The 72,089-nt window shown below is 36.9% G+C and overlaps 3 protein-coding genes across 5 annotated transcripts in view; 1 reads left to right on the plus strand and 2 right to left on the minus strand.

Annotated features, from left to right (window-relative positions):
• Nucleotides 1-8,202: 8,202 nt before the first annotated feature.
• Rbmxl2 (RBMX like 2) lies at nucleotides 8,203-10,019 on the minus strand. Its single transcript, XM_078046553.1, has one exon. It carries the CDS (start codon nucleotides 9,633-9,635, stop codon nucleotides 8,478-8,480), a length of 1,158 nt encoding a protein of 385 aa, XP_077902679.1. The 5' UTR covers nucleotides 9,636-10,019; the 3' UTR covers nucleotides 8,203-8,477.
• Nucleotides 10,020-22,728: 12,709 nt separating this feature from the next.
• Nlrp14 (NLR family pyrin domain containing 14) lies at nucleotides 22,729-53,043 on the minus strand. The gene is made up of 11 exons (XM_040284833.2): nucleotides 52,737-53,043; nucleotides 51,863-51,931; nucleotides 47,999-49,592; nucleotides 44,843-45,013; nucleotides 41,528-41,695; nucleotides 33,393-33,563; nucleotides 32,754-32,924; nucleotides 30,920-31,090; nucleotides 28,840-29,010; nucleotides 23,542-23,712; nucleotides 22,729-22,917 (listed from the first exon to the last, which is right to left on the minus strand). The coding sequence occupies exons 1-11, from the start codon at nucleotides 53,035-53,037 to the stop codon at nucleotides 22,782-22,784; spliced, it is 3,294 nt and encodes a 1,097-aa protein (XP_040140767.1). The 5' UTR covers nucleotides 53,038-53,043; the 3' UTR covers nucleotides 22,729-22,781.
• A 15,360-nt stretch (nucleotides 53,044-68,403) lies between these two features.
• Nucleotides 68,404-72,089, plus strand: part of Znf214 (zinc finger protein 214) — a 13,162-nt gene continuing 9,476 nt past the window's right edge. The window contains exons 1-3 of one of the 3 annotated variants that reach the window (XM_040284834.2): nucleotides 68,404-68,538; nucleotides 69,034-69,096; nucleotides 70,038-70,126. In XM_040284834.2, coding sequence (XP_040140768.2) covers nucleotides 69,080-69,096; nucleotides 70,038-70,126 — 106 coding nt within the window. In that variant the 5' untranslated portion in view covers nucleotides 68,404-68,538; nucleotides 69,034-69,079. Of the gene's footprint in view, nucleotides 68,682-69,033; nucleotides 69,097-70,037; nucleotides 70,127-72,089 lie in introns of those variants that run through there. The other 2 variants (XM_005341072.5, XM_040284835.2) reach the window with 2 other exon arrangements.

Genomic DNA, 72,089 nt, shown 5'->3' on the forward strand with positions numbered 1-72,089 from the left:
TATGTAATCAAATGCATCAATATGTAAGTAAAGATATTTCTTTTGATGTTGAGCTAAGAAAAATTTACCCAAACTCAAGATTATATAAAAACATACCTACATGTTATTCTAAACATTTTCCCTATTTTTTATGTTTTTACACGTAAAAAGTTAATCCAACTGAGCATGGTGGCACATGCCTATAATCCCAGCAGCTCAGGAGGCTAAGGCAGGAGGATCACAAGTTTAAAGCTAGCCTCAGCAACTTAGTGAAGCCCTAAGCAACTCAGTGAGACCTTGTCTCTAAATTTAAAAAAAAAAAATGTGTGTGTGTGTGTGTGTGTGTATTTATACAAATATGTATACACATGTATATGTGTGTACATATACACACACATATGTATGTATATGGACTAGGGACAGGCTCAGTGGTTAAGCACTCCTGGGTTCAATCCACTAACATTTATTTATCCTAAGTATATAATCCATTTAAAAAACTGAATAGTTTCTTTATAGTGATAAGTTACAATCTGAACTTAAACTTTTATTTAAAGATAGATTAAAATGATGATCTACACTTAATAGATCCTCACAAAATCCTTATTTTCATCCAGTATTTCAGTATCTTTGGAAAAATAAAAGGATCCACAGTTTGCTGAAAATAGTTTTATAGATGGATGGTGATAACACAATAATCACAATAATGCCACTGAACATGGACATTTAAAAATGGTTAAGATGGTAAGTTTTGTTATGTGTATTCTGCCACAATATTTAAGAAGAAATTTAAATCATACTTAGGAAAATGTATAGTCCGACTGGAATTCATTTCAGCATATTATGACAAGTATATATATCTATGGTTTTAAGTACTCATCTTTTCCTATCAATCTGAATACTTGTATGAAATTGGATATACTTTGGCTATTTCCAACAGTACATGATGATCACAATCTGATTAGATGAGGATTTCCAATTACCTTATTTCATTCTCATCATATCCAGAAGGAAGACATAAACACTCCACCCTTAGTCTCAGGATGCAAGTACAAGGAAAGAAGCATTAAGCTGCAATCTTTAAGCTTTTGGTGACATCTAGTGGAATATCTTTCACAGGAAAACTTGTGCTTAGTGTCAGGAAGCAAATCTGTTCTATGGAACCACCCAGCTTCTTAACCCAGTAGGGCAATTTTTAATATAAAAGTCATAAGTCTTATTAAATATATGATGAATCTCTGTCTCCAACCATTATTTCTGGGCCATTGTTCAGGTGCTATGTATAAAACTGTCAAGTGCAGCTCAGATCACTACTCATATTTTCAGAAGTTTCAATGGCTTCCAATTGATAATGGAATTAAGTACACATAAATTAGAAAAGACAGGAAGTAAAATCAATAAAGATGAGGACTTTACTAAATATTAACTACACACAAAAATAAGTGAATCTAGTTGTATTTAAAATGAATAACAAACACTAAAGAGAGCTTCCCTATTTCAAGGGAAAATCTCAAAGTTCACATTCCCTGGAAGCCTTCCCCTAACTGGAATTCATGCACTTAATATACTGTCGGTGCCTATGTCATAACATTTATCTCTGTTTTACATTCAGGTAGTCTGATGCAGAATCCCTATCATCCATACTAAACTGTGATGGCCTTATGGATAAAGAGTGCCTGGTTTATCTCAGATTCAAAGAGCCTTGACACTTTTTAAAAGGGTTTTTTCTCTGTGAAGTTGGCTCTGAGACTTTAAAGAGATCATTGGTATACTCAGTTTATTCCAAGCCATTAATCTAATCAATTCATGACTGTTTCCCAGGCTACACATTTTACCTGTTCACTTTTTCTTATTAGTTTGACCTTGTGCTGACCTCATATTCTCTCTTATTTAATTCAAAACTAATCCCCAGCAGATTGATCTCATATTCTTTCTTATTTGTTGATTTAAAACTGATCCTTATCAGACTGGTCTTCCAGAAAAGAACTGGTTTTCTGCAAACTGGCCTGACTCATTTTTAATGGCAATCATGATTAGCTGTACTGTCTTATAATCCACAGTTGTCCCCACAACTATAATGTTAGTAGTGTTCCCAATATTGAATGCTGACGTAGTTTATCCTGCCACAAGTTTTTTATATCATACAGCCTCAATTTAAAGACTTTGATCCCAGACTCCCAAAACCACAGAAAATGTGTTATTGAAGAATCTTCTTTGCAGCCCCAATTTACATTATCCCGCCTCTGCCTTCTTTGGCTCTTGACCGCTGCACTGTCAAAAATCCTCCACCAGGAGACTCCATATCCCATTCTTAACTGGTCTGAAGTAAGGCCAACAAATGTCATCAAGGCCTCAACTCCTACAAATCCTAATCATGAGTACTGAATGACAGGAGGGGTATAGCAAAGGTGTCACCACCACATACTGCTACTGTACTATAATCTCTGTTATTCCAGGATAGGATCTGGCACTTCTATATTATGCAACTCAAAAGCCCCATAACCCAAATCCCAAATGTAGTAATCCCTCTCCCAGTCCTGCTAAATCGTGTATTCCCTTAAACTACATCTGGGCAACTAGCAATTGCTGCTGCTCTGTCTCTGTGAATCTAACTTAGTGAACATGAATCTAGAATCCAAGTATGTGTGCTACTTTGCTATTTACTTCAATGGCACAATACCAGCATATGCTTGATACTTGGTAGGAAATACATAAGTATTTGTTCAACATTAGAACCAATGAAACAGATGAATGGACAATCACATGATGTGGGAACTCCTGTCACTATTTTATAGGTGAGGGAAACAAAGCAGAGAGTGATCAAGTAATATGACAAAAATCCACACTTACTGAATGGTGGATATAGGATTTGGTTTCAGTTTACAGATGTCATATATTTTAAAATCACATTTTATTGCAAGTTAGGAACTGAGTGCACTAAATCCTGAGTCAATTGTAAATCCTTTTTAAAATCCTGACACTGTACTAAGGTTATTTTATTTGTGGTATAAAATTTTTCTAAGTCAATTAAACCAGACAGTTATAATTTTAAATCCTATAAGATTTGAAAACCAAAGCCTTAATAATAACAGCTATTTACCTTACATTAGACTAGTTAGGAATGACACTGAGTCTATTGGTAAAAGTTTCTGGTCTTTCTTGCTGCCAAGAGATGAAAAAAGCATAGACAGCTGAAAATACAAGGGGCTAGAAAGACCCAAGTATGTTTCTAAGATTCTAGGCTGAGTAGAGCCCTAATAATACAATAAAACTATCAAATAGAACTTTTCTGATGACTTCCAGTACAGAAACAAATTTTACTGGGAATTGAAATGATAAGTTCTAGAGCACTGTGCTAGGTACTTTATAAGCATCAACTTATTTAAAACTATCACAAATTTTATGGTTTTGTCATCACTATGTGCACATGAAAACACTGAAAATCAAAACTTTTTCAAATTTCCTGCCAGGCACACTGGCCCACGCCTGTAATCCTAGCCACTAGGAAAGCTGAGACAGGATTGTGAATTCAAAACCAACCTCAGCAACTTAGCAAGGCCCTATGAAACTCAGCAACACCCTTTCTCAAAATAAAAAATAAAAAGGGCTGGGGATATGGCTCAGTGTAAGGCACCCTTGGGTTCAATAGCTGGTACCAAAATAAATAAAATAAAAATTTCCTGGGGCTGGGAATGTGGCTCAAGCGGTAGCACGCTAGCCTGGCATGCATGCGACCCGGGTTTGATCCTCAGCACCACATACCAACAAAGATGTTGTGTCCACCGAGAACTGAAAAATAAATATTAAAAATTCTCTCTCTCTCTCTCTCTCTCTCTCTCTCTCTCTCTCTCTCTCTCTCTCTCCTCTCACTCTCTCTTTAAAAAAAAAAAATTCCTAAGGCACCTAAAACAGAATGAGGACTCATACATATGAACAAAAATTATCTCCCAATGAAACAAGCAGTCTCCATAAAACAAGAAAACTGCTCCATTTATTCCTAATATTCTCCCTAAAACTTTTATGTCTTCAGGTTTTTCATTCTTCTTGAGCATCTTAATTAATATGATAGATAATGGGATGCATCAATAGGGTCATCATTGCACTGTACTTCCTCTAGAGTTAATTTTTTTCATTTAATAACAACTTTTAATGTCCCCCACAAATACTTAGATTCAGATTCATTTTTTAAACCATTATTTGAAGTGCTACACTGTAAGAGAAATTAGCATCCAAATCAACTTCACCCAGATTTTGAAAGGAATTCCTACTATCATTGGGAATATGTGCATAGCAAAAACAACAGTCTGATTCTACTTGGGAGTTCTTAAATCTGCCCTAAAGAGACAAATATTTAAAACAACATAATAACTAATGTTCCCAAAAGGGAACACTCTGAGGAGAAAGAGAAGGAAACTCATATAACCTTTAAGGTAAAAGCTAAAAGAAAGCTAGTAAAGAAGCCATATAATTTAAAGACAGAAATGTTAGAAAGGCCCCAGTTAGGAAGAACACAAGAAGAAAAGTCTTCCCCATCTCACCTGCCCTAAGGCAAGGGAAAGTGAGGAGCTATTCCTCTTTTGAAAACAGGAAATCTATCTACCTCCAGCTATCTTTAGATAATCCCAGGGGGATTCTGATTGTGATCAGAAAAGATGTATGTTTAGGCCTCACCAGGCAGGCAGGGAAATATTTACTATTGTTTCAGCTGCCCCATGAAGAGTCCCTGGAACCATTTTCGAAGAAGCAATATGGAGGGGATAGGGACTCAGGAGCAGGCTGAGAAAAGCTCAATACAGAAAATAAAAAGATTTTGAATTTAAATGCAAATTGCTTAAAGTGTATTCAGTTAGTAAGTCATAGGAAACACCTGATAAGAGCACTCTCGTTAGAAAAGTGATTTTTAAATAAGAGCTCTCCATTGACTAGATCCCTTTCATACTTTCCCAGACTGCTTTAATTCATTAATTTCCAAGGCAGAAGTATTGGAGATGTTATTTAATATATATACATGAAAAATCCAGAGCCCTTCTAAGTCCTTCTAACCTTTTGAACTGATCTAAGTTTTGGGTAAGTCTTGACTAATGTTTATTCCTTAATTTTGTTTAAAAGTTCTAATATTCAGAAAATTACCATTCAGAAAGTGCTTTTCTGTTAAGTGTATCAAGTTTTTCATTGCTGTTATGCTGCAAAGTAAGTCTCACAGGGAAAAACTGCAATTTCCTAAATTTAGTTTTCAGATATCCTTGAAGCTATCTGCAAGTACAGTCTAGGATAGGAAGGTTATAGATATTGAGCCAAAAAGAGTAAGGTACCACCCACAATGATGAGAAAACAAAGCTAAGAAAACCACTGTGAAGAAGAGTGTTGCATAATGCAAAATTTCAAGAGTTAACATTTTTTGGTGGTTCTTATATGTTAAAAGCTGTGCTAAGCTCTATTTTTCCTATTAAAATTTGCATCATAAAATATTTTTAATTGATAGAGTAACAACAGATAGCAAAGCACAGGACCCATAAATCTAAGATATTAACTTGCCATTTTTTCCTTAGTTACTTTTAAAGAAATAAAACATTAGTTTCACCTAAAGCCCATTTTTCATCTGATCTCCTTTCTTTCCTCCTCACACTAATATCCTGATTTTTTGTGCATCACTTCCTATTTTTTAGTCTTTCTTAATATATCTACTTTTATCAATTTGCCTTTTTTAACAAACAAATATTTTGATACTTACCCATGTTGATACATGTAGATCTGGTGGACTCCCATTACCTTCTACATGGAACTTCATTATAAAAATAAACCTTGGTTGATCCACTCCAGGCAGGCTGTTTAAACTTTTTTAATATTGAGAATGCTGTAAAGACCAGTTTTATGAATATATCCTTATGTACATGTGCAAATTTCTCTAGGTCCTTTTCTTCAAATGGAATTTCTGGGTCATAAGGTATGCACCCTCCAATTTTACTAGGCATTGTCAAAATTATTTCCAAAGTGATTTTATCAACTTATACACCTACCAGAAAGGTATGAGTTCTTTTGCCCATTTTTTTCCTTTGGTATTTTTTCATTCTTATTGATTTCTAAGCATTCTTTTGGAAGTTATTTCAATGCAAATATATTCTTCCAATATGAAATTTCATTTTGTTAGTAATCTTTTATCATAAAAATATCTTAACAATAGTGTAGAAATTTGTCATTTTCCTTCTATTTTGTAATTTTTATATCTTAAAAAGTAATCCTTTACCCCAGTGTGGTGAATGCATTTCTTCATTTTCTTCTAAGTGTTTAAAAATTTTCCTCTTCACATTTATGTTTTCAAACCATCTAGTATGTATTTTTGTGTATGCTGTGGGTTAAAGAATCTCAATCTTTTTGCAGAAACAGTCGTTTTTTTAAAAAGTCCATTCTTTCACCACTTTTAAAGCTATCTGTCATATCATGCTTTCATCTACAAGTGGGCCTTTTTCTAGGCTATATTAATCTACTGGTCTATCCTGGTCTGTTGATATCATACAGATTAAAATACTAGAGCTTTGAAGTAAGTCTTGATATCTGATAGGGTGAGATTTTCCTAATTCTTTCTCAGAATTGCTTTGGTTCTTCTTGCTCTTTATTCCACCATGCAAATTTTAGGATTAGCTATATTTCCCATTAGTGTCTTTTAAAAACAATACCTGTTTCTTATTTTGATGGTGGTAAAATGAAGCTATTAATTTTTGTTTGTGGTTGGCTTATCAAATCTTTAATATTCCATCACTGATCAATAATAAATAGTACTATTAGAAAAGAGAAAAGGGGAGTTATATATGAGAAAAAATTATGTTGTGACTTCATTTGAAGTTGATGTTCCAAATTTGAGGTTGAGAATAGTTTTGATAAAATCGTCCCAACCATGAATATATGAATCTCCACTTATTTTTTCTTTTATGTCCTTTAATAAAGATTAACAATTTTTCCATAGAGATCTTAAGCATTTTTGCTATATTAATTCCTGGATTTTTAAAAAAAAAATATTTCTTGCATTTGATCTTCTGGGCCATTAGTATGGCCTTTTAATTCACCTGCTATTCTGTTGAGAAACCATGTTTTTAGGATTGTGTATGTGAGTGTGCTGCATTCAGATCTCTTTAATTTTGTTGTTCAGGTGTTCATCTCTTTCTTCCAGCAATGATTACACTGAACATGGGTTCTACAACGTTCAGGGGAATTCCACAGGTGCTGAATGGAAAGATGTTTCTTGCCCTAACTGGGATGAAAAGAGGAGACTATTATTTGTCTCCTAAAGCATGGTGAAGGAAGCCTCTCTGATCTTCCTCTGCTCAAACCCTTCTCTCCACCTTAAGAATAGGGAACACTCAACCCAACCCCTTGTCTTTAGTGGACAGGAAGATCCTGCCCCTTCATACCAGTTTGAGATCCTCAGATGTTGAAATGCCAAACTCTGGCAGGAACTCTGACCTTGGCTTCTGAGAAGCTGCTCACATTTGATTCCTCCACCCCTAAGGAAAGAAGCCCTGTTCTTTCCACCAGAATCTGAAACTTGGAGTTAGGAATGGAAGTCATTATAATCCCCCAAATCCACCACTGGTATATTTTCTATTTGTTTCTTAATAATTTGTTAGTGGTAAAAATGAATGCTATCAATTGATGTTTTGGATTTTTTTTTTCCAGCTTTGTGGTTGGTTGGCCAAATTTTTTATTTAGTATTCCATCGTTGTTCAACATGTTATTTTGGGGAGTGAGGGGCAGCAAATTCGGCAGATCCCCAAAGAAAAGGCAAAAAGGCAACATACGGCCAGGCCAGCATTATCCATCTGTTTTTTTAGACTGAGTGAATACAACTTTATGTAAACATCTGATCTAAGTGATTTCTGTTGTTGCCGATTTGTTTTTAATATTGGGAACACTGAGATTCAGTGTAGAAGACACCCGAAATTGAGTAGCACATCCCACTCCCTCCCCATCTTCTCCCAAAAATCTAGTTGATTTGAATGAACAGAATAAGCCATTTTCCATTTTAGGTAAGCAGATGTTAGTTACAGATCTTAAAAAGCATTCGGATGCAGGAACACTTTTTCCTGTGAATGCTATAGGAGCTAATAGCAGAATACCCATTTGATGAAATAGCCACAAGAAATATTTCTTTAAAATGATTTCACTCTGGGCAGCATTGATCCTTCTACAAACCCCACTTGCCTTATTTATCAGGAAAATTTAGAACGGAAGGAGTCTTTAGAACTTTTACTTCGAAATATAAGAAGACTAGTACTCAGATTCAAGTCATACTTTTAACATGAGCTTGTTGCAAGAAACTTAACAATTCCAAACGAAATTAAACGAGTTTTAACTTTTTCCTCCCAAAGCACAAAAATGGAGAGGAAGTTAACAGGAAATTCTTAAACAGTAAAAACAACTCTTCTTTGTTCTAGTCCTTGGGTAGTTACCACAGAACTGGTTCTTCTCTTCTTGAAGACGCTTTTCAGGCCCAAGTCTGTTCAAGTTTAGTATCTACTGCGGCCTCCCCCTCTCTCAGAGCGGCTTCCAAGACGGCCTCCGCCCCTGGGGGGCGCCCTGCGGCCCGACCGGCTGTAGGAATCACGCGGCGGGGGACACCCCCTCTCCATGGACGGGGGCAGCCCGCGATCTGGCCTTCCCACCCGGTCTCGGCCCCCCGAATAGCGGTCGCTTCGGCCGCCACCGTACCCGTCGCGGCCGCCGCCGTAGGCGTCGGGCGAGCAGCCGCGGTACTCTTCGTAGCGACCCCCGCCATAAGATGGCGGCGGGCCCCGCGCATCTCCGTAGCTCTCGAAGGGGTCTCGGTAGGAGCCTCCGCTCGGATGATCCGCGTAGTCACGGTCGCGCCCACCGTAGCCGTCACGGTCGCAGTAGCCTCTCGACGGACAGTCGTCCCGGGCACTGGAGTGGCCATAGTCGCGGTAGGTGTACTCTCTGGGCGAGGGGGCAAAATCCCGGGGGTCGCGGGCGCTTGGGTAGTCTCGGCTCGAGTAGCTGTCTCGGGGCGAGTAGCCCTCCTCCCGCGGGCCCAGGTAGGGGTCGCGGCGCGGAGGTGGCGGCTCCCGGCGCGGCGGGCCTGCATATCCGTCTCGGCCACGAGCGGCCGAGGCCCTCCCACGCATTCCGCCGCCGCTGCGCGCCGGGCCCGACGGGGCGGCCCTCTTGGGCGGAGGCCCGGCCCTGCGTGGCGGCGGCGGCCCGCGCTTCAGGGGCATGGGGGCCCTGGATGGCTGCAGGTCGAAATCCCCCGCATAGCCGCCGTCGTCGGCGGACCCGCCCCGGGAGAGGGGTCGCCGTGGGCCGCCGCCGCGGGTTCCGCGCAAGCCCCTCGGGCGACCGCGGCTGCGGGGCGGCGGCGGGCCCCGCCGGCTACTCTCAAACGCCGGTTTGGTGGCCTGGGCCACCTTGATGGCCTTACCATCCAGGGACTTGCCGTTCATGTCTCTGGCGGCGGCCTTGGCGTCTGCGGGGCTTTCGAAGGTGACAAACGCGAAGCCCCTGGACTTGGTGGTTTCTCGGTCTTTCATCAACAGCACCTCAATGATGCGGCCATACTTGCCAAACGCGGCTTCGAGGGCTTTCTCGTCAGTTTCGGGGTTCAGCCCCCCAATGAAAAGCTTTCCAGGGCGATCAGCTTCAACCATGTCGGCAGGTGGTGTGGTTAGTGGCGGCGGGAGTCGAAGGGGCGGTGCCTACGCGACCTGCTGGCCCCGCTCCCCTGGGGCGGCTCCTACCGGTCAGGCGGCGCGTCGGCTAGTCCGGAACTGCAGCTGTCCCGGGTGCGCAGACAGAACGCTCCGACGGCGCCCCGGGTCTGGTTCGCTCCTAGTGGCTCCCACTGGTTGTGATTGGCGGCTTGACCCTGTAGCTCAACCCGCCGTAAGGCACGTCAGTTGGGGATTTCCCTCCAATCTTATTTGGACCACTACTCAACCCGGGCTCAACTGAGTCTGTAGTTACTCTTGAAAACGCTGCGGGTAAACGAGAACCGTTAGGTGGAAGATTTTTGTGCATTTTTATGAGCATTGCAATGCATTCCAGTTCTGGTTACCCAAACCATTTGCAAATAGAGGAAAAATGGAAAATGAAATGAGTAAATGTTTAAAAATACTGTTGGTAAATTCTCCCCTGCCCCTATTTGCTGGAGGGGAAGAAAAGACGTGGAGGGCGGCGTTGGATTTTGGAACCGGAAGGAGAGGGAGTCAATCTTTGGGTGCACCATTTTGTTTTTCCTCAGTACCGCTTTCATCTACTTTTCAGCCTTTAAAGGATTCATGATAATGTTGTAGTCAAACCTCCCTTTAAAGTTATAGCACAGAAAGTTGTCTATAGAACAAAATAAAGACAAAACACGAGAGCACTTGGACGCTAATCCCCGTTGCACCTTGGACACTTCTGAAAGTAACACTTGAGCTTGTCTGTCACCTGGATAGAGGTGGTGCACCTCAGCAAAGAAAGACTTCCTGGGCTAAAACAAGTTACACAACTGAAGTTTGAATGGAAATAAGCGTGAAAACCAAATGATGCGCATACCTTTGCTTGAAATAGTAAATCTAAATCCAGGTGTACAAAGACTGTGATGCTATTTGTTCAAAAAGTGGTAATAGATTTTTTCAAAAGTTGTCATTGTGAAAAGTTGATCATAAGTTTATATCTGTGTGCACATATATACGTATTCATATGTGTTATATTGATTTATGGCAGTGACTAAGGTTGAAACAGTGAAAACAGGCATTTTTATGATGTTTCCAACTTTAATAGAGAAGCTTCTAAGTTTTTTTTAATCATGCACGAATGGCGTTTAATGTTAAATGAATCGGTTTTTATTATTAAAACATTGTATTTCAAGGTAACCCTACCTGTGTTTGGATGTATTCATTTTCTAAAAATTAATGCATTTTACTTGCTCATTTTCCTTAGAAAATTCACATGTCTAAGCATAAAGGGAATTTGCATATGTATTTCTTTCCGTACTGAACTGCACAGACTTTTGCCTAAGGACATCCAGCCTGCTATTTTGAATCTATTTGCCCAGTAGTCAATTTCTTTTACTTATGAATGTATCTAGATTTTTTAAAATTCCATTTGTAAGATAACTTTTCTAAGAAGATAATCCATTTTTGTATCAAATTTCAGATTTATCAATAGCTGCATCCTTTTTTGTTCTTTTCATTGACCAGTGCTGCTAAAAGTGTTTTTGGGTTTTGTTTCATAAATCTTTGTTTTGTTTTGTTTTGTTTTTAAAAGAACCAGTTTTCAACTTGCTGCCCTCTGTTTTGATTTTATTTGGTGATACTGTATTATTTCTATGTTCTTTGGATTTACAGTTTGTATTACTTTTGTTAGTTTTTTTTAAGGTATGGCACTTAGCACATTAAAATTATTTTTAATTAAATTTTCTTATAATTGTTATAATGAAGATTGAAACTTCTACATACTGGATAACAACATGTCCTGAGCTGTGATACATGGGGTTTTCACTGTTCAGTTCCTAACATTTTCTCATTTTCATCATTTCTTCCTTGATCCATGAGTTATGAAGAAATATGTGTTTACTTAAGTTTTCAAACGTAGGAACATCTTTGTTATTTTTAACATGCTCTATTATTATGTCCATTCTGTTTCTTATTGAGACTTCCTTTGTGACCTAATATGGTATGTGTAAATATGGATGTATATTTTAATGTTTCATATATATTGAAAAAATGTATTCTGTAAATGTTGGTATAGAACTCTTTCTTTATATTGTGAAGTTCAAGTGTTTTCTGTTCTTTTTTGTTGAACAAAATTGGCAATCACTAAGAACTATTCTTAAATTTCCCATAATGGATTTGGCAGTTTGTTTTTATGGGCATTTTTGCTTCATATAATTTAATGTTTTATTGTGAGGTATATAAAAATTGTGAATTGTTAATATATTTCTGGTGACGTCTCCTATTATGTAATGATCTTCATTATTCATAATAACCTGTTTGGTAAAATATTTAAAAATTTCAGTAAATTTTAGATTTCTTCCTGCCAATTTATTGTGTGCCTTCTACCAACCATGCTTTTCTTGCCTGTTTTTTCCCATCTTTCTTACCTTCTCTCATAGCAAATCCTTTCTTTTTCCTCTACTGTGGAAGAAGTTATGCCTTCTCTTTTAATGCTTTGAATGATTGCCTTTCATGATTTTATTGAAGGCTAACTTATAAACACTAAATTTATTTATAAGTTATTAACTTTACTGTTTCATTAATTTCTATATTACCATAACAAGATATATAACATTTCCAGAACCATAGAAAGTTCCTTTATGCCCTTGTCAAAATAATACTTTCCTCACAAGGTAATCACTATTCTGACTTACATCAACCACAAATTAGTTTTGCCTGTTCTTAAACTTTATAAAAACGTAATCCTACACAATGAACTCTTGTATTTTTGCTTATGTTACTCATCATATTGGGATTCACCCATGCAACATAACCAATAGTCTGCTCTAAAGATACTTAATATTTTTAGTATTCATTGCACAACTGTTCCACAACTTATTTTTTTTCTTTTTCTTTTTGTTAAATATAGGAGCTATTTACACTTTTGGAAGTGATTCTTATTTCTTCCAGTTCCCACAATGACTATCCCCAAATTCTGTCAGTCAGAAAGTGCTCTTAGCCCTATCCCAGAGATACATCTGGAATCCTTTCTTCTTCTTAATTCTACACTGCTACCACCTTCATAGAAATTACCACACTTGCTTCTTGGCATGGAGCTCCTAAAACCCTTTGCATTTCCTATTAGGAATGTCTGACAACCGCAGCTAAGGACTGCTGCTGCAGGAAGGGAGTTGATCACCTGAGGAACACCCCCCCCCCAGTATTAGAAGGCTAGAACTTGAGTACTCCCCCAACCTCCCCAGAGGGGAAAGGTGCAGGACATTGATCTTCACAGCCAGCTAGGCTTACTCATGCCAGGCAAAGTAAGGGAACCATTGTGTATCTGAAATGTTTACCGTCTTTTATTCCAAGGAGCGCCTCTTTATGGACTAGTTTGGGAAAGATCCAACAGCCCAAAAGAGACTGTTGCAATTCAATACTGTTTTTAGTATAAATGTTTGCATCTTAGAAAGAAAGCAGATGATAATATTAGGTCATAGTGGCAAAGCACATAGTTTTCAGGAGTTTGAGAGGAAGGGTGAAGTTACCATATTCTTAACCATACCTTACAAACAAGCCTATGACTTTATCCCATCCTCAGAAAACTTTAAAAACAAAAACTTGTCTTCACTGTGCTTTGGAGCATTGGATAAGGAGTCAGACTCCACACCACATATTCAAATGAGCAAGCCAACTGAAGGCAAAAGGACATCCAGCTGTCATATCCAAGGACCTGATGGTGTTCTATCCTAGAAATGAGTCTCAGCACTATAGAACTGTCAAAGATTAATAGTATCTAACACTTTTTTTAAGTGCCAAAATTAGATTTAAGTATAAACTTAAATGATGTGAACTCCAAAGAAGACAAAAGCAACAGGTTTTTAAAAGTAGGACAGGGAACAAAAAGGGACTTTGGGAAAGTGAAAAGGAACCAGAAAAAGGACAGAATGGCTATGGGGAAATGGAATAATATAGACGGGGAAAAATTAAATTATTGAAACTAGTTTGGCAACATGGGGTAGGACAAAGTACATTTTGAAGTTTGGCAGCATTTGCATTTTCATCTGCTGGAATATAGGGACTTGAGTCACCTTTGTAAGGAAAAAGCCTAATATAGGTGGAAGCCAGGCTCAAGTTTGTCCAGCCTCATAGCACAGTGTTCAGACAAGTCCTTTGTGTCTCATGGGACTTCACAAGGAGTATAGATTGGGACATAGGACAGAAGCCTGCAAGGGTATCCCAGCAGTAACTACTGGAACTTTGAAAGTCTGCCCATTGGAAGAACCTGCTTGTAGGTTTGGAAGGTGACTGGAATTTACCAATGGATATTGCTGTTTGATCAAAGTGACCACTTGGGTCCATGGAATGACCCAAATGAGTGGGGAGGTAGAGCAATGCAGAAATGGGCTGAATTTAGACATATTCCTCTTGTACTGTGGCACAAAATATTGCCCAAAACTGTTCTGTCAACAAAAGAAACAGATTGCAAATGATTATGTCAGATGTCCTGGGAGAAGGCCCTGAATATAGCTGGGACGTGGGGCTGATTCTGGCTACCTATTTTGTTGTGTGTGGGTGGGGGGGGTCACACTGGGGATCAAACCCAGGCCCTCATACATGCTAAGCAAGTGCTCTGTCACTGAGCTATACCTCCACTGCCGCAGTCTGTCTGGGCACAATTCAGGAGCCACTTGTCAAAAGAAACTAACTTTATTTTTAGAACTGCAAACGCCAAACAAAACAGCTCCTCAGGAAAAAACCCTCAGAGTCCAACTACCACCACCAGCTTCCACAAGCCTCTCACCCACACTCCTCACCACCTCCCACAATCCTCCTGCTCTTGAGGACGATTGGCTGGGTCGCGTGGGCAGAGCCAAAGAAGTCCTCCAATGAGCAGCTCCGTGGTCTGAAAGGGCAGGGAAACAGCCCAATGAGCAGCTCCGTGGAGGAGCCAATCAGCTAGATGTTGCTGGGCCGCTGTGAGCCAATCATCAGCTGGCAGTCTGAAGGGCAGGGAAACAGCCCAATGAACATCACTGCAGAGGAGCCAATCAGCTAGATGTTGCTGGGGCCGCTGTGAGCCAATCATCAGCTGGCAGTCTGAAGGGCAGGGAAACAGCCCAATGAACATCACCGCAGAGGAGCCAGTCAGCTAGATGTTGCTGGGGCCGCTGTGAGCCAATCATCAGCTGGCAGCTGGAAGTTTGCTGGGGCCCCTTTGGCTGTGGCTCTCAACACCCCACCTCTACCAATGAGTCTTGACAGGGATAAACACTGATTGGTCTGTTCTTTGCCTACCCAATGATAGATGCAAATGTCCAAAGTACTGTATAAAAAAAAAGATGTTGTACTAATTTGAACCACCGAGTCACATTTCTTCAAATAAAGAATACATATGGCCCAACCCATAATTTTAACAATGTGCAGAGAGATCCTCCTGAGAATTAGAACAGGCAATTAAAACACTGGTTGTCTAAAATGAGAAGCAATGAGGTTACCAAGGACTGGTTTACACAGCTTCACATGTGTGTGCTTGCACTCAACAGGAATGCTGAAGGAGTAGCCTCCCTAGGTTCTTCTGTTTTTCTGGTAGATATTCAGAAGAGGGATGGGAGCAGATGTTTAAATGACCATAGGTTTTCCCACATGGCACATGACTGATGACTATACTTCTTCCTTTCCACATCACCCCAACTTTGTTTGATGATCACAGGACCAAGGATTCAACTAGAAGTGTTGGAAGCAAGGATAATTCCTGTACAAGAAATTGTTTTAATATTTTATTTTAGAATTCCTAGTGGCCCAGTGAGGCAGGTTGTGTCTTCATCCCTCTGGAAAAATTAGGATTAACAGTTAATGCAGCTATTCTAAGAGTGGAAATTTCCCAGTATTTTTGTATATGAATGCAGGAGGCACTCACTAGTCCATTATTTGTGTCTGAATCTGGACCAGCACAGTAGCTGAACATGACTCATGTACCTACCAAAGGAGGGAAATTTGAGATATAAATGGAGAGGAGGAGGAACAACAGAAGAGGATCAAGAAATGAGTTAATGGGTTATAATATGATGGAAAAACACACAGTACTTTAACATTCTGAAATAGGCATACAGCAGGAGATGTTATCTTTTATTCAATTATACCTGACACCTGAAAGTGTAAAGCTATTTCTGAGACCACACCTATTTTTGAAACCTCACAGTATCAAATAGAAGCCTACAAACCAAAATGGCTTCATCCTGAGAGATGTTTTCATACAATATGATGGATTAGACAAATTATTTATGATTTAATGGCATTGTAGTAATGTGCCAGTATCTTTTGACTTTCATTTTTCAGGTTACAGCTACCATAATGCAACACTGTCTTATACTGACATTGTTGGTAAATTATAATACTGAAATTGATAGTCAAATACGTTAGAAAATTGAGTTAAAAGCCTCTAATATCTATCTCACACTGGCTCTTTCAAATGTTGCTCAGGTGGTATTGTTTTTGTTGTTGTTGTTGTTGTTTGCTACAGGAGATCCATGGTTAAAGATGAGGGGTTAGCTCATGATGTAATATAAAACATTTATTTGATATTTTTCCCTGATATAGAACTTCTAAAACCCTTAGAGATTCTTGAGAGAAATGACTCTTTTGTTATCCATAATGTGCCTCTCAATAGCATAAATCCCACTGATAGTGGGGCCCCTGGATAGCTTTAGATAGGGGCTGGTGGCCAAAGGAAACAATTCTTGTGACTGTAAAATTAAAATTTTCACCTTCCTCCTATTCTGACTTGAAAAGAAATGGGCACTAGAGATTGAGTTTAATCATCCTGGGGCCAATAATTTAGTCAGTCATGCCTATTAATAATAGGGTTCAGGGCAATTCAAAGCTTTTGAACACTTGCTTGTGCTAGAATAGGGTATACCCCAAGAGGGTTTAGAAAGTGTGTATGCCCCAAGAGGTTTGAAAAGTGTGTGTCCTTTACCAACTTCTTGCCCTGTCTGTTTCTTCAGCTAGCTATTCATTTGTCTTTTATGACAAACTGTAATTATAGCACTTTTCTGAATTCTGTGAGTGGTTCTAGTGAATTACTGATCTTGAGGGGGATATGGGAAATCTTTAAATTTGTAGTTGGCCTGGAGACTATAATAGTAGTTGGAAAGAGATAATACATGGTTTTACAATGACAATTCTCAATTCTCTGACACTGACCATGCATTGTACAATTTAGTTCTGCCACTAAGAACCAGGAGTTGAAACAAATTTCACAGGTTAAAGGCTCAGTACCATCAAGACAGCTCTCATTTCAGGTGCCAGCTGCAAATGGTATCCTCAGGCTGCTTGCACTGTTGCCAGGTCACAACAATAAAGAGGTTCTAACACACATAGTCTTCATGAGTTCTAATACTCATGGTCTGGACTACTCATTTTGAAAAACAATAACTATGATTGATAAAAAAAATTATTAAATAGATGAGTATTTTGTGTGTTTATACACTGCCTCTTAGGTGACCATGAAAGGCTATTTTTCATTCCAGGCAGCAAAATGTAGTAAATGTGAATGACAAGTGAAGGTGTGAATACGGGTGAACTAGGAAGAGTACACCTCAGAAGCAAGAACAAGGTAAAGAGGGAGGCATTTCCTGTGGAGTTTCTCACTGGCCACACCAGTCCCAGCATCCTCCAAGAGAGAAACTGGGAGGGGAAATTTTAGTTGGGGATTTATGGGCTGAGAAGCTCCAAGACAAAGAAAGAAATGTATCTTCCATCAAGGAATAGAAGTCACATTTCAAGAAAGAAAAAGTCCCTACACAAGCCAGAGACAAGGAGGAGTTGGACAACACACAGAATAATCCTGCGCGTCCCCATCCTCTGTATAGAAATCTATAGGACAACTGAACAAGACTCCCATCCTTCAACTAAGAAGGTGAGAAGAATTTCCCTGGAAGTAGCACCAGGTGCCTGTGGTCTGAAACCCTGACTCTGTTTCCAGTTTCTTAAGGGATTGAGTTCTGGTCCAAACATCCAGATATGCAGTGCAATGTCAGGGCTTTGTACTGGGTCACAAGTTCCTTGACAGTAAAGAGAGCAGCTTGGGTACCTCCCATTTTAAAATTTTATTTTTTAAAATGGAAAAATATAAAATTTACCATCTTAACCATTTTGGTGTACAGTCCAGTAATGTTAAATACATCCACACTGTCGAACTCTTTACCTTGCAAAACACAAACTATCTCCATTAAACAACTCCCCACTGTCACAGCCCCTGGCAACCACCATTCTTTCTGTCTTTAAATTTTGACCACTAGGGCATCTCATTAATTCAAACATCAACCAAAACTCTAGTGTCTTTAAATATTTCCTTGATTTATACATAATAATTTACATATATTTCCTTAGGAATTTACACATAATAATAATTTACACATAATTTCAATGACTAATACCAAGCATCCACTTTCTGCCTGTCTTTGGGAAACTGGCTTCAGAGATTAGGACCTTAGCTCCATTATGAGGAGTGAAATTGCCCTCAGCAAGCAAAGAATTCCGAATTAAGCAAGTCTTAATTTGCTTAGGTCCACCCCATGAGCGCTGTCCAGGGTCCTGCTTTCTCCAGAGATGGAAACCAGGCTTGGGACAGCTTCTCTGGGGCACCTCCTACGGGTTCTGAGTTGCCTTGATTCAGGGGCACAGAGGGTAGGGGATCTGGAGAGACCGACTTGCGACTCCCTCCCAGCAAGCCCAGCTGGGCTGCCAGTGCTGCAACCACCTAAGGCCAGGCCTGGAGTCGAGGTGCCTAGAGCTCCATAGTTTATCTCCCGCCTGAACCGCGGGCACCCAGGGAGAACTCTGGCCCTGGCCTCCCGTTTGGCCTCGTCCTGGGACTTGAGGGCTGATTCGCCTCACCCAACTAAATAATAGATCTCAAAAGTCAACTAGAAACTAGAAACGCAGGGCTCCCCGAGACTTGCTAAGTGAAGACTGCAATTCCAGAAGTCTCCAGAGGGGGACGTTTAAGGACAGTGTTTCCAAGCAGCAGGATTCAGAGAGGAAATATCCTGCCTTGCAGAGTTGGGAGGTTCGAAACGAATGTTTCCAGAAGAGTTGGATACTTTTGCTTCCATCCACTTTTTTTTTTCATTCATTCATTCATTACTGAATAAGAGGAACTATGGTGTGGGCCGGAAATACAATTGTGAACAAAAGAGCCATGTTTCTGATCCTCATTGAACTTTCTCAAAAGGAGACACACACACACAATGCAGAAATAGTTCAATCTGAGTGGAAGTGAAGAAAAACATGATGCTTTGTTAGGAAGGGGAGGTGATGGCAGAATTTAAGATGCAGAGCTCTGCCTCTCCAAGGAGGCAATATTTAAACTGTAGGATAAAGAATGGTGTAGAGCCAGCTCTGAGAAGTGGTAAGAGGAGCCAAGTAGGCAGAGGAGAAGCTATGCAAAGGTCCAAGTTGTGAAAACTTGGAGAACTCAAGGAATTGAAAAGTGAGAGGGGAGAATAGCTTTTTTGGGGGGAAAAAAAGTTGAGTAAGGAAAACCTGGTCCAGCTCTAACATCATCCATTTGTCTTTCATTCATTCAAAAAATATTGAGCTTCCACTATAAAGCAGGCACTGTACAAGGTGTTAAAAATTCTGAAGTGAAGATAAATAGTAAGGTGGGCTGTTTAATTACACCTGAAAGAGATAAAAGTACTAACTATGAGTCCAGTCTTTCACCTTCCCCATTGTTGTAAAGTAACCTGGTCATTTTCACCTTTTGCTCTTAAAAGGATACTTATTCACTGAGAATATCCATCATGAGCCTCAGAAAAATAATAAGGAAAACAAATATTACAGAGAGAATGGTATGTGCGAAGGAAAACAATGAACTGAACAGTCTTTATATTTGAAAGTGGTGTTGTCAGTTTATAACATGGTTGGAGGTCAAGAGATGAGGCTGCTGTAGTGGCAGAGGTAGAAAGAGGGGGAGAAAGACTTAAGTATTCAGATACAGTTTTCTCTTTAAAGAAAACTACTTCAAAAGTGGTATGGACATAGAACACAGTAAAAGAGAAGCCAGGATACCAGACAGGAAGTGACTTAAAATGTGAAAGATTGGAAGAAGAGATATCCATTCAGTTTCCCTTTTATAATTTGCTCTTTCATTCTAGCATATTGATGACAGAAGGGTACAAATGGTCACTTCCATTACCTCCCTCCTTTTTCACTCTTTGAAGTTTGTTTTCTTATAAGCTATAAATCAAGGATGTCAGTGAGACATATTTCTAGCCTCCTATTATAGATAACTGAAGTATATTACATTCTCCAACATCACAGATTTTGTAACTGGAGTAATAGGACTAAGTCCCACATTTTGATTCCAGGCTTACATTTCTAATTCTTTCCATATTCCCTTATTTTCTATTTTCTATAATCCTAATTACAAAATTGTCATACTTCATATTTCAGCTTTTCCACGTGAACAGATGGTTGAAGGGTATGGAGAGGGCTGTAATTCTGACGCCGTTGCCCCAAGTTAGACTGACCATAAAAATCTCAACTCTGTGGCTCCAGTCCTTATTCTGAGTTTTCCAGTTTGGCACTATTGACATTTTGGGCTGGATGCTTTATTGTGGGAACCTGTCTTGTGCATGATAGGATGTTTAGCAGCATACTTGGCTTCACCCACTTGATGCCAGTAGATACCTCACTTGTAACAAGCCAAAATGACCCCTTATGGGATCTGTCTCTAACCCCTATTGTAACTCACTATTCTAAGAGGTGAGCATTGTTAGGAAAAATATCCAAATCCTCAAAATGGGTAAAAGAAGTAAATCTGTATTCTTTTGTTTTAATAGTAGGTATTGTCTAGCAGGCTGGAGATTATCTGATTTTCTAAGGGCATTTCTTTTAATTTTCAATTTGGCTACTGATCAGGAGATTTACAACTCTGTAAAGGTACAGATTAATTAGTAGAAACCTGATAGAAACGAAAATAATTCTTATCAGCTAGTAGTACAAATCATTTGTCTGAAATGATAAGACCAAAGTTATCTTTTAAGATATTAACCAATTTTGTATCCATCTAGTAATGTTATTCATTTTTGAAATATTCTAAAGTTATATACCCTTGTTTCTCAAATGCTTTATTGAACTAGGATCTTACTAATGCCTTTACTAATTGATAAATCTTTGGCAAGTATTCTTTATTCGTATAAAAGCCAAGTCGGTGTTTTCTTGCACTTTTGTTATAAATCACAGTGGTCAATGTATTTCAATTGAATTTTGGAATTTTCAGAATTTTCTTTGCAGTCATAAGAGACATTTATATATTTCTCAGTAATGCTAATTTTAAGTTCCATTATCAAAGATTTTCCAGTCTTATAAAACGAATTGACTATAACATTCCCCTAAAAAGCTCTTAAAGTTTCAGAAACACAAGAATTTTCCTTTATCTGACATTATCACTTTGATAGGAAGCATTTACCTGTGTTGGAGTTTTTCATAGGGAGTTTGGAAATCCTGTTTTCTGTATGAGGTGAGCTGCTCACTGCAGCAAGTCTGGCACATAAAAGGGTTCCTGCTGCTCTACTGCATAATTCTACTTGTTATGACAGCCCCAGATTAGATTTCTCTAACCAACATGACTGTCCTCATTAGGATTCAACCTCAGTAATGCTCCCTCATGTATCATCTATGCCAAGTATCAATAGTTACTACTCAAATTCACCTGTAATTTTTACATGATTGTCATTTTCCCCTTCTGTCATGGTCCCCTTCTATTGCGAGCCCTGCCACATTGACCCAGAGGCTATTATACCAGTATGATACTGTGTCCTGTTTCCTGGTACACAGTTCCTAAAATCTTTGGAAACCCTGAAATGATAAGTGTCTGCTTTATGATGACAGGACCAGTGAGCGGATGGCCTCAGGATGGGGGCTGGTGGCCAGGAGAACCAACCATGAGATTAGGGGGTTGGAACTTTTAGTCCCACCCTGACTCCACTGAGAATGTGCTGCACATTGGTTAATTGGCCATTGGTGATCAATCATGCCTACCTAGTGAAGCCTCCATAAAACCCCAAAAGGATGGAGTTTAGAGTTTCCCAGTTGCTGACCACATCCAAATGATAAAAGAATAGCACACCCCAAGTCCACTAGGACAGAAGTCCTTCAAATATCACCCTATATGTCTCTTTACTTAAGTGTTTTCTCTGAGCCATTTTGCAAATTATCAAACCCCAGTGGGGATTTTTGGAACCCTGATTTAGTTGCAATTGCTACCTGAAGTAGGGAGAAGTCTTGTGGGACTGAACCTTACCCTGTGATATCTGATACTATATCCAGATAAATAAAATCAGGACTGAATGAAAGGATACCCCACCAGTGTCAGAAAGTTGTTTGGTGTAGGAAAGACCCACATTTTGATAACTAGAAATGTGAGTGTTGACTGTGTAAAAGAAGAATTTGCTTTTCCCTTACACCAATTAAGAGGCAGGGAGAAAAAAATTTGATGGAATCTTGAGTGGAGTAAGGAAAGCAAATTCTTCGACTCAATGCCCATCAATAATCAGCTGACCTTAAATCTGGCTGGCCTGTTTTCACCAATGGTAAATGACAGAAGAGACTATATCAGGCTGGGCCTGGTTATTTTTTCTTCTTTCAGTGCTGGGAAACAAATCCAGAGCCTCACATAAGCTAGGCAAGTGCTTTTCCACTGAGCTACAGCCCCCCTATGCTGGGGCTGTAGCTCCCCTATGCTACAGGCATAGCTTTTAAGAGAACTGTCAACTTGTGCTTGACCCTTTTAATTCCTGAGCCCCTACCTTATAAATCCTAAGAAAGCACTTTTAAAAAAATTCTTCAGTCCCATCCTCAGGTCTTATTTCTAGGCTTCTCCTACCCGAGTTCTTAAGTTTTGAATCCAACTAAAAACATGATATTCTTTTCAGAGAGCTTTTTTTTTTTTTCGTTTCCTTTAGCCTATAAAGACTTGCGTCAAGTAGAACCAATGTTTTACAGAGAAGTGACTAATCGGTATCTAACATGTCACCTGCAATATTTCTGTGCAGAGATTATCTTATTATGCTGAGAACCAAAGTCTTTGCCATTCTGAAGTTTTATTTAATTTTTATTTTTTCAAGTAATTTCAGGGTCTTCAAATCAGGAACACCACCACCAGGACCCATCTTCTTCACCATAATCATTACAATAGGGCTTAATGACTAAATGTGGATTGCTTACTTCAACCTCTTCTAGCAGCTTCTGGGCTTCCTCATCAAATGCCTCTTTGCACAACCTGAGAAAACAAGGTGAAATCTCTTTTCCTGAATTCAATTTTCCTATAGCCTTCCACTTCCTCTGTGAAATTTCAGTAAAAGAGACAAAAAAACAAAAACCTGTCTCCTAAAATAGAGAATATGAGCATGGATAGTGAGTAGAAAAGGGAACAGAGAGATGCAGTGAAGGATACACCGTACTCAAAGTAAAATTAAATGTAGCAAGAGCCTTTTCCTATCCAAGCAAAATAGTACTACTAATGATAATGTTGAAAATAGCTTAACACATTCATTGCTTGTTATGCTAGGCCCTTTTATAAGTACTTAGCCTATACTGATTCTGTAATTTTCACAATAATCCTACATGTCAATTTTATAATTTAACCTACAGATAAGGAAACCAAAACAGTGATAAGGAGATTATCCTACATTAAACATTTAGTAAGAAGAGAGATCAGAAACCATACTCAGGTAGCCTGGCTCCAGAGTGCTCAATTCAACTCCTATGCTGTATCAAAATTCAATGTTCTAGTAGTAATCCTCCAAAGGATCCAAATCAGGTTCTTAGGCCTGTGATAAATGAGTGGTTCCCAAAATTTCTCATTACTGGAAACTCTCCTCCTGAGAAGCTACTGAAGACTTACCCTAGAATTTGTAGTTTACATTCCTGAGACTTCAAGGCTTCACATAACTTCCCAATTCCTTCACACCCTAAGGCATTCTGTGTCAGGTTCATGTTTATCAGTCTTTGGTTGCTGAGAAGAGTAGAAGAAAGATCCTGACAACAGAGAGAGGTCAAACTACAGTATTCCAACCTGTAGGGAAGAGAGACAAAAGATAAAAATGACTTTATCCCATGACAGAGAGTAAGCACATGAGGATCTGTGAGCTTTGAGTGGAATTTCAGAACTTAAAAAAAAAAAAAAGAATACTAATTCAAGGATTACAAGTACTCATATTATTACTAGATATTTATAGGCTGAGCATATACCTTCCCTTATTATGAATTACAAGCCTATAAATATAGTCCAAAGAATAACTATGCAAGTATATATACTACCTTCTGCACCTGATGTTTCACCAACCAACTAATTTGAATATAATTTTCACCTTATGTTTACCTTGCCATTGAACAGTTGTGTGCAAGGTAAACATAAGGTTTACCTTATGTTTACATAAGCACATATGCAGGTGCTGATCATATAAAAAAATTAAGTTGCTACCCACAAGGGATTCATGTTAATTCACACTAATTATAACACAGCATTCATAAATATTACATAAAACACACCTTAGGGTGAAAAGTATTATAAAACAAAAGGTTTTCAAGAATTCATCAGGAAATTTAATCAATTTAAATTTTTCAATCCCCAATAATGGTTCCAAAAATATAAAAAGAAAAACAACCAGAAAGTGAAAGATGCAAATCTAATATTATAATGGAGATTTAATATATTTTCATGGTCATTAAGTTATCTGAAAGGAAAAAAATCCTTCTGAGGGCAATGTTTCCAGTAACCTAATCATCTGCCACTGGGTCCCATCCCTTAAAGGTTCCACACTTCAACACAATCACACTAGGGCCAGCCTGCCAGCGTATGCATCTTTGAGGAACACATTCAACTAATATGCAAAACCACAGGATTCTGCAACCAGCAACTCTACATACTCTTTTCAAGTGCACAGTAGAACATATACAAAAACTAACTATACATTAACCCATGAAGCAAATGCCAACAGATCTCAAAAGATTAAAATCACATACAGTATTTTCTCAGACCACAATGCTAGTGGTTAATGTTCAAAAATTAAGAAATATAGGCTCAGTGGTAGTGTTTGCCTATATTTAGTGAGGTACTGGGTTCAATCCTCAGCACCACATTTAAAAAAAATAAAAATATATTTTAAAATAACCCATGTCTTTTTTTAAATATTTATTTTTAGTTTTTTTAGGTGGACATAATAAGTTTATTTTTATTCTTATGTGGTGTTGAAGATCGAATCCAGTGCTCCACGCATGCCAGGCAAGGGCGCTACCACTTGAGCCACATCCCCAGCCCAACCCATATGTCTTAAAGAAAAATATAAGGGACTTCTAAAAATATTTTAGATTAAAAACAAAACATTGCATATAATATCAATACTTACAGAATAAAGTATGCCAGTTATGAAGGTAATAAAAAGAAAAACATAAGGTTATATGATCTAAATAAGCATCCAATTCAAGAAGTTAGGAAAAACGGCAAAACCCAAAATAAAACCAATGAAAGTACAAGAAATAAGATTATATAATTAATGAAATATAAAGTATATATACAGTAGAACAGAGAAATCAGTGTTGTTCTTTGAAAAAAAAAATGAAATGTGAAGCTGCTCAAATTACCAATATCAGGATTGAGAAGAGAGATCACTATTGGTGATTTAGACATTCAACAGATAGTAAAATATTATTGGAAACTTGCCAATAAGTTCTACAATTTGGATTAAATAGATAAAATCAATAAGAAAACATATCAAAGAGTACTCAATAAAAAACCTAACCATATTTTAAAAATATAATCTAGATTTAAAACAATCTGCAATGGAAACTCTATATAGTTTCACCAGAAAGTTTTACAAAATTCAAGTAATTCCAGTCTTACTACATTCCTCCCAGGAATCTGAAAAGGAAGCAATATTCCCAAACTCAATTTATAAAATTACTGCAACTTAGATACAAAAGCTTAATGAGGACTGCATAAGAAATAATTACGTAATCTCCATTATGAACAAAGATGTGTAAATACTTATATTGACAAAATAAGTGTCCCTCCCTCTCATACACACACACACACACACACACACACACACACACACACACACACACGAAAGAGATATCATGACTGAGTTGCTTTTAGCCCAGGTTGATATAATAAATGTAAACAGGTTTGGCAAATTTCTTAAGTTAGACACCTACTCAGAATTTTAAAATATAAAAAACTTTTCACAAGCTAGGTATAGAAAGGAATTTTTAAAATTGATAAGTGGGTGATTTACTGAAATTTTGTTTTGGATATGAGGAACAACAGAAGGAAGCCCACTCTCCCTGGACATATTAATATTATATCACATATTAACAGTTATTAAGGTCATAAAAATAAAAACATAAGGTCTGAAAAGGAAAATAACATTATTCCCAAATGGTCTGACTGTATACCTAGAAAATCCAAAATAATCTAAAACAAAATCAACAAGAGAATGTGACAGTCCACATATATGAAATCAACATACAGAACCAACTGTGTATCTATGAAACACAATGAAAAAAATAGCAATTAACTATTTTTGATGGCATTAGTTTTAGAATAAGTAAACAAAGTATACATCCACCTTGGGAAAATTACTAAGCTTTATGGGTAGACTTAAACTGAGAAATACAGTTCATTTTGGCATATCAAGAGATTCACTCATTGATAGATTCAATGCAATTCCAGTTAACAGGTAGGTGTGGCAGGTGCTTGTGCATGATAATTGATAATCTGATATTTGAAAATTAACTTGGAAATGCAAAGAAGAGTCAAAATTATTTTGAAGATTATCATCAGAAATATTTTTGGAAGACTTGGTCTAGTAGACATCAGGATTTATTATAGAGCTATTCTAAGACAGTGCACTATTGGACCTGGGGAATTACAAACAGACTAAAGGGAAAGAAGAGAAAATCCAGTGGCAGATCCATCCACCAACAAAAATAAAACAAGTAACAATGGTGTCCCTGCCAAGAAGTAAGGAGAGAAAAAACTTCAATGAATTTTTGCTGGAGAAAATGAGTATCTATATAGGAAATGTATTAAAATGGACTTTTATATATCTCCAACCATATTTTAAAAGGTAATGAAAGATCCATTCGCTTCATAATTGCCTTTGCTATTTAGGAGATAGTAAATAGAATATGGAATATAAAGGGTGTGGGAGATGAGGAGTTTCTATAAATATTGTAAAGATGCTTCCTTCTCTCTATCCCAGATCCCACTGGGCTAAAGGTTTGGGTGCGGATGAGGAATAGCTGAAGAGTAAGTGAAGTTATGGCCACCAAGATGGAATTAGGGGGCAACAATAAGAACCTGAGAAGTATGAAGAGTAGGGAGAACAATTAAAGTTCTCATTCTCCCCTCCACACACAAAGTTCCAACACTACAGCCTGGCAAAATAACTATTTGGTCTGTGTAAATCCAGCAACAGCTGCACCCAGAAATCTGCCTGGGTTGTCATGTCTGTCCACAAGCTGTATAAACAGAAAATCTCCTGGGGATGCAGGAGGCACTGAGCTATTCTCCTGTGCCTGATGCTATCATTGGAAACCCCAATGTGGACCCCCATCATATGTGTATAAGTACAACAACCAGCACAGCCTCACTTCACTTGGATTTCCTGATGCCAGAACAGTCTTGGGTTAAACTATGTATGGCCAATGAATTAGCTGTAATTATCAATGTGACTGACTACCTGGCTTAACCAGTCTAATGGTGACCCAAATCAATTATAGCAATACATCCCAAATTAGAGTGTCCTGTGCTCTTTTGAGCCTTAGGTATGTGGGGAACAGTGGACCACTTAATGTCCCTTATTGGGGATATGGGTTGCTTTGGGTCCATATTTTGCCCCATTTATTGTCACTGAAGTCAGAGATTAGCAGGTCATTCTAAATTCCTTTGTGTGGATCATAACAGATGAAAGACCTATTAGTTCTTTGGGGATTTATTCAGTTGGCTGAATCCAGGACCCTAGCATTGTGATTGAAATCAATACTGTAAGTTGGCCTCTTTCTGTACTTGGAGTTTTATCATGGTCTTCATTAAATAGTATGTGGGATTAATTGAACAGATACGGTTCCAGCTTCTATTGAGTAGATTAATCAGAGTGGCTAACGGAGTAGTATACTCATGTGAAAATTCACAAGAAGCTGATACTGTATTGTATAGAAACAAGGGATGGATATTGTTACAAGACATTTTTCCATTGATCTGTCACTCTCCCACATGTTTTGCAAACAAGAACACAAGTTTCTGATAACAACTCTACCCAGGCCATTTCTCAGGGCTGTATTTTCATGGAGAAACCTAAATAATCAAGTAACATCTCTCTCCAGGACGAAGAGCAGGCTTATTCTCACTTGCTCTACAGTGGCATGTTCAGGTATCCATCTGAGCCCTCCATGACAGTCCAGTAAAGCCTGGGGGAAAAGGGAACTGACATTGATACTCTTTCTAATGAAGTCCTTTTTTCTGAAAGAAATATTGTGTTTTCTTCCAGCATCCATGAAATAAGCATGCTAAGTTATTAGGTTGTAAATAGGATAAAATTCTAGAATATCAGCATTATTATAAAAGGTATGGAAACACTGGAACAGCAACACTTTCTTGTAAGAGTCAAGGAAGATTTCTCTGGGAGATACTGAATTCCTAAAGGCTGAAACGTATTGTGTCTTGGTTTCCCACATGGAGAATCCAATTCCTGACCTAGAGGTCAATAACTTACGTTGTACAGATGAAAATGAACTAGCCAATATCAGTTCAAGATTTAAGTAAAAAACTAAACACAAGATTGAACATAAGTAGTACATAGGATCAGCGTTTATTAGATTGCAAGCTCCTTGTGTTTTATAGATAGAAGATGATTAGTAAAGTATTTGATTTAAAAAGAAAAATTAACTCACGAACAAATGGAATACCTGAAGGATGAACGGAGAAGCCCAAACAGGTACCATTTACTTACTATGTATCTTTTATACCAAAGAACATGTAATACACATTGACCCATATATTTGAAATTCAGATTCTTATTTCTCAGAGTAATTACCTTCTAGTCCTCATTGTTTTTTCATTCTCTCCACACATGAAACTACTATCTATACTAGCCATCAAACAGGTATCATTTTCCTAATGATACAACTACAAACTCACCCAAGCTTCTGAATGTTACTATTTGGATGTCTTAAAGCATCACATAGAATTTTCATCCCATCATCCTTCAGTTCATTATTCCCAAGGTCTAGGCTGTGCAGGTTTGGGTTGTTTAAAATAACTGAAGCCAGATCCAAACAACATGCATCAGTGAGAACACAACCCATTAATCTGCAAGAAATAGAAAAGAGAAGTGAACCCTTCAGTTGTCAGGCTTAGTTAACTTTGTCCTAGTAGAGCTTCCCAGATATTTGAACCTCTTCTCACTCTGTCTACAACCCAGAACGCACATGGGAAGGTCTAATGTTACTAGGAAACAATGCAAAAGAAACCCAGTGGGTAAAACTCTGCCCCCCCCCCCACCAACAGATTGCTACCTATAAAACTGATAAAGAAAAAGTGATTATACCCTTGATTTAAAAAAAAAAACATGGATATAAGCTTTTCCAAGAAACACAGATAAATTATTTCCATTTTTAATAGATTTTTGAAATTCAAAAAAGAAAAAGCTTTCCAGGAATCTACCTCAAGGCTTCATCTTCAAATAAGAAAGCATATGAAAAGCTGTTTCTTGCAGGTCCTCTGCATGACCTCAAGCTTTCCCTCCTCATACTTTGTCCCCACAGTATTCTCTAACTTTACACATGCATTTTTCTCCAAATACAACAGCAATTGTTATTCCCTTTTACTCTCTCCCTCCTTTCCTTTGCCTAGGATATCCCTACATGACAAAATCCTCTTCATCTTTTGAGCCTAAAGAACTTCTGTGTCCACTGTGAGGTCCTTCTCCTTGCTCCCTGGGTCCTTCTACCAATGTATGGTATACATTATGACTGGATTTATATTTATTTTCGTGTAAATCAACACTTTATGTTAATTGAGAATGAGTATCACTTTCAATGGCCTTTAGGTCAATGGCCTCAGCAACTAGCTCTTATTTATGTTAACATTGGTTGAAAGAAAGGGCATGGCTTGCTTAGATGCTATAACTAAGCAAAAAAAAAAAAATTGTGTTTACAGCAATACCCAGGAGAGAAGGTGGGCTGACCCTGAGTGTACAGATCACTTAGAAATTTAATCTCTTTAATGAAATGAAGGTATTGGATTTGCAATGATTTCCATTAAGTAAAACTTTATCTCCCAATTAAATAATCAAGGAAATTTCAGAGAATCACATAATAATCCATATCATACATTTTCCTGAAGAAAGTAAAGGTGGCTCAATCACCTTGGTGTTTACAATGTCACAATAAACTTAAACCAATTTGGAAGTGTGGTTATCATGAGTCAGCCCACTCAAGACAACTACTTCTAAGTACTCCAAGGATCTTGAGTTTACAGTTCCAAAAATCAATTCTGGGTTCATGCGCTTAATGAATTATCCAAGCTACTAGTCCCAGTGGAGGCCCTTGAGGAAAAGTGAGCCAAGATTATTAAGTGACTCATCCACCCTGCTGCACTCTAGCTACAATATTTATACATTGAAATATTAAATATCATGCAGTCATTAAGATGATTTTAATATATATTTAAATGTGTTTCTGAAATAATATCAAGTGAACAGAAACCCTAAAGTCATGTCTATACAATAATGTATACACAAAGGCCATACATATGTATGTGTACTTGCTCACAGACCAAGAGGGGCCATAGGATTAAAAATGTTGGATGTGAAATGGGGCTATAGCATTTAAAAAAAAATATAACCCTTGCAGTTTCTTTGTAAAAAATAATAAACCTGAGTTTAAATATAAAGAAAAACAAGAGTACAATTTCAGCTTCGTGGCTATAAATGGAAGAGACACAGATTCACAGCCAAGGAAAGAGAAAAGTGACTCCCTATTTAGCCTGATGCTGCTGGGTCTTACCTGAGGGAAGCTGATATAGTGACTGATTAAAAAACAAATCTGATGGACAGACTTCTTCAGCTTGTCTCAGGCAGAATGACAGAAAATCAGCTCTATACACTTTTCCCTGATACCCAGATCTCAGCCTTCCTCACCTCGCCCCCCAAATCTCCTCTACCCTTAAGACAGCCTGTAACTGAAACTACCCAACAGTAAAGTCCCAGAAAACCCACTCCAAATCCTGAAGATTACAGCTTGGCTGCCGGAAGACATCACACAGAAGCTTTACTCCATCATCTTGAAGATAGTTTGAACCCAGGTCCAGATGCTTGAGGCTCTTATTGTGCACAAGAGAAGTTGAGAGATATTCACTGCTCAGTGAAGTGAAATGGCAGCACCTCAGCCTGGAGGAAGGACAATGTAAGGAAAGATGGAAACATTCTTCTACTGTCCAGAGATTTTTATATCTGAAAAATTTTAGGTTATAATCACTTGCCAACACCCAGTCTCAAATCAGACACTCTTGACTAGCAGCCTGTCTCACATGGGACATTTATGTCTGCATGAAATTGTATTAAAGACTGGATTCATGTTCTTCAGTTTTTCTTACTCTAAAACCAACGTTAACCTTTTTATATTGAATACAGTACTATTGCAGAATAGAGAAGCAGGCAGATGGCATATAATAGGAGTAATCATAATAAAATAAGCATTCTTCATACGTAATAAAAGTGGCAATTTCGATCAATAAGAACAAGACATCGTGCCATAAATTATTTTTGTACAATAGATCTGATAAGTATAAATCTTAAGATAAAATTGGGAATAATTTAACATGTAAATGTTAAATTGGAATAAACTTTGCAGAATTTAACATGCAAATGTTAAAAACAAAACCATTAAGAACACAAGATAATAACTTAAGTGGATTTTTTTTAAGAAAGGTATTTCCAATTTTGATAAAACCTCTAGAAGTCATGAGGCAGAATCTGAAAATAACCATAGAGAAAGCTGGAAATACAGCAACATGCTAGGAAAATTATTTGCAATATGTAATAAGTATATGTGATATTAATAACCATAATATATATAACATATCAGAAAACATGCATAAGAAAAGTAAACCTATGAAGAAGCAATTCCTAGAGAATAAAGAGCCTAAAACATTTGAAAATATGTTCAACATCAAATTACACATTATTTTTCAACTTTCTAATACTGATCAGAAAGATTGTGAATACCTAGTGGGGCATTAAAATGAAGGTCCCTAGACTACTGCTGGGAATATAAACAACCTATCTGGAACATTTGACCTCCCCAAAAAAGAAAACAAAAATCCAAACTTTGGCTTATCAATTGTTTGTCTAGAAAATTATCTAGAAAAAATTAACAGAATAAGCACATTGTGATTCAGCCATACAATGGAATGCTATTATTTCTGTTTAAGGAGTGTGTAATGTGTTTGTGCAAGAAACAGAAAATACCTATATAAAAAGTTCATTCTAAGCCCAAATGACAAAGTTGCATAGTTGGTAAACTTTAGTTCTGAATTCATCATGTTCTTGTGAGATGTTAGACAAGATACATTATCTAAGCCTCACATTCCTGACCTGTATGAGATACCTAGATCGAATGTGGTCAGTTTGACACCATCAGGTACCCTTGCACAGCTTAAATAAACTCAGCACAGTGTCAAGAATAGAGTAGGGATACAATACATGGCAGTTATTAGCATCATCATCATCATTAAGGGGTAACAGCTAGGAAAACAAGAGTCAGAATTTGTTCCTAATGTCTCCATCTTAGCTTGGTGCTACTGTAACAGAACACCTGGGGAAATTTATAGATAACAGTTCTGGAAGTTGGATGTCCAAAATTGAGGGGATATGTCTAATATCTCTCATGACCTAATCACATTTGAAAGATACCACCACCTCAACACTGCTGCATTAGAAATTAAATTTCTGATACATGAATTGTGGAAGACACATTTGAACAATATCATCATTTTAAATATACTTTACAATGCATATTATATTGGAAGGATGAAAACTAGTAGACACTTACACAAGGCTCTGTAGAGTACACTGTGGGTCTTTCAAGGCATCACTTACAAGCTTTACTCCATCATCTCCCAAAACATTGTCTGCCAGGCATAAATGTGTCAGTGTCTTATTGCTGAGGAGAGCCAATGAAAGATCCTCACAACCAACTTCTGTGAGGCCACAACTTTCTAAGCTGAAGGATAAACAGATGGGAAAGTATCCTTCAATTTCCACAGTCCATGTCTCTTCTCCTTCACAAGAAAATTAGCAGGTGCTTATAAATTTGATTCTTTACTATGGGATTAACCTCAACAAATCTACTTAAATTGTGAATGTCATTGTAGCCATGTACAGGATAGAGTGAAACACAGGAAGAGGAGAAGACTAGAAAAGGAAGGAAAATAAGCTTGATCAGAAAGAAAATTATCTAAAAAGTCATGTAGAAGAGGAAGAGAGGGCTGCTGGTATAGTTCAGTGGTATATCACATGCTTTGCATACACAAAGTCATGGATTCAATCCCCAGACACACACAGAAAAAGAGAAGTACCGAAACAGGAGGTACTTTCAGAATTCACCTAGGACTGACAAACCAGCCTGTTAATATTAAGACTCAGGCTTTTCCCTATTTAAACCATAATGAAGTTATAAAAATAGACTCACGACAGTCTCTCTAGGCAACATTTTGGATGTCGTAAGGCCTCACATAACAACTTCACGCCATCATCCAACAGATTATTGGCCGACAGATTCAGAAATATCAGGCTCTGGCTTTTGATGAGAGCCTTCGATATATTTAGACAACAAACTGCAGTTAATTCACAGAATTCCAACCTGGAAAACAAAATCAAAAAAAACAGAAATGATGCATCCTACAGAAGAATGACAATCACCACTCACACCCAGCCAGAGGGTAAAGATTTGTCAGTTTGGGGGGAACCTTGACTGAAATTTCAGCTTCCCTTCATAGAATCAGTTATTTAAGTATAAGACTGTGACAGAGTTAAGGAGGGAAGAAAGTCTATCTCTCCCATCCCCAATTCCCCATGAAAATGTGTATGAAAACATTTTTAAAATCTTTAATGGAAATACATTTTTTAAATCTGAGAGGTATTTCCCTAACTACAACTCTGAAGAAGATGGATCAAAGGATAACTGTCCCCTCCAACACTGATCTGTGGAATAACAGAGGCAGACAGAAGTCAGGAGGGATCTCCCATGAGCTTGCTTACCTCATGGGAATCAACCCATGCTTTCTGAGGAACTTGGTCCTTAAAAGTGAAACCAAGAAGTAAAAATCAGAAATAAAATTGTTTCTAAAAGAGGAAATGAAGTAGACAAAGTACACATAGAATCCTTCTAAATAATCTTAAAAGAGATTTCTATTTGAAAATAATTTGTGCTCCATACACTGGGAGTGATATCAACAATCTGTGAGAAGAGTCAGGCAGCACAGAGTTCTTGGCAGCTGGAGCTGCTCCAGGTATTCTATTTAATAAAGGGCTTAACAATTTGAGGCACTCAGGAATCCGTTCTCTCCATCAAAATCAGGGTACACAGAGGCAGGAACAGGAAAAAGCTCCCCTTCTGCAGCCCAGAATTAGATACAATGGGTGACCTAGAGTATGACCAAAGGCTGAAAATCTTAATTTTCCCTGAAAAATAAAATGTTCTGGGTTGAATTATGTTCCTCCAAAAGTCATATGTTGAGATGCTAACTCCTAATGTGGAAGTATTTGGAGGTGGGTCCTTTAAGGAAGTTCTTATTTACTTAAATGAAGTGAAAAGAGTAGGGTCCTAATGTAATAGGACATACTTATAAGAAGGGAAAGGGATACAAAGAGTGGGCAAGTACACATAATAAAGGCCATGTGGGGACACAGCAAGAAGGCAAAAGGTGAGAGACCTCACCAGAAAAGAACCCTGTCTGCTCTTGATCTTTCAGCCTCCATAATATTGAGAAGTAAGTTTAAGATACTCAGTTCATGGCCTTTTGGTATGGCAGCCTGAGCAGACTGGACACTGTATTAGCAGCCACAAAGGTAGTTGGGGGAAAAAAGGGGACTCTTGTCATTCTGTTTGTACAGAACTCTTCTAGACGGGAAGAGTCAATATTATGAGGACCTGTGGATAAAATATTAAATTCTTACAGAAAGATATTCACTAAGGGGCAAGTGTATGAAAAAGAGAAAACTAGGGGACATGAGAAAATGTGTGGAAGGATTTGTTTTCATTTTTAAATGTATAGGAAGATAAAGACTCTGAAACAAGTAACACAACACTAGGGAAGTGAGATTGAGAGAAAGGGAGCAGGCTGAGGATGAAAGAATCCAACAAAATCAAAAAGAAAACGGCAATCTGAGTTAGATGTAAAAAAAAAATACTAAATTAAAATTAATGAAAATAAGTTTGAGAAACTCCCAAGAAAAAAGTAGGGGAAACCAAACATTAAACTGACTAAAAATTACATAGGAAAAAATATCTATGATCAATGACCATTAGGTGCTTTTGAAAAACAGCATGAAAAAGAGAGGAAAAGAACTGAAGCCATTTAAAAAATTCAATTTAAAGAAATCCTTGCTGAATAAAAAGATTGCCCTGTACCAAAAGATATTTTATGCAAAAGAAATAAAAATATATCCTATCATCATCAATGACAAGACAAAATACTACAATCTGCAGAGACAGGGAGAGAGACTAAAAAAAAAAAAGCCTGACTCCCAAATTTGTAAAGTGTTGATAGACCTTTTGTTTATTTATATGTGGTGCTGAGAATTGAACCCCAGAGCCTCACACACGCCAGGCAAGTGTGCTACTGCTGAGCCACAGCCCCGCCCACCAGGCTATTCTTATACTACTCTTTAAAACACTGAATGTTAGAAACTAATATAGCAAAGTAAAAGTTCGGTGAACAGGGTGGAGATCTAGGACCCTGGTAAGCTGTCATACATCTATGAAGGCATAAATCAAACTCTACCACTCACATACATTTCAATAAATCATTAGTTTACAATCTCGCCAAGAATGTAATTAATAAAAATTAAGCTTTTTTTTTTTTTTTTTTTTTTTTAACAATGGAAAAGGAGTTTAAGAAAACAAAACAACCTGGTAATATACATTGACAAAAATTTTGTATGTGGAAATTAAGTCTGAATAATTATATTCATGTTGTCATAAAAAAATTCAGAAAAGTATCCAAAGTGTCCAAAAGTATAAAATATGTACCCTGTAATCCCAGATTAAATTAACATACTTGAACTGTATGATAGAGGTATGCTAAATGTATTACTTTATATAAAAGTATTTTAATGTCAAAATCCTTTTGAATTGGATAACTCAGGCAATTTGGAGGGGATCTAAAGAATAATGACCACCAATTAAATAAAAAAGTGAGTATTTACAAATTTCTGGACACAAATGTATATAAAACAAAAATGAAGTAAAATATCTCTCCTTTAGGAAGAAAAAATAGAAAGCTGGAAATAACAATTGAAAATGTTTTTAACCATAAATATTAAATGCTTAACTATAATATATGCATTTTAAATGATTACTTAAATCATTTTCACATTAGAAGTTTGAGTTTCTTGAGATTTCCATTTTTCTTAGTGCTAACTAATGAAATTTCATCTATGGAACCTCCTAACTCCTGATGAATCTCAGCTTCATAAAATGTTCTTTATTTTGCAGCTGCAAAGAAAAGCAGGTACTTTATAAGTCAGAAACTATTTTATAAAAGTGAATGTTTTGCTGTTTGCAGTGGCGTACACCTGTAATCTCAGCAGCTCGGGAGGCTGAGACAGGAGGATTCTGAGTTCAAAGCCAGCCTCAGCAAAATGGAGGTGCTAAACAAGTACAGAAAAAAACAACTAAATAAAAAATACAAAATAGGACTGGGGATGTAGCTCAGTGGTCAAGTGTCCCCAAGTTCAATTCCCACACCGTACCCTCAAAAAAAGAATGAATTTTTTTTTTTTTTATAACTAAGGCACTCAATTACTTGGGATTTTAGAAATCATTGCTATGTCTTGTGAAAACAACCCTTAACTACTAAGTTTTGACTGTCATATGAAATAATATGTAACTCTTAACATTCAAATTAATATTTCTGAATTCTGAAATACTAAAAAATATTGAAAATATTTTGTCAAATTTAAAAAAGATCACTGGAACCCTCACATGCATAGAAGTAATAGTAGAAAAAAACTGATGATTTGAATAAGGTTGTCCTCTCTAAACTGATATTACAGCTTAATCCCTTTGGGGGGTCTTAAGAGGACAGAAATTTGAAATTTAATCTGTATTTTTAGAAATGGGACTGTTAGGTGGTGATAAGGAAAGTCATCAGGGTAGATGAATACAAGTGATTGAATACTGGTGGCTTTATACAAAGACTAAGAGACCAGAGGATATACGCATCTCGTCTCTTGCCATGTTACGTCTTGCACCACCTCAGAATTCTGCCAGCAAGGAAGCCATTGGCAGATTCAACCCCTTAATCTTGCATCTCCAGAACCATGAGCCAAAATAAACCTCTTTAAAATACCAGTCTGGGGTATTGTGTTACTACCAACAGAAATCAGACTAAGACACTGTTTCCTGTTTTTTTCTAGAGTTAGGAGGAAATGTGTCATTTATATTAAGATATAACATTAGTTACCAGTAATTCTATCAAGAAAGAAACTGCTGAGGGATTATGGCTCCAAACTGACACCTAAATATAAGCCAACAAAACAGATTATTTTATCTTACATTTAGTTTCTTCTGGAGAGCTTACCCAATTATTTTTTCTTTTTTCTGTACTGGGGATTGAATTCAGGAACAATCAACCACTGAGCCACATCCTCAACCCTATTTTATATTTTATTTTAGGGACAGGGTCTCACTGAGTTGCTTAGTGCCTCACTTTTTTTTTTTTTTTTTTTTTTTTTTTTTGCTGAGGCTGGCTTTGAACTTTCGACCCTCCTGTCTCAGCCTCCTGAGCTGCTGGGATTACAGGCCATGTGCCACCACACCCAGCCCAACTATTTCTCAATAGTAGCAATAAACTAAGGCTCATGGCTAGAAATTCCTAAAGCCCCTTAAAAATACACAAATTATAATTTTTTTTATTGGCCTTATTGATTCTTGTCTATGGCTCTGACCAGATGTCACTGGGTATAGATCCACAAAGTGGCTCTACAAACAGTTGACTCAGAGCAAGGGACCCATGTTCTACCTGGAATAAGTTCTTGGTTTGAGAGTTGGTCAGGGTAGAATTTTATCAGATGCAAGATGTGGCTTTCCTTATGAGTTAATCCTCAGTGGAATAAGTTCTCCTGTGCTGCTAGCAGATTAAGATCAGAAAACTGCCATCAGAGAAAGCAGCTATTCCTCAGTAATGAGGAACTGTAACTCTGAAGATGAGCACTGTAGACACTTGGGAGAGCTGTTTGAACATTATTTTTCTCTTCTGAAAATGTCTGCTATGTATTTCCAGGTTGCTCAAGAATTTTCCAATTTTTTTTTGTTTGGTTGTGAGGTTACTTTTATGACATCATTAGAAATTCAGGGATGACAGGAGAGTGTTGTTACTGAAGCAACATGCAGAAGCTGTCTTTCTCTGAGAATCAGCATGAATGTACCACAGGTGACAGAGGAATTGTGTTCCTAAGAGAAGGTACCTTTTTAACAGGATAGGCCTCATGGGCCTACTCTAAATCAAGGGAAAAAAATCATTAGATAAATTAATTTTCTGAAATTTGAAATGTAAAAGATGGCTGGCTGTATAGCCTTCTGATTTACCACAGTGAAAACAAAAAATACAAACATGGTATTTTTAGATCACATAAGGCCATATACTGTATTTAACAGTGAAAATTAAATTTCTTAAATCTCTTATGCTTACATTAATTACATTGATATTTAAAAGCATGTATGTGGGAATATGATTAGAGTTAAGTTAGCAGCATATTTATAAATTGTAATCAGTTAATATTGCAATTATAAACTATCTGGGTCAAGTTTTGAGGTGTCATTGTTTTGATATAATCTTAGATATCAAAGGTGGTAGTTATATTATCTTTAATGTTAAATACAGAAACAGTTTCTAAACTTTGTAACCAATTTTGGAACCTTGGAGTTATAATATTTTAAAAATAAGTTAGCAATTTATGTGTATCAAAGTTTTCTAGAAAAATTTAAGACAGAAAATTACTTTCTTACCACACAATTTATTTTCTTTTTTTTTTTTTTGAGAGAGAGAGAGAGAAAGAATTTTTTTTAATATTTATTTTTTTAGTTTTCGGTGGACACAACATCTTTATTTTTTTTATGTAGTGCTGGAGATTAAACCCAGCACCCTGCGCATGCCAGGTTAGTGTGCTACTGCTTGAGCCACATCCCCAGTCCCACAACTTACTTTCTTAACACCCATTTTCTTCATACTATTCAAATTAAAATAGCAAATATATATATATATATATATATATATATATATTTCCTTATATTCCATGTTATTTCTGTTTTAAAAGTTAGGATTTAAAATTTTAAGTGATATTTCATTTAAGCCTAATTGATATAATTAGTATGTATACACAGTATACATACCATAATCAAGTTCACAAAAGTGAGTGAATACCAGAAAAATTTTTGTAATGGAGGAGAGAGGACTGATAGTTTTCAACTCTCTGCATACTGAATAATGTGCCCAGGTAGCAGAACTTCTGGTTCCAAAGCGTGTACCCTCTCCAAAGGCTATTCATATTTATGATGACTCATTATGTGCTTCGTGATTGTAAATAATTATAATAAACCAGAAGGACTCCTTGCTCCTGTAGAAGCAAAAATTTCTATTGATCCATATATTATTTACCTGTTATCCAATATTTTACTCTAGTTATTGCAGCACTGTTGTGGATATTTGCCTTTCTCAGGTATGTTTCTTTTATTCAATTATTGTAATTGCTTCCCTTATATTAGTCTTCTAATTAGAAGTATTTTAAGATGTGTTTTGTCTTTATACCATTTGACACTCGTGTCTGGTGGAACCAAGAACTGCTCCCTCATATTGTTTGTGACTCCCAGTCTAAGAAGGGATTCTGGACACAATTAGGAATCATTGGCATACTTCTAATGTATTTAGTTTTCAGTTTTCCCCCTATGTTTCCCAGCATATTTTAATAACTAACCTATTATTGGGCCCACAATGTGGAAAAAGTTATGAAGACATGAAGAACAGACCTTTCTCCCTTTTTTCTTGAAACTTTAGTAAATATTATAGTGAAACATTTCTGTGAAAATTAGTGATTATGTTTACCTTTTTAGTAAGTTCAGGTACAAAGGCTGAAATGAATCCCTCAGCAATTTAAAGTTTTCTAGAATATCTTATTTCTAAATATGCAAAGTTCTGACAATAATTGGGGATCATACTCTGCAGGGCATACTTACAAAGACCTACTAATCTATTAACACTTTATTGCCCATACCATCTGGAATTGGAGAGAATAAACCATCAAAACACAATTCTGAAGAGTTCAGTTCAGTATGATTTATGCGAAAACCAGACTAAATGAGGACATTCATACTGCCACTGGCTCTTATACCAGGATATTTAAGGCAAACAGAAAACTGGAAGTTTTCCTATATGAAATGTTAAGAGTAGGTCTGGGAGACCATCAATTACTCTCTAGTGGCCACCCACAATGAAAAAACATTCAGTCCTTCCACAATGTAATGTTACGTTATTGCAAATTACGTTATTGCAAAAGCATCTAATCACTGGTATAAGAAGCCCTAATAGTTAACCCCCAGAGATGATTCCCCACTTGAAAGCCTGCTAACTTGGTCTTCATCAAGGTTGCAAAAGTAAATGAATGTCAGCAGAAGACTTTATTCAAACCTCAATTGAAAGGGCTCTTTCATATCTTGGTGATCTGTCTCATGCCAAGATTTTTTTGACTTAGATACATAGCTCCCACTGTAAGAAATATCTTTCCTACCATTTAACAGGTTTTATGCTACTAATACGCTTTATTTTTAGACATGGGAACCAGTTACATACTTCTTACTTGATTACAGACCAGAAGAGCAGGTTACAGAAATTATTCATAATGTCCTAAAACTACTTCACAGCTGTTAAAACTTTTGCCCCAACCTGGCCTGATGACAACTGCATTCAACCCATGTTTAAGAATTATCCAAGAACTCTCCAGACATGCTATAGGTTAATTTCATCTTGCAGAAACCAGTAAGATTTTTTTTTAATTCCCATTGGTCATAGAATCCAAGAAAGACTCACTTCAGATATCAATTATCTCTCCAACACCTTTCTTTCCACAATGGTGGCATACCTGGCCCTTCATGCATCAAGACTCAGTCTTGGCCAACTGAATTGAGTCTAGGGATTACAAAAACTTCTAAGATAAAACCTACTATAATGATTTTTTGTTTTGTCAGAAACTGATTTATTTGACCTTCACTGGAAAATAATATATTTCTTAAAATCTGTCACAGATTTTAATCATCAGAACAAGTATGATTGCTAATGCTCTCACATTCTTAAAGAAAAATCAGCAGAGGGCTGACACTAAGATAAATATCTGATAACAAGCAAGCACCTTTACAGTTGCCACACTGTTCTTTCTCAACCTCTGGTCTTGTTACTGAGTTGCAGTTATAAATGAGGGGGATTCATTACCAAAACTCAAGTAAAACTGAGCCTGCTCCAGCACTGCACCCTGTCATCATTAATACATTGTTTGGCTGTCTGTTTGGACAGATCAAAATCTCAATAATAATATAAAAAACTCAATACTTACCTCAAATTCTGTAGTTTACAGTCTGGGTGTTTCAAGGCTTCACATAATGACTTTATTCCATTATTCTCTATTTTACTCCCTTTCAGGTCGAGATGCATCAGATTCTGGTTGTGAGTCAACAAACTAGATATACCCCGACAGTCATCAGGGAAGGTGACAGATCTCAACCTTCAGAAGAAAAAATATGCAGAAGGGATTACAAAATCATCTCTATCTCTGGTTACAGCACCCCTCTCTATTCATATTCAACTCTTGGATACTACCATAAGTATTATCTTACTTTCATCTTTTATCTGACTGGGTTTCTCATATTTTAGGTCAGGTAATTAATCTGAGTTTCAGAGTATTGTTTAGAAAAGCAACTGTGTTACAGCTTTGATTTCCATTTATATCCTGACACCACCAACCTTTTTGACCTTAAAGGAAAAAAGGTGATAACATCAGGAAAAGCAGAGAGTAGCTTCTGAAGACTTAATCTCAGGAATGACTACCAAAATCATCAGCACTGTTCCAAATACTGCAACTATAACATGAAATAACAATATTAAAATCTTTAAGTAATCAAAATGAGTGCATAGCTAATATCAACTGTGTGGTACACATCATTAGCAAAACACATTGTTACAAAATATGCCTTGTAATCTTACAGATGTTTTTAGGTGTACAGAGGCAATTTGAAGCAAAAATATAAATTTTCCAATATTCTTTCCTACTTTCCATCTGCTAACTCAGTCAATATGTCTGATTCTTCTGTAGTACCTTTGCTGGCCCCAAATTCCCAGTCTGTTCACACTTAACTGTTTGAAACCTCCTCTTGTGATACCACCTCCCCTCCCCTCTGATCACTATCCTTTCTCCGATCATCTCTGCCCCCAATCATCAAGAAAATAAATATTTTTTTTTTACCCACTTGTCACACTAACCATCCTCATCTAATAAAAGTGCCTAAAGCATTCTGTAAATATAAATCAGAAGCATTCTCACTTGTTAAAGTAAAGGAACTACCACTAAGGCTGCAAAGACAGAATGGTCACCAGAGTGTCATCCCTCTCAGAGACCCTTGCATTCTAAAAGAGGAATCCATTTAACCAACAAGGCGGCATTGGTTTTTAAGATTTGGACTGGTGACATTCAATGAAGGGATAATGTTGGCCAGAGGTTTAGAAATGAGTGAAAAGGACTTCCAAAAACCCTTTAATCATAGCATAAACCCTCTTTCCTCAACTCCTTAATCTACAAGACCAATGAACTCTAGTTACTTGAAATCTATTACCAGAACTCACTAAAAAACACAGATTCTGAGGAAAATGTTTAATGAAGCCTCTTTCCCCTTGAAAGAGCATTCAGGGTTGATAGCAACAAGGATCCATCATTTGTTCAGCATTCAATACATACTTCTAAGCACCCAATGGACCTTGGGCATATGAGACAGGCACTAAAATATAGAGGGAAATAAAATCAGTTCCAGGTTCTAGCAGAATGCAAGGGACATGCAAACACATTTTTAAAAATGGGAGCATGAGAGCCAAATTAACAAAATTTAAAAGATTGATAGCAGCAAATGTTGGCAAATATAAAGAGCAGTGAGAACTTCCATATATTGCTCTTGGGACTACAAAATGGCACAATCACTTTGGAGAACTGTCCATTTCTTAAGATATACATCTATTAATTGGCAATTCCATTCCCAAGTATTCACCAAAGATGAAAACTTATGTCACAAGAAATCAAAGAATATTCAAAGCAGTCTTACTCAAAACAACTAAAAAATTAGGAAAATCCCAGGGTTCCATTTACAAGAGAATGAATAAAGAAACTGTAGTATAGTCATATAATGAAATGCTAGTCAGTAATAAGACTAAAATATGTAAGAAAGACATTTTTCAAATATTTGTTAAGAAAATAGGATGGACACAATAAACATATACTGTATTAGTTAAACTAAAGGATTTATAAGAAAAGACAAAGCTGCCCCATGATGGCAGGTATTAGAATATGTTTGCCTCTGGGACTGGATGACATGAAAGGACTGAACAGGAAGGGCTACAAGGGAATTTCCTGACATGAAGAAAATGCTTTATCTTGTTTTGGGTATTGGTGACAATATGTTATATTGTCACAGTTTTTATATCTGGGTATTTTATTGAATGTAAATAATTCAATAGAAAACCAATTTCAGGCCAGGTGCGGTGGCACATGCTTGTAATCCCAGCAGCTTGGGAGGCTGAGATAAGAGGATTGCAAGTCCAAAGCCAACTTCAGCAAAAAAGCAAGGCGCTAAGCAACTCAGTGAGACCCTGTCTCTAAATAAAATACAAAATAGGGCTGAGGATATGGCTCAGTGGTCGAGTGCCCCCGAGTTCAATCCCCAGCGCCAAGAAAAAAAAAAAAAAAAGAAACAATTTCAGAAGAAAAGATAGAAAATTCTAGAGCTTGTCTTTGAAAGTGCTTTGCTGATTTGCCTAGAATGTCTGTGGGTTTTTTTTTTTAAAGATGTGTGTACTTGGGCTGAGGTTGTGGCTCAGTGGTAGAATGCTTGCCTAGCACATGTGAGGCCCTCAGCACCACATAAAAGTAAATAAAAGTATTGTGTACAACTAAAAAAATATTTTTTAAAAGGATTAAAAAAAAAAAAAGGTGTGCACATTTAAGGGCTGGGGCTGTAGCTCAGTGGTAGAGAGCCTGCCTTGCACATGTGAGGCACTGGGTTCAATCCTCAACACCACATAAAAAAATAAAGACATTGTGTCCATCGACAACTAAAAACAACAGATGTGTACATTTAATACTTTATTTTTTAATGTGGTGCTGCCGAGGATCAAACCCAGTGTCTCAAACATGTCAGGCAAGCACTCTTCCACTGAGCTACAGTCCCAACTTCCCCATGTCTCTGTGTTCTTTACCTAGAAAATTCCTAGTCAAGCCTCAAAAATCTCATGTGAACAATTATCACACCCTGTAGAATCTTTCCCAAAACAAGTTAGTTATGCTCCCATATCCTCAAAAGTTTCTGCTGTTCGTGTTCTTAACAGTATTTTGACAAAGGATTTTAAAGTACCATTATGATGAACACATTTTGATCAGTGTGTCATTAGTCAATTTGTTGTTTTGCAAACATCAATGATAGGACTTACAGAAACCAAGATAGCTATGAGATCACTAGGAGATAGAATTTTATCATATCACCATCTGTCATTAACAAAAATGTTATTATGTGTTACATGACTATTTATTTATCATTAGTTTCCCCTAATAAAAGTGGAAGATAAGAAGAAAGATCAGTAACACCATCAAATTTTCTTATGCCAGACTTACAGTAGTTTTTGTAGTTTACAATTTGGGTGCCTCAGTTCTTGACAGAAAGTCTTCATTGCTAATTCATCAAGGTTACTATGATACAGTTCCAATTCTCTGAAGTTTTCATTTGTGTGAAACACAGAACAGAGATTTTTCCAGCAACGGATAATACGATCACTGTCCCTTTGCCTATATATGAGTGGAAAGAAGAAAAAGATGTGTGAATCTATTTCAGCTCGGTCAATTCTCAGAAGATGATATTAGTATAAAAGTAAAAGTGCTTTGGAAACTGGAGGAGCATTCAGTGCAGCTGTTCCATGGGCATGGTCCAGCAGTAAATCTTCTCTTTACTTGGCATCTTTCTAGAAGCTTTGTTTTCTTAATAGCTTCCCCATCTCTTATCTACTCCCTAAATACACAAAAAATTAAAACTATAGAGAGATTTCTCTTTGGAGGGAGAGACCTGGGAAGAACAAGAGATCAAATATCTGAAGAGTCAATGTCATGAAGGGAAATAAAAAAAAAAAAGCAAATGACCACAAAGAGTAAAGTTAGGATTAGTAGGTAGCAATTTAGTGTGGTGTGATACGTTATATATTAAGAACCAAAAAAAAAAAATTAAGAACCAAAGGCTTTGAGCCTTATCATTTAACTAATCATAATACTTTAGATACATGACATCAATTCTATAAGCTCCAAGATTTCTTCATTTATAAAATGGAAATGTCTTCTCTCTTTATAAGGTTGTGAAGACTCAATAGTCAAGATAAGTGGGAACTCAGAAGCACCCGCAAACATTAAAATGCTGAATGAGTTAATTATCAGTTATATTACCAAAGACTCTAAGATGAATAAAGGGTGGTAAAGGAATAAATCAGAAGTATCCTGGTGACTATAATAAGCATAAGCTCTAGAACACAGAACAACTCAACTCTTCCACTCACTAACTGAAAAATTTACTAATCAAGTGAGCTTCAGCTTATTCATCTTGGCAAATAAAGTTGAGAATCTCTTAGGATAACTGTGAAAGTTCAGCAAAGCAACCTATAGAAAATGTTCAGCAAGTGTCCCAGATTTTAAGGGCTTCCTAACAATTGTTAGCTATCATTTACATTGAAATATTTAGTAAATAAATTATATATAAAGTATTTACTATAAATATTTGTTGCTTTGTTCATAATAGTTACTAAATAAATTGATTCTGATACTTTAAATTGGAATGAATGGTACTACAGAGTAATGGTCTACCACTTAAGGTCAAATTTGTGAAAACTTAATAAAACATTCAAATATTTCCTATGAACAAATGCTATAGACAAAATGGTGAATGAGACAAGTTTACAATATAGTTATCTTGTAGAATAGACTGAAGTCACCTACAATGACCCTTTTAAAACTTGAGTTCTCAGATCCTTTAAAAAATTTTTAGCAACAAGGCCAACTCTAGCATTAGCAACTCTGCAACATAAGTGAGGGAAGCTAGCATGAGGCCTGACAATCTAGTGGCCAGACTTCCAAACATTTATTGTAAAGTATAAAAGACATTCTTAGGCCTGGGTTCAGTCACATCTTCTTGAAATGGAACAAGGAAGTCAGACCTAAGAAAACTGACTTAAGAAAATTACTTGAACTCCTTAAAAGTAAAGGTCAGAGCATTCCAGCCCCCAATTCCTATTATCACGGTTCAGAGGAAAAGGAAATATATGTTCTTAAGAGATGGCTGCTTCTGTAATTGTGTATAGGTCCAATGGAACAGCTGGAAAAAAGTTGGAAAATTACAGTCTCAGGGGACTCAGATGTGTGACCTCATTCAAGTTATGCCTTTGTGGTGTCTTCTTTTTTTTTTCCCCGTAAGTAAAATGAGAGTGAGCATCTACTTCATGGGATTGTTGTAGAAAATAAATCAAAGGTCTTAGAAGACTGTCAGGTATACAGTAAATACTCAGCAAGTGTTTGTCTTATTTGATGTTCTTGAATCGAGAACTTATTTTCTAGGGCTAGGGATGTGGCTCAAGCAGTAGCCTGCTGGCCTGGCATACGCAGGGTGCTAGGTTCAATCCTCAGCATCACATACAAATAAAGATGTGTCCACCAAAAACTAAAAAATAAATATTAAAAATATTAAAAATCTCTCTATCTCTCTTAAAAACAAAAGAACTTATTTTCTAGGTAAACCTCTGAATCTCAGCTTTGAAACCTTAAATAGATATTTATGTATGAGATGTATAATTTTCTTGCTATCAGCATTAAGCTGGATAACATGTTGAGTATCTGGTTCATTATGAGACCAAGTAAGCTCTCAATTTTAATTAAATTTGGAACTGAATTCTATAGTTCAATTTGTCCCCCAGATTTAGATGGGTAGGTGAGAAAAGTAAACTTGAGGATGGGAATAGGGCCAAATAATATACATAAAATGCTGAAGGTGAATTATTCTTTTAAAAAATATTTATCCAGGGCTAGGGTTGTAGCTCAGCAGTAGAGTGCTCGCCTAGCATGTGTGAGGCCCTGGGTTCGATCCTCAGCACCACATAGTAATAAATAAAGGTATTATGTCCAACTACAACTAAAAAGAGTAAATATTAAAAAAACAAAAACCACATTTATCCAGCACCTATTATTTCTTACTAACCTCTGATAGTCTTTACATAGGCATTAAAGGGCTGAGATCTTTCATAAAGCATGTGCACACACACTAAAGGTCTACCTTTAGACAATGGGAAGGTGAGCTAGGTCAGTAGAGTACAGGGGTACACAGTACAGGTAGATGACCTTTGTGTATCAGCTTCAGCAAGTAGTTTCTGGCCCCTTATTTTTCTGGAAGGGATTGTTTTTAAAAATGAATATACTTCCTACAATAGATGCAAGTTTGCATGACACCATATCCTTCCTTCAGAACGGAAGCATTCATTTCCCCAAGTTGCTGGGAATGCTGACAGCTGAGAGTTGTCATCCCTGTGCCTTTTCTAGAAGTTTGCCTTCAAACCAGAAAAGCCAGCTCAAGCAAGTTTTTGCTTATTTCTTATAGCAGTCAAGACTGGTCAATAGGGGTTTAAATGCCTGGCCTCCTTGCCATAGAGTTGAACAGCTCTCCAAGGTTATCCCAGCTCTGGGACCTTGGTTCAACTCCTCCAACAAAATCTACTTTCTTTATTTCCCCCACAGGGCACTTACCAAGTGTCGGCTCCAGGGCCTGAGTTTAACGGCTTTTCAAATATCATAGTCACAGACAGTTTAATGGTCTCCAAACATTGGCAGTACTGAAGGCAGAATGAAGACACAAGCAAATGGGCTTCTTTGCAAATCTCAATTTTAACCTTTGGAAAATAGCTCATTGCCTGGATTACAAATGCTTCATCTTGAGTCTCATAGAGACAGAAAAACAAGTCCAGAAGTTCCAGCTGTGATGAAGAAGTGTCACTTTTTCCAAATACTTCCATCCACTGAAGTAACTCTGATTTTAACTCCAGGGATATTTTACAATTAAAAGTGTCCTCCAATTGTTTCACTCTATCTTCATTCAAAAGGCCAAACAGAAACCATTTCATTTGCCTCAAATGGGGGTTTTGACAACTTTCACTTTCAAGTAATAGCTTCAAGTCCTCCAAAGACTGGAAGAAATGGTCTCTGTGTTCCCAACTGACTTCCAACATATAGAACATAGCTGCAAAAAACTCCTGAAAATGTAGGTGAGTGAACACAAAGCAATTATCATACTCTGTGTCCTTTTGAAGAATATTCACGTCCAGAAAAATTGAGAGGTCAGATCTGGTTAACCCATGTTTCCTGAGATTATCTTTGTAGAGCACATGTGTCATGGTCCATACTCCTCTGACAGCCAAGTGGCACAGGCTCCTTAGCTGAGCTTCATTGGGCAGTTTAGAAGAGTGTCCATTTACTGGTGCAAACAGGCTGGAGATACAGCACATAAACAGAGCTGTGGTTGTTTGGCAGATCACCGTGACATCGCTGCCCCTCACCATTTGCTGCTTCAGACAAGTACAGATGATCCAGCACAGTAGGGGAACTTGGCACATGTCAAAAATCATCTCATTGTCTCTTAATGAATTGAATGCTTTCATGGCCCATGTCTCATCTTCAAAAAACTGGTAAATATACTCCCTTCTTGAATCCTCAGACATTCCTAGTAGCACTGCATAACAGTGGTCCTTCAACAAGGACGTCAGTTTCTTAGAAGCTGTGAATCTTGATGTCACCAACAAGAATGATTCAGGGAGCATCACTTTCCTCAGCAAACTACTCATGAGGAAGGACACAGGGTGTACTTGGGTCCAGTCTTTACAAAGTGCAAACTCAGGTTCCTCAAAGGCAAAGTTCAGTTCGTCAAAACTATCAACAATAAAAAGAAGACTACTTGGCTGGGACAGGATACATTCAATGGGGATTTCATTGCTAGGCCAGTCCTCTGATATCAATTGAGCAAAGCTTCTCTCTTTCAGCTGGCTAATTTCTCGCCCATTGAGATAAAAAACATACGCAAACTTCTGTTGATAGAGATTGCCCTCTGCCCATTCTAACATCGCCCTTCTCATCAATGTTGTTTTCCCCACTCCAGCAACTCCCCAGAGCACCACTGTCTGTGGCAGATCACCAGTTTTGACATCCACATCAAACAAATGCTCCAATAGGTTTCGCTCTTCCTGAATAATTCCATGATGGAAATCTGTAGGTTCTCCGGGCAAGGAGTTCCTAACCAATATGTCAAAAAATTTTTCCTTTATTTGAATTTTGTATTCTGTTCCACCACCTAGGACATAATGGAGCAGGAAAAACAAACAAAAAAAAGATCAAAACAAATTTGATCACACATGATCAAAACAAATTTCATTAGTTGCAATGTTAAGAATACCAGAGTTACAAAAGTAATATAGGCTGGAATCAAAGATGGCTTAGATTTTAAATGGAGAAATCAAAACAAATATTTCTGTAGGCTTAAAGCCTGCATTAGAAGCTGTTGAATTGTTATGGAAAATAAAAATTAGATTTACTCTAGAATATGTTCTCTTCTTTATACCTTTCTCAATAGAGAAAAAGAATGATATGTGGTGAACAGAATCATCATCCAGATAAAAAGAGAGACAATAACAGCAACTAGGGAGGACAACAAGACAAACCTGAATCTATACATCAAAATAATCCAAAGTAGATTCATTTCTATTAATGAACACTGAAGCAAAGCCTAAATATTTTGAAGAATTCCCAGTGTCCAAACATAATCTCATCTTGATCTAGAATCTTGATTTCTGCCTAGATCTCCATTCAAATGATACTGTCTTGGAAAGACCTTCTTTGAATCTTAGTCCTAGAATAGTTCTCCCTTTCATATATTCTCAAAATTTGATGTATTTTCCATTCACAATACATATCACAAGCTTTAATTATTTACTTTCAAAGAAATGATGCACTTGGGTAGAGACTATCTCTAGTTCATCATCACATGCCCAGAGATGAATATCTCCTTGTACACAAGTGTCAGAAAAGAATGCAATCATAATTGAATACTGTTCAACTTCTGAATAAAGTACAGATATATGCAAATATGCAAAATATCAATTATTTAGTTAAAAAGAAATCAAGTTTCAGGGAAATCTGTTTAATACCATCCTGTCCTGGAAAAAGTAGACAAACTTTATGTGCCTCAAAATCTACAGGATATGCATCAAAATGTTAATACTGGTTAATTCCTTTTTTTTTTTTGGAAAGATAAAATAAAGGTATCTTATTTTAGAATGTCTTAATGGATAATACTTTAGTATAATCACAACAATATTTTCAATTAGGTATTCTACTTATAATATATTATCTATATATGCTTATGTTTAAGTGAAAATGGCAGTAATGATAAACACAAGTTATTATATTTGTACTATGATGTGGTATATTATTTGAAACTAGACTTGGATTAGTTGTACATTTCTGATTCTAAGATATATTAATAGCAGGTTGGGATACGAAGAGGAGAAAAGGATAAACCCACTTTTTAAATGATATTTTGAATCCTTTAAAAAATAGGTTTGTTTCACTTATGGGAAGTTGAAAAGCAAAGATAGAAATAAGCAAACATATGATAGCCAAAACATTTTGGTAGGATGGAGGAGGAACTATTTACAAAAACTAAACCCTATCATGAAACTACAATAATTGAAACAGTGTGGAATTGATATACATAAAGAGGAGAATCAATAAATCATTACTGTTCTTATCTTCGATTTTGTACTTATCGTATTTTCTAAAGTTTCTATAAGAAGTACTGTTAACTTTTATCACAAATTGCTGAAAAATAATATAGACATAATTAGCTGTATTTAAACAAACATCTCAACAAACCCACTAGGTTTGAAATAATAAAAATTATCATTAGTGTTTTTCATATTACAGGTGTGGGAAGTTATAGTCAAGGTCATTTAATAAGCAAACTGTATTCACTGGTGCTTGAAATTAAGTATATTCTCAATTATTTATTTAATGAAATAATGTGGCCATTTAGAAAACATTGTAGGTAGGTTAAAAATAAAGTTCTCTCACTTGGCTCAATTTTCTTTCTACTTTCTTTCCATTTATAGAAGCTAGAACTCAACTAAGTAATTCAAAACAGAGCAAGGGAAGTAGAAATGGTGATGAACCAGGACGGAGAAGATCTGGTTCCAGAAATTATAATTAACATGAACTAGTTGGTCACCTGGAACTTAATTACAGCACTACGCTGAAATAAGGTAATAGATGTGATAAGCTGTACGTCCTCTGCCAACTCAAGAAATTTTTAGTCCACCTTGTTCTTCACACTGTCAACTTTTAACTGGACATTTCCAAATACTGCTCTCCTGAGGCCCTGCATTAATATGGCCCCGATTCCGACTTTGGACCAGACAGCCAATGTTGTCAACTCTTTCTGAATGATATTCAGGAACAGGTTGGGTATTAGAAGATATTAACAAAAGTTGAACAATGTTCCTCTGGAAGATAAGCCCCCATGATACTTCAAAAGCTCAAATGCTGACAAAAAGCCTATCTACTCACCCAGCACCACCTCCTGAATTGGTGCCTCTCCAGCCTCAGCATCCTGTGGTCCCATTTTCTGGGCTGTCCCTGCAACAAGTTCCAACAGAATCATATTTTCCAAAATCAAATATTTTAGGTGATGGACAGAACAGGATCCAGCATTTCTACTCAGTGCTCCAGTTCTGAGACTATCTGGGTTAAAAGAAACTAGAGGCAACAGAGCCTCAAACCCCACCAGCTTAGCCAAGGGAGGAAATGATGCAGTGCAAACAAAACTTGCCATTCCTTCTACTCTGCAGGTCTAGCCCAAATGGTGTAGTACGAGTCTGTTTCCTTGCCTATGTTGACCTTAGAGCAAGATGAAGATGCACAAAGCATATAATGGATACACACTTGTAACTGTAAAGCCTTGTATATGAGCAATGGATTTTAAAGTCTATAATACTGAGATTGCTAAAAATACTTGCTTTGTTTTGTCTTTTAGTAATTTATAGCCCATTATATTTCAGCAAATATTTTAAAGCATATTTGAGATTTCTCAGAATTTAACCTATGACTATCATTTAGGCAAAGGCCATTAGATGGGATAATTCCCATCGGTCAATTCCTTTAGTCATTTTAATAGGTACAAAAAGTTATCCCTGTAAAAAAGCCTGGCTGACAAAAAAAAATAAAAATAAAAATAAAAAAGCCTGGCTGAGTGATATTACTCAAAATCTCCTGCTTCAGTGTTGCCCAAATGATCTAATAAGCTCCCTATGTATGAGACCACCACTAAGCCTATGTCCCTTAGAGCAGTTTAATCCCCAAGTCCCTCTAAAGAATCATTCGGAAGAGCTCTAGGAAACACTTCCTACTCCCTCCCCCCAGATTTGTCCCCACTATCACTCACAGTTGATCTCTGCTGTTGCTCTCTGACACAGATCTTTCAAGTTCATCTTGCCAAAGATTTTGAGAGTCACATCCCAGGCCTGCCCTCCTGGATAGTGTTTGTTAATCAGGTTAGCAAGTTCCTCCCGCTTAGCTTTCTTCACAGCAGTCCAGGGTATCGGACAGGGCTGGGGTTCTGTGGTCTCCTTTAGGAACAACTTGAATTTACTTAATTCCTCTTTGTTTAGTTCCTCCAAATACAATAGGATCCCAAAATCAGAAAAGAAGGAAAACGATGACGATGAATCTGCCATCTTGTCCATGGATCAGAATTCAGGCTTCAGTGGGGAAAAAGAAATTTTTAAAAACATGGAATAAATGGGACATGTGGAAAAGTATGATTTGAGAATCATAGCATTTTCTGATACATTTCCTGACAAAAAACAATCCTTAGACATAGACCATTGTATTGCATTACTTTTTCCACTCTCCCAGAATTCAGTCCCAGCCCCATTTATTTTTTGGTTGTAACTGGACACAATATCTCTTTATTTATTCTTTTTATGTGGTGCTGAGGATCAAACCTAGGGCCTCCCACATGCTAGGTGAGCACTCTACGGCTGAGCCATGATCCCAGCCCCCCAGCCCCACCATTTATGAACTGCAAAAGTTTGAAAGTAAGTTCATCCTCTATCAGCCTAGTTTATACTTCTCCAAAGAGATGATATGAGAATCAACCTCAGAGGAATGTAGTATGAATCAAAGGAGGTAGGGTTCATGTATTACCTGGCACAGAACAGGCTCCTACTAAGTATGGGTTAGTTTCCCGATTCCTTCTCTTCCCCACAGACACCTAACACATATCTCAGCCTATAAAACGTTGTTACTGCATCTTTGCCAATACATTATAACTCTTGAAACATATGCAATTGGAACATCCCACAATCTCATTTTACCATGTCATGTCTGATCACAAATTCATAGAAGCTCTAAATGTCTGGTGCTTGCTCACAAACTCCTTTCATACCCACTCCCAACATCAGTTATTGTGGGTGAAGTTCACTGTTAAAGCTCATCCCAGATAGAATTCTTTCATATCCTTGACATCAACTCTCATGACCTTATTGCACTCCAACATTTTACTCTAATGCTGTCATCGCAGGTTTCAATAGCTACTACTAAAATTCTTAAATTGCAGACTCCCATAACTCACTTTCTACTAATATCTTAGAGTTAATTGAGCAATTTCAAGCCCTGATTCCCATGACAGTTTTTCAAACACCAAATTCTAGTCTTTTGAGCCCTGCATTTCATTTATCAGCCACTTTATTCAGTTTTTTATTCAGCATGGGCATTCCAGTTAGCCACTTAAACACACTCCCTAATACCTTCAAGGTCCTCACCTCCTCTTCAGTGATCTGCCTGAAAAGACAGAGCTAAAAAGTGGACAGAATTCAGCTTAGATCGCTCTCAAACCCCCTGCCCTTTGCAGTCTTTTATTCTTGTAATGGTATTGGAAAAGACAGGCGATGGAAGTAAAAATGTACAAAAGGGACAGTTTAATTGCTTAAATGGAAAGTGGATTTGTCCTATAGTTATTGGTGAACTATCAGCAGGTTTAGAGTTTTTTTTTTTTACTACACTGCATAAATATTCTAGATTACAGATAAATCTGACAAAAATAGGTTACATAGTGACTTTTTAAAAAGTAAAAGGGAATAAATTTATAGAAACTTTAAAGGAATACAAACTTCTCCATGACATACAGAATATGGCAGGTGAGGGAAAGTAAGGCATAGAACACATTCCTGACTTCCTAACTAGAAAATTTTCAGATATCACTGTAAATAGGCCTTTTTATTCTTCTGTCCTGTAACAAAGGGCCTCTACTCCCTTTCTGTAGCTTATCCTTCCACATGTGATCTGAATCTCATCAGCATTAACTGTTCTCAAAGTGATCCATGAGTGATCTCTCATCTCATTTTCTCTCTTCTATCTTCAACTTCTCCCCATCTTTGAGGTCTTTCCATTAGGCTTTCCCAAATATAATTTAGTCTTTCATAGATGTTCCCTTCACACCATACACCCTTCATGTTTATAGTTAAAACTTGTAAAGCATCTTCTCTACTTATTACAGTTTCAGTTCACTTCAATCTAACTGCCTCTTCTATACTTACACCAAGATAGCTCAGCTGTTACAAAAGCCAACCGGTACTTGGGGATTCATTTTTCATATCTGTAAGCATGAATGGCAAGAATGCCTACATCATAAGGATTAAGGAAGTTAATACATGCCTGTAACTTACAAGGTACCATTCATAATAATGCATTTTAACAACACCTTATGTCTTTTTAAAATTTGTTCTTTCGATATACATGACAATAGAGAATATTTTGACATATTATATATACATGGAGAACACCTTATATCTTGATATTTTCTCTTTCCCTGACTCTCATAATCCCACACTTTTTTCATTTGTGTTCCTCTGAGACAAGTTTTATTCAAGTCAGAATTCTATTGGGTTTCAACTACATTATATCTGCAATTCTGATTAGAATACAATATACTCTGGCCTTTTCTTAATGGATTTGTTGTTCTCAAGGGATTTTTTGTTTTGTGTTCTTTTATTTACATTTTCAGGAGAAAAACAGATAATTTGGTGCCACTTCTCTTATGTGAAGGTATTCATTTATCCCAAAATGTTTTGAACCAATATGGGCAACCAGGGTCTAAGAGAATTTCAATTTAAAATAAATGACATGAACTTTTACCACCTACAATAATTAAAATATTTGTTCAAAATAAATTATTCCTTCAGCTCATATTCATAATGACTATATTTCTTGAGTACCTACTGCTCTTTATGAAAAGATTATCTAGCCTATTTTTTAAAAAAATATTTTTTTTTAAGTTGTAGATGGACACAATACCTTTATTTTTATATGGTGCTGAGGATCGAAACTGGCAAGGCGCAAACTCTACCACTGAGCCACAACCCCAGCCCCAAGATTGTCTAGTCTTTAAAACACTCCCTAAAGTTTGGTTTTACTTACATTTTACAGATACAGACACTTAGAAATTAGGTCACAGAGTTGACAAATAGCCTATCCAACTACAAATCTTACTCTTTCTCTTAAGTAGTGCTGCCTTTTTCTAGGCACTGGGAGTTCATTTACATGAAATTGGTGCCGCCATGATCTATGATACTAGAACCTGTGCTGAATACCTGGCTAGAAGACGACTTCTAAATATATAACAGCTGTCATCTGAGCTACAGTAGTCTTAGGAGAACACAGAGGAAGGAGAGGTTCTTTATGGTTGAGGATAGAAATAAGAAGTTCTGTGGGGAAATGTCATTTACCCCAGAGAAGAGCATATTTTTGTTTATTTCCTCCCACAGACCTGCCCGATTTCCTTTCTTGATTGTCCTCATGGAATCTCCAATAGCAGTTTCTCAATCTCAGCTTTACTGACATTTTTGGTTAGATAATTTTCTGCTATGTGTTTGTTATATGATGCTTAGTAGCATTCCTGGTCTGTACCCACTTGAAGCCATTAAAACTCTTGATCTTCTGCAGCTGTGACAAATAAAAATGCTTCTAGATATTGCCAAATTTCCTCAGAGCAGTGAATTGCCCCAGTTGAAACCACTTTCCAAAAATCTTTAACTTATTGCTGCATACCCCTCCTCTAGGAGGTGGAGCTTCACTCCCTCCCATCACATTGCAGGCACCCTTCTGCTTGGCGATTTGCTTCCAAAATGTAGAATAAAGAAGTAGAGCAACTTTATAGAGAAACATGACAAACATTGTCTCAGTCCCATGATGAAGGTTAATAACATCATTCCCAAGTGTGTTCTAAGAAGGGCACATCACTGTTATTCCTCCCTCAGGCCCATAATCCCAGTCTAACCAAGAGTAAAACATCAAACAAACCCAAATGGAGGGACATGCCACAAAATATGTGTAACTTCTCAAATTGTTGTGGTCACCAGAGAAAGACTAAGAAACCCTCACAGACCAGAAGAGACTAAAGAGAAAGTGACCAAATGTAATGAACAGAATCCAGGAATACAAAGAGAAAAAAAAAACAGTAGGAAAAAAACTTGTGAAAACCAAGTGCAGCTGAATTAACTTAATTACTGTCCTAGTTGTAACAAAAAAGTATACATGAACTTTCTGTGATTCTAAAAAGTTTATTCTAAAATAAAATGGTTTTTTCAATTGGAGATAAGCATAGTCTCATGTTTTAGCAATTACCTTCCTTCCAACTATCCAGTAGAAATGTATGTACATATGCTTCAGAAATAATGCAAGAACTACTACCACAGTATGACCTGTAGTTTCCAAACACTAGGAAAAAAATGAATCTGTCTACAGAATAACAAAATTATGGAAAATTTGTACAATGAAATCCTATACAGTAACAAAAATACATCATCTGCAGCTACATGCCACTAGGATGAATCATCTCACAATCACTGAAAGAAGCCAAACCAAATAAGATTGTGCACTGCATAATTCCATTTTTAAAAGATCAAAACAAAAAAATTCCACTGAACAATAATGTTTATGAAGGCATATGTATTTTTAAAATGGAGGAGGTGTAATAAAGTACCCGAAAAGTTGGTTGAGTTACAGCTGCAAGACAAGACGTAGGAGTGCATACTCTGGGGCTCTTAAGTACTGGTAATGTTCTATTTCTTGATCTAGTGATGGTTTCTATGAGGGATCACTTGGTAATCACTTATGAAACTGCCATTTATATTTAATGTAGTTACATATAGTTCACATTAAAATTTGGTTTTAAAAAGGTTCACATCACCTTTAATAAAGGCATGATACAAAGAGATCAGGATAGAATGAAAACAAATATATGGTGAACTGCCTATTTATAGAAGTTTAAGAAAAAAGCAAATGGCTAACAAGTGTTAAATATTTCAAAAAAAAAAAAAGTTCAAACTTAGATACCAAAACTGATGCAAACCAGAAGATAGCACTTCTCAATTATCAAAATGGCAAAAATAAACTTAAAAAATAATACCATGTTAAGAATGGGATTAAGCAGATACAGTTAACATTAATGTTAATTGTTATACTTGGAAAGCTACATGTCCACAACTACTGAAAATGTTAAAAACTTGCATGACTTTTCAATCAGTACTTTCTTCTCTGGGTCATCATACCATGGGAAAAATCTCAAATACAGAAAAGAAAGTTCTGGGCATAAGGGTGCTTTTTCAGAATAATCTCAAAGAATCCAATTATGATCAGTGAAAAACACATAAAAGTATGGCCCATGCTTGTCTGTTTAATCATTTCAATAGACAATATACAATATGTACAAGACTAAAAATATATGGCAGAAATATGAGGATTATTAACTAAGGAATTAAAACAAACACTTTGCATTCATTAAAAAATATATCAAAATACTATCCACAGGTGTTTTTTGGGGGGGGGGGTTGTTGTTGTTTGGGATTTGTGAAAACTTTCTTGAATCAAAATGAACTCCTTTAAATTAATGGAAGGAGTCAAAAAGGCAAAATCTTTTTGTCAAATCCCCAAGAGATAAATGAATACCTGCCAACTATCATTGGATTTGGTGGGTGGGCGATTATTGGTAGCCTCTGTAGAGAGGGAGAATTTTAGGTTACTGATACATACGTTCTACAAGTTTGCTACCAAAATAAGATATAAACTGGTAGTGAGGAGCACAGGAAAAGCAGCTTTCAGGCGGCTTCTTTGCTTTCCAGTCAGGACAGAAGGCTGAAGCAAGATGAGTACCAGCAGAGCACAGGTGACAGGAATAGCCTTGAATTGAAAGAAAAACACCTGCCAGAGTCACAGAGAGGGCCTTGCCTAGATTCCCCGGCTCTGATTAAAATGGGCTATTCAGACCACTTTAAAACTTTAACTGGAAAGTTAAAAGCAGCCAGCACATGAGTTACAAGGGATAGTAGGTCTTCACGCAAAGACTCCTCATTACGTGCGAACCCCGATTCTGTCTCCCATCCCTGTCCCAGGTGACCGCAGACTCAGTCAGCACATTCCCCCTCCCACAAGGACAACGGCCACCCCTGAAAGACTGCAGCTTGGCCTTCCCCACCACCCAGGTCTGGAAGATCCTCGGGACTTAGTCCAGGGCCTCTTCCCTCGTCTTCAAACAAAATATGGGCGCTGGAAGGACCCCCCACCCCTGGAGTCCTTCCTATTCTACAGCATATAGAACGCACATCTAAGAAGAGACACGTCTTTTCATACCGTGGGTCTTCGTGGGTGTCGGTGGCAAAGGGTAAATCCCCGTGTTGAAAGCCACAAATCAAAAGGAAAAGGCTCTACCCGTACCTGCTTTCTGATGAGAAGGGAGAGCTCAACCTTTAGCCCTTTAAAGCCTCTCTCCCTCCCCCGAATTGAGCGCAGCAAACCAGCAAAGAGGGCTGGCTGCGTGGGCTGGCGCAGAGGGGTTGGCTCCCGGTGTCCCGCCCAGTGATTGGCTGGCCAGACAAGGGGGCTTAGGTCCCCTGGTCTGCCTACGCCTCCCACTGGAGTTTCCCCACAAAGAAGACACTTAGTTTCAATAGAGGGGGGTCCTCATCACTCTGCCCACCTGCGGGCACACAACTTCCTTTCCTGATGAAAAATAACCTCGTGGTTGGGGAAAAAACTTCTGGGAGTTGGACCCAGCCTTATGATCAGACTGGTTGACTCCCAGTAAATAATATCCCTTAATTTATTCATCCATCTAATAATTTGCCTGACGGTTGAGCCCCTACTTTGTGTCTGGCAGTTTTCTAGGTCCTCTTTAGCAGTGAACAAAATAACCAAAAGTCTGTTCCCTTAGCTCCAACCATATGGGGCTTAAATTCTATTGGAGGAGCTCAGATTTTTTTTTTTTTTAAGTAGTATATATAGTGTGGTGATAGTTGCTGTGAAGAAAAATAATGGGGCCTAAGGGGCATGATGGTGGAGATGCGGTAGGGAATGGATGGTTCCTATTTGTCTTTAAGTGGAAAGGGAGAACACTGCTAAGGAGCCATTTATAGAAAGCTAGTCTAAGCCATGCAGATGTCTGGGAGATTAAAGCATTCCAGGAGGAGGAAATCCCAGGGCCCGCTGAAGAGGCCCTCGGGCAAGAGCCTCCTTAACATAACAGAGGAAAGTGTGAATCAAATCTACCACAAGGGTCACCTTCACTGTGTTGATTTACTGATAGCACAATTTCATCCAAATCCCACCGGAACAAAACTGTTCTTGTGTAAATTTATGACCTTGGCCACAGAAGACAGGGATCTCAAAGTTGGCTTAGAACCTAATAGGTCCAGTAACTCCAGGAATAGATTTGTCTAATTCTGAGATAAGAGATCTCTGGATTAAATGAATAAATGGGCCTTCTCTTGGTATGGCTTCCATTTTCTCATAATAAACCATTCAAAAGACCTCTTTGGATTTAGATAGCAAAATCTGGGAGATTCTGGAGTTGACCATCTCCTCATTTAAGGTAGCATTTCTCCAGGTGGAATCTTCACGGAGGGCTTTACACTTTATTAGCAAAGAAGCCAGTATTCATTGGCATTAAGCAGATATATATGCTAGGCAGCTGATGCTAAGGGGCTCAGGCATGCTAGGTAACAAGATGGATCCAACCATCTCAATCACAGTTACAGATCATAAGCCTAGATTACAAAGATTCATGTAAAAACTAACTCAAAAGGATAACCAATGCTGTGTGAGATCAGAAAGAAGATAAACTCTCCTTTATTTGATTCTAAGATAGTACTTTAATTGGTTAAATACTGGTCTTCAAAGGTGTAAAATATTATGTTTACAAGTACATCCACTTTAAGAAAAACTATGAATGTTGGAAGTTTAGGTTCTGAAACCATTTTAACATGCCCATAAAGTTATGACATAGAATGCATTTATTCCTTGAGGAAAAAACAACTAGGGAGACAGTTAAAGAAGCTAAAGAAAGTTTTAGAAGCTTGAGGGTCCTGAAACTGTACCTGAATAAAAATGAATTAGACATTTAAAATTAATTTACATATGCTTGACCATATTTAATTTTTAACGTAGAGCTTAAGTGTTCTAATATTATAAATTTTAGTGCAATTAAGTAATCTTTTTTCTTTTCCCTTTGCTTCATTTTTTATTTTATTTTTATTTATTTATTTTTTTCAGTACTAGGGATTGAACCCAGGGGCATTTTACCCTGCATCTCCAGCCTTAAGCTATATATCAGCCCTTTTTAACTGATTGATTGATTGATTTGACAGATTCTCCCTAAGTTGCTGAAGCTGGACTTGAGTTTGTGATTCTCCTGCCTCAGCCTCCTGGGTAGATGGGATTACAGGCATGTGCCACTGTGTCAGGCTTTCCTTTAACTTTAATTCCCACTGACATTAGCCCCTGTGGCAAAGAATATTGTGTGCTACTTAATGCAATGTTATTAAAGAAAATTCTGTTTTATCTCCTCTTTATTGCTTTAGTAAAATTTAATTTTGTAGATCTTTTTAAATCTTAAAATACTAAATAATAAAAATGAAAATTAAGTCTTCTGTGGCTCAGCAGTAGAGTGCTCCTCTAGCAAGTGTGAGGCCCTGGGTTGGATCCTCAGCACTACATAAAAATAAATAAAATAAATGTATTGTGTCCAACTACAATTAAGAAAAAAATATGTTTTTTAAAAAGTAAGTCTTTTTAATTAACAACTATAGCAAAAAGGCATCTCAGAAACATTTTAAAGATGTCTTCTCACACTGATGTTAGTGAAATACCATTCTTCATAAAACTAATAAGGTGCCAAGATGAAAAGATTAACAAAATCTCCATCTTGTTTTGCCGTCTTAAAAGGCAATCTACATAAATATTCATAGTGCTATCATCTTGTTCTATTTTCTGTTTATATAAATTTGTATTTTGAAGTGTTATTTGGACAGAGGATGTTTATGAGATACCTAGACTTTTGAGATTGTTGCACTGACTTGTGAAAATGATCATTACTTATCTAAAAGTTAGGCCAATCTGAGTAATTGTAGTACTTATTATCTGTTGACTAGATAATACTTTAAATGACATCTCTGTATTATTAATGGCAAAAAAAATGCTTAGAGTAGTTAGCACTTGTCATTTTTCTCATATCCCACAAGCATAGAAATAAAAATTAAAGTGGTAGGGGCTGGGGCTTGGAGCTCAGTGGTAGAGTGCTTGCCTCACACTTGGGAGGTGCTGGGTTTGATCCTCAGCACCACATAAAAATAAATAAATAAAATAAAGATATTGTGTCCATCTACAACTAAAAACATTTTAAAACATTAAAGTGGTAGAAATTCCTTTTTCACTAAGAGTTTGCAAGAGTGTCTTTTAGGCCCCTGATTTCTTCCTGTCTGTACTCACATCAATCTTTCCCAATAAACAATCACACTATATACACAAACTATCCAGTATATATCCATTCATATTTTCTCTGTGCTGTTTAATTAAACTCAAACACATTAAGTTATAAAATTTGAGTTATATTATTCCATTTTTATATCTTTATTTTCTCACCCAATAAATAATTTTACTTATTTCCTAGTTGACTATTGTTATTTCTCTCCCCATGGGACTTCACCCACCAAAGGTATGGCTTCATACTGAATAAAGATGTTTTAACTATTCCTTGTTTTATTCCCTGAACCGAGAACAGTGGATGAAATCAACAGGTATCATGAATGTGAGAAGGGAGTGAAGTGAAAACAAGCAGGACAAGTAGAAAGAACAACCGGGAGGCCAGACAGGCTAACATGGGATGAGGGAGCAGAAAAATGGAATATGGAGTCAGAGAGGTGGGGAAGAAAAACAGAAAGATAAGGAGAGATTATGTAAGACCATATAGGTCACTGTAAGTACTGAAGACTTTCACTCTGAGTAAGCTAGGAAGTCAATTGAGAGTTTGGAGAAAAGTGAATGATACAATTATATTTTAAGAGAATCATCCTGGATTGTGATTAAATAGACAAAGTAGGACAATGGTAAAAGAAAGGTAAGAGGCCATGACAATTATCTCTGTGAGAGAAAATGATGACTAGGGTAGGGTTGACAACACTAGAGGTGGTAAAATCAGTCATATTCTGGATATAAGACAGAACTTCAAGAATTTACTGACAGAACAGATATGGGATGTAAGAAAAAGAATCAAAGGAAAGTCCAAGATACTAGTTTGGGGAATGGGAAGGATGAGATAGAGAAGACTGTGATAAAAATAAAACTTAGAAGACACAGAGTGGGGCAGGCAGAAAAAGTGTTTTCAAAAGAGCCTGAAAACAAACTTCCAGAGAGGAAAACCTAGTGAGTACATTATCTAAAAAATCCAAGTGAAGAAAGTATATCTAGAGATCAGCAGGGAGAGGGCAAGAATAGATATTCAATAGATTAGTAAAGGGGAATGAAGGAAGGGAAGGGGGATAGAAAAAGGAACGACAATGGAATGAATCTGAAATAATTTTTGTATATACTGATATGAAAACACCATAGTGAATCCCACCACCATGTACATCCATAAAATGGGGCTCTAACAAGAGTAGGCTATATTCCATGCTTGTATAATTATATCAAAATGAATTCTACTGTCATGTATAACTAAAAGAACCAAGAAAAAAAATCAATTGCACCTAGTTCTCCAGATAAGACAAAATGAGACAGAAAACAAACCGCTGGGTTTAGCAACATGAATATCATCAATGACTTTTTTTTTTTTTTTTTTGGTGCTAAGGATTGAACCCAGGAGTGCTCTACCACACCCAGGCCCTTCTACTTTTTATTTTGAGAAAGGTCTTTAAGTTTCCCAGGCTGGCTACAAACATGCCTAAATACAATACATGATTGTATTTAGGAGATGGAAACTTTCAAAGGCAATTAGGTCAGGAGGGTTCTGCAATATATCACAATATATCATGAGATTTGTGCCCTTATAGAAGATGTACCAGAAAACTCCTGGTCACTTCTGCCATATGAGGACTTAATGAGAAGTTAACTGCCCATGGATCATGCAGTGAACCCTCACAGGACATGGAATCTGTCAGTGCCTTGATCTTGGAATTCTAGTCTCCAGAATTCTGAGGAATAAGTTTCTGTTATTTGTTAGGCATGCAGTTTGTGGTATTGTGGTTGGCTGCCCAAACAAAGACAGGTTTTTTGTTTTTTTTGGTTTGCTTTTTTATTTTTAAAAAAGGATATATGCTTGATTGTTGATGTCCAATAAAGAGGAAAAAATTGATAATGTAGGAGATGGACTAGAGTTAGGTACATGGGAGCAAGAGTGGCTGGAATATGATGACTAAGTGTATAGGTTTCTAAGCTTGGAGCACAGACTACTCATCCATGGTAAAAGACCAAATGGGCACTGATGCAGGTGGGCACATGGATGTGTGTGGGGTGTGAGAAGGTGTGGAAGTTTTCTTTGATTGTTTTCTCAGGGCAATTAAAAACACACTAATCAGCTGGGCATAAGAATGATAAAGCTCACAGTTTTTGTCAATGTTCTATGAATATAAAAATACATTCTTTATTCAAGGCATATAAACTTTTCTATATGCTTCTTTATATCATTCAATTTATGTATTCCTTTTTTAATCTCTTAAAGTTAATTCTGACACAAATGTATTGATATTTATCACAAATTTGTATTTATCAAGTTCTTAAACTTATGCATCTTTGCTGTATATATTCAACAGGCTTGACACCATTGTACTTCTTCAAAAATTGTGCCTTTTATCAGCATATAAAACCTCTCTCTAAAATATTTTTTAAGTTCAATGGACATTTATTTATTTATTTATTTATTTATTTATGTATGTATGTATGTATGTATATGTGATGCTGAGAATAGAACCCAGTGCCTCACAAACTAGCTAGGCAAATGCTTTAACACTAAGCTACAACCCAGCCCCCTCTCATTAGGTCTTAACCTTTTAACTAGTTGAAATTTCCCGTCTGTTTGCCTGGTATCTTTCTTGTAAAACATATCTCACAATGTTTCTTATAAACAGCATAAGTTTGGTTTTTATTGTTTGACTCAGTCTGATAGATTCTGCTTTTATATAGAAAAACTCAGTTGTTGGGCAGGCCCAAGATAGCTACAATTACGTTCCTTGCCAAGACTTCCAGCAAGTTATGTTTTTAGTAGGTAGTCAAGATCATAAATACACGGATTCAGCATATGTACTCAAGGTCATAAACATCTATTTGTGAGCATGTATTCATTCATGTAACCTGTTGGCATTTTCCCTTTTGGTTGGCCTGCATATTAATAAAGGCATATGGAAAGACCCAGGAGGCTGGGTTTGCTGCTGCCTTCAAATAAAATGTGTTTACTATCCCAACTAACCTTCCAGGATCCCAAATCTGTTTCCCAGGGCCTGAGCCCCTGCTAAACATCAGTCCTATCATAATTAGCAGAATGGTTTATTACATTACTTATGTATATTACCTTATTTATTTTATATCATAACTTTCCTCTGTTACTCAAAATTTTTTGTGGGGGTATCTGTTTTTAGTTTGTTATTTGTTTATAGTCCTTTCATTAATTGCTTCCTTATATTTTAGGGAAACTTGAATGAAACGAATTCAAATTCTTACAAATCCTCAAGTAGTTCTTTTATCATGACAGGTGATGATAGTTTGGTTGATGTACTGTTTAGTTTACTAGTCTGTATTGCTATTAAACAGTATTCTGGCTTCTTAAACTACAAATAAGAAGTCCAATATCATTTTTCTTTTTAGATAACTTACCCCTTTTTTTGAAGTTTATTAGTTTTCTTTTTCACCCTAGAGTGTAGGAATTATACTTTGATACATCTAGCTTGCCTTTACTTATTAATCTAGACTGAAAATGTAATGAGTTCTGTAGATCTACAGATTTAGGCCTTTCAAAAAATGTCAAACTAATAAGAAAGTTTCCATTATTTTGTTATTCATTTGTTTTTTCACTTCTACCAATTCCCTTTTCTCTTTCTGGAAATTCTGTATCTGTACATTAGATCTCATAGATAAGCCTTTTATCTTTTTTTTCTTGATTTCCAACCTTTTTTCTCTCTGCCCTTCAGCAGTTATAGTTCCTCAGATACACATTCTATTTGTTTCTCTGACAACTGGGTCTTCCTAGGGTTGGTTGGTTGGTTGGTTGGTTTTGTTTCATTTTGTTAGCCAGTTCACTGAGGTTCAAGTCTGGTTAATGGAATATTTTAAGTAGAAGCAGTTCCACAAGGGAAGACAAAGAGATCTCTGCTTCTATCAGCCATTGAACAGGAGCATGAACCTGCCAGTTTTCTACAAAAGCACTTGGATCCCTCTTGCTCTATAGTTTTCTTATAATCTCTCATACTCAGCACAGGAATAGTTAGCCTACATGTGCAGATTCTTCTTGGTGTTGTGGGAGTCAAAGAATCCCAATAGATTTGTACAAATCTCCTAGAATTTCCACAGATCTGAGGTTCAGATGATTTTCAAGAAACATTACATTTAATTTCTAACATCTTGGCTCTCATGTTGTTCACATTTATATCCTTCCCAGAGGGATGGAGACCCACACTAGGTTTCTAAATTCATGCTCTAATTCCAAGGTTTTTCTCTATAAGACCCACTTCCCTGGTTTAGTTGAAGCTGATAACTATGATCAGGCAGTGGAGAAGCTCATTCAAGTAGGCATTCCTTAAGATCTCTGAAAACTTCCACATCTATCTTTAACAGAGATGTTATTGACCTTATGAAATGGGAGACCCATTCACTTTCATTTATATGAAAAAGTCCTGATTTTCTCCAAACTTGGCAAGAACACATTATTAATGCACCTGGAGGCAAAAGGCCATGATTATTGTTCTTAATCCATTAGCAGTTGGTCGTTTGAAATCCTAGGTTTCACTTCTCTCTCAAAAAGAGTTTTAAATTGCTCAAAGTCCAGTTACAACTCTCATATCCTCTGATATAAAATAATTTAGTCTTAAAGCACACTATTTTTAAAAAATGAAAATACAAGTCAAACAACATCAACAGCTAATATTTGGTGTTTGTATATGCCAGAAATGATGAAAAGTTAACTATATAGATCAGCCATATTATTTTTAATAGTAATGACTAATATGCTATGGTTGAAAGTAGAATAGTAGAAGAGCCCAACTCCACTGTTTGTTCTTACTGGTCAATGTGCATTTAGGACTTTATCAATTATAACTGTTTTGCTACATTGAAATCTTCATCTTACATATGAGAAGACTGAAGGTGAGAGGTTAAATTACTTGCCCATACAACCTAGTGAATTACAAAAAGAGGTTGTGAAGTCAAGTTTGTTTATTTATTTATTTATTTAATTAGTTACACATGACAGCAGAATGGATTTTGATTCATAGTACACAAATGGAGCACAATTTTTCATTTCTCTGGTTGTACACAAAGTAGAGTCACACCATTCATATCTTCATACATGTTTTGTTAGAAACAAAGCTCTAATTGCTAAACTTGATGTTCAAGGCAGAGAGAGGTCCATGCAAAATGATTTTCCAAATGTGGTCAATGAAGTCTTAAGAAATTCAAGTGCTCATTGTGGTGGGACACAGGCAGGCAGACTCTCGGTCATTTACTCCTATTAAACATTAAACTATATAGTTAAAACTTAAAAGTGCTTGCTATGTACCAGGAACTGGTTTAATCATTTTTTGACTATGCTCTTTATTTTTCTTCTTTTTTAAATTTATATATGGCAATGGAATGCATTACAATTCTTATTACACACATATAGAGCATAATTTTTCATGTCTTTGGTTGCATACAAATTATATTCTTGTTTAAGCATTTTAACTACACTAAATAATTTAATCCTAAGAGGCCTGTGTTGCAGCCAAGGTTCATCAATAATAATTGATTTACTCAGATTAGAATGCAGGGAATTCTTTGCTTTTAATGACAACTTTACCAAAGCTTCCTTGTCTAGTAAAATGTTTTAATACTACTAATCAGATCCAGGGCTGAAGAGAGAGAGAGAGTTTAAGGAAGCAAAAACATTTTCATAATATATCACACTCAACTACCTAGTAAAAGAGCATGCGCAGACTGAGGCTGGGGCTGGGGCTCAGCAGTAGAGCACTTTCCTGGCATGTGTGAGACACTGGGTTCCATTCTCAGTACCACATAAATATATAAAATAAAGGTCTATCAACAATTTTTTAAAAAATTAAAAATAAAAAAGAGCATGCACTTCCAAGTCTTTCTGAGGTCCCAGGACACCGAGAAGGGGTTCCTTTCCACGGGTTCATCTCAGCCCCACTTTGCCTCCAACCTCAAGATTAGGCATGAGATTGGCTACTGGGATGCCAGTTCCTCCAAGGGCACGACAGTGGGCGCAACCACCTTTCGCCAACCAGAGCGATCCTACAGCATTTCCTAGGGTTTAGGCTGAGGGGTTACGCATTTGTAGTCTGTGAGTATCCCAGGACTATTCGAAGCCAATGACCCCATTTCCCGGAAACCTCAGCCAGGCCCCACTTCCCGGGACCTTCTGCATCCAGAGGCTCCATCCAAGTTTCAAAAGCGCCAGAGGATACCGTCCTTTCGCGCGGGAATAAGAACTGCTAGAAGTTGAGCTACGCGGCTGCTCGATCTTTCTGGCCAATCAGGAGCCACGTCTTCCAGCGCGCTCCTCTCCCACCCCGCCCCTCTTGTATCCTTGGAAACGCGGCTGAGTCAACGCCTTGGAAGACACCGGACTTCCGTTTCGATCTAGCCGGGCTGCGCCATTGTTTGCGTGGACTTAGGGTTTTGGACCCTCCGGGTGTTCCTTCAGAGGCTCCGTAAGTGACGCGGACTCTCGAGAAGGCCGAGCCAGATGTGGACAAGGGCGGGAAGTGCGGTGGCTGAAGGAAGAGTGGCAGAAAAGTAGAGTTGGGCCGAAACACGACTCCGACTTAGAAACATTGGCGACACCCCGGTATAGGTGGGTTACTCCTAGCTCCTCTCGCCTATTAAGGATTAAGGAAGGAAGAGGGCAAAAGGCAGCTTGGCCTCGTGGTCGGGTGCTGGGTTGGGAGGTGTTGGGGCGAACTCGGCCGGGGACCTGGATGCACATCAGAGGCCTGCGGGTCTTGCTGCAGGAGCCGAGGCTTCGCGGATCTGTAGCCCTGAGATCCCGCTCCTTGAGTACCATTGGTGCAAGTGAAGGGTTGCTACCCAGCTCGGCCGGTGGCGCGTTGGTGGAACTCCGATGTCTCATCTTGGTACCTGAGTGAATAGTTTTTTTCTCTTGAGAGATAGGGGGTTCTTAACTAATTGCCGTTCTTTTTTCCCAGAGACTTACCCGTGATCAGCAAGGAAGAACCTGAGTGGTAAAGGCTCATGCCCCCACTTTACAGGTGAGGAAACTAAGGCCTTGGAAAGTGTAGAACTTGGATCTTTTTATAAAGTTCTAGAAATGGTTGATAGCAGAGTTGAGATTATAATCATATTCTGGAAGGTCTAGATCTTGATCCTTCTCCAAAATTCCAGTTTCCTTTGTGATAGATAGTAAATCTAGTATTTTGTTGTAATAAGTAAGAGAAGGCAATGGAATTATTTTTTCCTTAATTTAACAAAATATGAGCAATACTCTAAAAACAGAAAGAAGACTTTTACATGTGCTGCTATTATTTACTTTATGATCTTATATTAATAATTTATATAAATAAACCATATAATAATACATGTAATTAATAACTAATTTAATAATGTTTAAACAGGTTAGTGAGTATGTATGCATATTAAGTATTAGATAAAAGGCTATAAGTAAACACATCTAAATGTCAATAATGGCTGCTTATGGTTCATGTTGCACAAGAATAAGTAACACATTTAATATGAATACTCCTCTATACTATGGCTTCATTTTGTACATTTATACTCCCCTGCAATAAGTTTGGTTACCTAATTTGTCCCCTCTAATTCTACCTGAGACTAAATGATGATTTTCCTGTAAATCTGAGCTACTGTTGCTGTGTTTTAAGTGCCATTCATTGTGGTACAATTTAATGTGGATAACTCCATATATTATTAATTTCTCCCTGGAGAGACCAAACTGTGAAATCAAATTTTGTTTTTCATGTCTAGAGTTTTATCCCTTAGTGTCTCTAGACGCTTAGAAGCATCAAAGTGCCAATTTTTATAGCTCTGCTTTCTAATCCTTGAAGGGGAACAGGAATGTTTCTGGGCTTTTTTGGACCTCTTTGTAGGAGATTTGGGAGTCATATTTACTTACTATGTGGGGAATTTAGTGCTATGCACTAAATTTTTCATTCCTTCTTTCCTCACCCACCTACAGCCTAGTTGTCTCAACATTCCACCCATTCCCAGAAGAGAAGAACAAAGGAGAAACAGTTGTATGCTGTCTTCCTCACAATTTGATCTCAGGTAAATAGGATTGTCTTTTCTTACTTATAAAATGCCCTGATTCTTCATAGGTAATGGAGGTAGTAGAAGTAGCAGTGAGGACGCATGGATCAGATTGCTTAGAACATGTTACTCACTTGCAGAAAGGCTTCCAAGCCTCCTATGCAGCATGCCCATGCCTCCTACCCAGGGGTTTTTACCAACATTAACTCATTCCTTCATTCAGTCATTCAAGTTCAGGCTACATATCATTTGTATTGTTCTTAGTGTTCTGAGATAAATATATTAGAATATCTTTACACTGAGTAATTTAAACCAGGAAATTAATAATATATGGAGTTATCCACATTAAATTGTATCAGAATGAATGGCACTTAAAATACAGCAACAGTAGCTCAGATTTACAGGAAAATCATCATTTAGTCTCAGGTAGAATTAGAGGGGACAAATTAGGTAACCAAATTTATTGCAGGGGAGTACAAATGTACAAAATGAAGCCATAGTATAGAGGAGTATTCATATTAAATGTGTTACTTATTCTTGTGCAACATGAACCATAAGCAGCCATTATTGACATTTAGATGTGCTTACTTATAGCCTTTTACCTAATACTTAATATGCATACATACTCACTAACCTATTTAAACATTATTATGTATGCATACATATAAACATACACATATATATAAATACTACACATAGGTTTATCTAAGGTACATGTATACAGAAGATGAATATTTATAAAAAATTTTATTAAAAATTTTTCAGGAAGGCAGGGAATATTCCCAGTGTATAGAACTGGACCTTGCATGTATAAGTGTTCAATAAATATTTGCTAAGAATGAGTGACTATTATTTGTATATTTTTTTCATTTAACATACAATGAGCAATTTTTCTAAGCATTTCTTAGTAGTACGAGTTTTAATGACGATATAATATTTAATTCAAGATATATACCATTCTTTATTTAAATATTCTTTTATAAGGGAAAATTTAAGTATGTCTTATTTTGCTATTATAAACCACTTCTAATTAATATTCTTATACAAAATTTATTAAACACATGTCTTTTTTACTTTCTTAAGATATACTTTGAGAAATAGGAAAACAGTCAACAGATATAAATATGTTTTAGGCTTTTGAAAACCTAAAGTTCTTTTTTAGAAATATTGCTTGAGGGGCTGGGGATGTGGCTCAAGCGGTAGCGAGCTCGCCTGGCATGCGTGCGACCCAGGTTCGATCCTCAGCACCACATACCAACAAAGATGTTGTGTCCGCCGAGAACTAAAATAAATAAATAAATAATTAAAAAAAAAAAGAAATATTGCATGAACTTAAAATTGCATGACAATTTGATCCTAATTTGCTCAACTTTTACCAGCATTAGATATTATTTTTAAAACTTTTCTTTCATTTGCATTCTCTTTAATCTTCAGTAAGGTTTACTATTTTTTCACTTATATTTATTGACAATTTGCATTTTTTTTTATGAAGGGTCTATTGACATATATTACCTTTATCCCTACTAACCTTTTTTTTCCATTTGATAGTAGGTAGTCTTGTATATATAAAAAAAAAATCATTGTAAATATTTCTCTTACTTTACCATTTGCCCTTTACTTTCAAGGGCTTCTTTGTTTAAATGAGCTTTGAATTTGTATAAAGCAAAATATTATGTTTATATTTTTATGCATTGAAATATATTTTTATTTCCAAATTTAATATGTACTTTATTTCCAAACTAATATATAATTACTTTTATTTCCTCAATTATTTTTTATACTTTTAAGTAAAAAGTTTAACTCCTGAGTCTATTAGAAATTTATTTGAATATGAGAAATGACAGGAGAACTTAAACATTTTTTTTAATTCCAACTTGGTTATTTAATTTTTCTGGTAATATTTGCTTTCTCTACTGAATGTGGTTCTCCCTTTTCATATACAAAATTAGTAATTTTTAAAATTTTAGTTGTAGATGGATGC

Source organism: Ictidomys tridecemlineatus, chromosome 4 (assembly GCF_052094955.1).
Source record: "Ictidomys tridecemlineatus isolate mIctTri1 chromosome 4, mIctTri1.hap1, whole genome shotgun sequence".
NCBI classification, from domain to species: domain Eukaryota; kingdom Metazoa; phylum Chordata; class Mammalia; order Rodentia; family Sciuridae; genus Ictidomys; species Ictidomys tridecemlineatus.

Excerpts from the sequence above, each read along its gene's own strand:
- Rbmxl2 (XM_078046553.1), bottom strand. The coding sequence starts at position 9,635 with ATGGTTGAAGCTGATCGCCCTGGAAAGCTTTTCATTGGGGGGCTGAAC.
- Nlrp14 (XM_040284833.2), bottom strand. The coding sequence starts at position 53,037 with ATGGACAAGATGGCAGATTCATCGTCATCGTTTTCCTTCTTTTCTGAT. Across the intron at positions 41,696-44,842 it reads TGTAAACTACAAAAACTACT|GTTGAGATCTGTCACCTTCC; the intron begins GTAAGTCTGGCA and ends TTTCTTCTGAAG. Across the intron at positions 23,713-28,839 it reads AGTAACATTCAGAAGCTTGG|GTTGGAATACTGTAGTTTGA; the intron begins GTGAGTTTGTAG and ends TCTTCCCTACAG.